The sequence below is a fragment of the Piliocolobus tephrosceles genome, chromosome 1, assembly GCF_002776525.5.
Source record: "Piliocolobus tephrosceles isolate RC106 chromosome 1, ASM277652v3, whole genome shotgun sequence".
NCBI lineage: Eukaryota > Metazoa > Chordata > Mammalia > Primates > Cercopithecidae > Piliocolobus > Piliocolobus tephrosceles.
The window spans coordinates 16,916,866-16,988,954 of record NC_045434.1 but is presented as its reverse complement, the minus strand read 5'-3'; the positions used below and the strand labels follow the sequence as shown (position 1 = coordinate 16,988,954).

General features: G+C 38.7%; 1 protein-coding gene and 1 long non-coding RNA gene across 2 annotated transcripts; one reads left to right on the top strand and one right to left on the bottom strand.

Moving 5' to 3' along the window:
- Positions 1-16,831: 16,831 nt before the first annotated feature.
- LOC113225002 lies at positions 16,832-24,818 on the bottom strand. Its single transcript, XR_003309613.2, has 3 exons — positions 24,622-24,818; positions 22,372-22,449; positions 16,832-17,100 (listed from the first exon to the last, which is right to left on the bottom strand). It is a non-coding gene; the product is annotated as an uncharacterized LOC113225002 (long non-coding RNA).
- Positions 24,751-63,099, top strand: TSNAX (translin associated factor X). The gene is made up of 6 exons (XM_023191803.2): positions 24,751-25,020; positions 25,455-25,559; positions 33,035-33,149; positions 38,245-38,375; positions 57,834-57,961; positions 61,128-63,099. Exons 1-6 carry the CDS (start codon positions 25,005-25,007, stop codon positions 61,503-61,505), a joined length of 873 nt encoding a protein of 290 aa, XP_023047571.1. The 5' UTR covers positions 24,751-25,004; the 3' UTR covers positions 61,506-63,099.
- The last annotated feature ends 8,990 nt before the right edge of the window (positions 63,100-72,089 follow it).

Below are 72,089 nucleotides of genomic sequence, written 5' to 3'. Positions count from 1 at the left end.
ACATTTTGCTCCACAGTGCTGCCTCTAAGTGTGTCCTACTCCAATACAAGGACATACTTTGGCTGCTAGTGATCATTTCAAATATCTGTATTTGAGTATGGAATGTCTGGGACTATGTGTAAACCGTAACAGTCATAGACTTTCTCGTTATACAGGTACCTGTTAATCACTGAGAACCAAGAAAACTTATTGTGAAATATAAGATATGAGAAACTACATTTTCAGTAGACTTGAAAGCAGCACAAAGTATGGCAGAAACTCATACTTTTACAGGCTTATTTAGGCATTTTCAAAAGAAGCTGTTAAAAATTAAAGGTATTTCATTTCTCTGACATGCCAGATAAGACAGCATGTCTGTTTTCTTTCGCAGAGCTCTCAACAGTTTCACCAAAACCAGAGGCAGATTTGAGATCAACATCAGATGTTCTCCAGCTGACATTAATCTGTCCATCACTCAATTCTGAGTCAAAGCGACAGTATGACACAGACTCCTAAACTTGTATAAACTCCAACGAGCTCTGAGGCAGGTACAACAGCTTTGCTCCATGCAGTAGTGAGTGGAACCTTTGGACATGAAACATGTCATATTCATAGAAAAGTTGCAGGGGAAGTTTCTGCTTGGTTCATGTCATAATAGAGTCATTTGTTTTGCCCAAACAAGTTGATTTACTTAGGGATTTATTGGTTTACCCGGGCCAAACACGTTGGTCAAACCTGCTCTGAGCCCAGCAGAAATAGGCCATGCAGTTTAACAGTAATAGAGACAAAAATAAAACTTGTTTGAAGTCAGGTAGCTTGACTAATCATGGAAGGAATTTGTTCTACACTTGCACACACCCTTCATCAGAACTTGCACTTAGACTCTTTCGTCAATTTAAAATTAAGAATGGCAGAGATTTTCCATTACAGATGGTTGAGTCTGTTCTTTTAAAAGTATCTTATGACAGAGTTAAATATAGATCAAAATCACGTCAATATATAGTTACCAAGTTATGTGCAAGCACTATGCTTTAAAGAGAAAAACAACAAAAAGGAAAAAGGCATCTCCTGTATTTAGGGGGTTGGTAGGGGTGCTTGGTCTATGAAGCCCTATTTCAAAGAGTATAAATCCATGGAGATCTTTTAAGAGACAAACTGAACTTCTAAATAACTATCTCTCTGGGTTTCTTCCATCCAAAACACAGTGTCTGACAATCTAGTTTATTTTCGAAACTGGAGAAGAGAAAAAGGCCTAGAAAATTTCTGTCTCCTGATAAGAAAGTGACTAGCGCAGACTGCTGGCTCCATCTCACCAAGTCAGAAATGAAAGCAAAGCAAGGATTTGATGACTCAACATAAAAATTGCGCTACCTGACTTCAAACTATACTACAAGGCTACAGTAACCAAAACAGCATGGTACTGGTACCAAAACAGAGATATAGACCAATGGAACAGAACGGAGCCTTCAGAAATAATGCCACACATCTACAACCATCTGATCTTTGACAAACCTGACAAAAACAAGAAATGGGGAAAGGATTCCCTATTTAATAAATGGTGCTGGGAAAATTGGCTAGCCATAAGTAGAAAGCTGAAACTGGATCCTTTCCTTACACCTTATACGAAGATTAATTCAAGATGGATTAGAGACTTAAATGTTAGACCTATTACCATAAAAACCCTAGAAGAAAATCTAGGTAGTACCATTCAGGACATAGGCATGGGCAAGGACTTCATGTCTAAAACACCAAAAGCAACGGCAGCAAAAGCCAAAATTGACAAATGGGATCTCATTAAACTAAAGAGCTTCTGCACAGCAAAAGAAACTACCATCAGAGTGAACAGGCAACCTACAGAATGGGAGACAATTTTTGCAATCTACTCATCTGACAAAGGGCTAATTTCCAGAATCTACAAAGAACTCAAACAAATATACAAGAAAAAAACAAACAACCCCATCCAAAAGTGGGGAAAGGATATGAACAGACATTTCTCAAAAGAAGACATTCATACAGCCAACAGACACATGAAAAAATGCTCATCATCACTGGCCATCAGAGAAATGCAAATCAAAACCACAATGAGATACCATCTCACACCAGTTAGAATGGCAATCATTAAAAAATCAGGAAACAATAGGTGTTGGAGAGGATGTGGAGAAATAGGAACACTTTTACACTGTTGGTGGGATTGTAAACTAGTTCAACCATTATGGAAAACAGTATGGCGATTCCTCAAGGATCTAGAACTAGATGTACCATATGACCCAGCCATCCCACTACTGGGTATATACCCAAAGGATTATAAATTATGCTACTACAAAGACACATGCACACGTATGTTTATTGCGGCACTATTCACAATAACAAAGACTTGGAATCAACCTAAGTGTCCATCAGTGACAGACTGGATTAAGAAAATGTGGCACATATACACCATGGAATACTATGCAGCCATAAAAAAGGATGAGTTTGCGTCCTTTGTAGGGACATGGATGCAGCTGGAAACCATCATTCTTAGCAAACTATCACAAGAAGAGAAAACCAAACACCGCATGTTCTCACTCATAGGTGGGAACTGAACAATGAGCTCACTTGGACTCGGGAAGGGGAACATCACACACTGGGGCCTATCATGGGGGGGGGGAGGGGGGAGGGATTGCATTGGGGAGTTATACCTGATATAAATGATGAATTGATGGGTACTGACGAGTTGATGGGTGCAGCACACCAACATGGCACATGTATACATATGTAACAAACCTGCACGTTATGCACATGTACCCTAGAACTTAAAGTATAATAAAAAAAAAATAGAAAAATCTAAAAAAAAAAAAAAAAATTGTGAGAAACCTCAGTACAGACTAAAGGATTCATTACCTTGTGTGAGGAAGGGGATGACCAGTGGAAGCCTCAGCCTGGTGAGGAGAATGGACTGGGGTGAAGGGCAACTAAAGGAAAAGGCGTAAACCTAAGGACGGGTTTTTAAATTCTAACCCTGCTTCTCTCCCACATTGCCCTGGGAAGACCATCACGGAAGCAATCGCTGGCCAGCTGGTATCTCAGGATAATACCCGGGCAGCCTCGAGGCCCTGCCCAGGTGAGGAGAGGCGCTGATGAAAACAGATGCTAGCTAATCAGACTTTTTCAAACACTCACACCTGCACCACCTCCCTCTCCAACCACCAAGACTTGCACATTACACTCTAAGTAGAGTGTCTCTTCCCAGCGTGCAGAGTCTATGACTTGAAGAGCAAATCCCTGATCAAAGGAGTTTGCCTGTGTGGTGGCAAGAAGCAGGGCTGAGACCAGCCCCTTCCTGATCCCTGGCGCTCTCTGCCCCGAGGCTCATGTCTTTTATTACTTTACAGTCACCAAAAGGAACACAAATTAGGCCATGGGCTTTGGCCCTTCCCTAATTGGAAAAATAACAAAACTGAATTGCATACACGACCTGAATTTCGAAAGCAGAATTGTTAGTACAGATAGGCTCTGAATTTAAAAATAAGCAACAAATATCCTCACGGGAGATATTAGTAATATGAAGCTGGTAGAAAAGGTCAAAGAACAAGTAGAAATAATAGGTGTGAACAATATAACACAATAGATAATAATAACTAGCATTTATATATTATTTACTATGTACCAGGTAATGCTCTATGTGCATTCATATACGGTACCAATACATTTAACTCCCAGAACAATCCTCCAAGGTAGGTACTATTATTATTTCTACTTTTCACATGAAAGAATTGAGGCACAAAGAGGTGAAGTAAATTGCCCCAGGGGAAGCTAGGATTTAAACACAGATATTGTGGTTCTGTGAAACAAACAGCAGATGGATAGAGCCAAAGCAGGAATTAGTAAGCAAGATAAATAGAAGAGAGAAGAGAATAAAGGTAAGTGAAATGAAGTGTAGCAGTGCCAACATCTGGAAAACAAGCGAAAAGAAACAAACTAAGGAGATAAAATATTTGAAGCTAATGGTGGTAAATTCCTCAACATTAAAGATGGAAGACTGGCGATTTAAAGGGCTCAGAGAAGGCTAAAGAGGAGAGAGAAGGAAAAACCTGTACCTAGATACACTACAATGAAATGTAAGAATAGCTGGCTAACACGGTGAAACACCGTCTCTACTAAAAATACAAAAATTAGCCGAGCGCGCTGGCGGGCGCCTGTAGTCCCAGCTACTCGAGAGGCTGAGGCAGGAGAATGGCGAGAACCCGGGAGGCGGAGCTTGCAGAGAGGCGAGATCGCGCCACCGCACTCCGGCCTGAGCGACAGAGCGAGGCTCCGTCTCAAAAAAAAAAAAAAAAAAAAAAGAATAGCTAAGATGAATACAACGTTTAAAACCTTGTTTTTCAAAGAAACAAGAATTAGATTGACACATATTTTATCGGAATGTTGGACACAGGAAGGTAATGAAGTAATAGAAGTGCTGAAGAAGCATTTTGTGCCTAGAATTTTATATTCAGCCAAATTCTCATTTAAATGTGTGTAATAATAATATTAAAGATAGTCTCAGGCATACAACAGGTTTGTCACACAAAAAGTTATTTAAAAAATATTACTGGAGGCAAGGCACGGTGGCTCAGGCCTGTAATCCCAGTACTTTGGGAGGCCGAGGCAGGCAGATCACCAGGTCAGGAGATCATGACCAAGCTGGCCAATATGGTGAAACCCCGTCTCTACTAAAAAATACAAAAATTAGCTGGGCGTGGTGGTGGGCGCCTGTAATACCACCTACTCAGGAGGCTGAGGCAGGAGAATCGCTTGAGCTAGGGAGGCGGAGCTTGCAGTGAGGCGAGATCAGCTACTGCACTCCAGGCTGGCGACAGAGTGAGACTCCGTCTCAAAAAAAAAAAAAAAAAATTACTAGAGAAGCAGTCAAATGAGAAAAACTCAAGGGAATGCTGCAATAGATCGAAAATATAGAGATTGAATTGATAATCTGATAAAAAGGGAAGGGCAAAAATTTTTTGAAAAACATTTTTAAAACCTCACAACTAAAATTGTATAAGAAATGTGAGAAGCTAAAATGCTTGTCTGAGCGGAAGATATAGATGCGGATAAGCCTAAGAAATCAATTCAGTTGGGTTAAGAAAAGGACAATCATCATAAGACAAAAAGTAACAAAAGGATAACACTTAAACCAATAGGAGAAAATTTGATCCAACCAATGAAATATAAGAAAGAAAATTTGATCCACCAATGAAATATAAAAAGACAGTACTAGCTGAGTGCATTGCTCACACCTGTAATCCCAGCACTTTGGGAGCCCGAGATGGGTGGATCCCTTGCCTGGCTGACAGAGTGAGACCCTTTCTCAAAATAAATAAATAAATCAATAAAACAAAAATTTTAAAAATAATGAAGTGAAAACTGTTACTAAAGAAAAAGAAGTTCATGGTTAAAGGAAAAACAGTTCAGTTTAACAGCAATATACACACACCTCATGGGCTAATTATTTTGGTGATAAATTCCACCAACATTTCAGGAAGAAATGATGTTAGTTTTACACAAATTTATCCAGAGAAATAAAATATGGAAAGAAGAACCACTCCCCAATTTGTCTTATGAAGCCAGCGTTGCCTTGATACCCAAACTCGAAAAAAGAAATCCCCTCCCCAAAAAAAAGAGAGAACAAAGAAAAATTAAAGGACACTTTTTTTTTTTTGGAGATAGGGTTTCATTTCTGTCACCCAGGCTGGAGTGCAGTGGCATGATCTTGGCTCACTGCAGCCTCAACCTCCCTGGCTCAAGCCATCCTCCCACCTCAGCTCCCCAGGAAGTGGAACTATAGGCCCAAGCCACCACGCAGCTAATTTTTGTATTTTTTGTGGAAACAAGGCTTTGCCATGTTGCCCAAGCTGATCTTGAACTCCTGAGCTCAAGTATTCTACCCGCCTTGGCTCCCAAAGTGCTGGGATTACAGGTGTTAGCCACCGCGCCCGCCGACACTCTCTTTTGTAAAGACAAATGCAAAAATCAAGACTTGTCATGAATTGTATGTCTATAGCCTGTACTGTTTAAATTACTTTAACTTTATAGTAAGTCTTGATGTTTAGTACAGCAAATGTTAAACCAAGCTTTCACTACAGAAATAAACAGAAATTTATAGGCACTCATTATCCTTTTAGACAAAGCTGTATTTGCTTTGCTGTTGTTTTTCTTTAAGATTTTTGCAACTATTTCACAAACAGAAACAAAAATATTTAAATTGTTAATGGAAATTTCAGTTTTCTTTAGTCCCTGGCTACTCCAAGTACTGTTGCTGTGAATGAATGTTCTTTTATGAGACTCTTGGTGGGTGAATGTACCAAGAGTGAAACTGCTAGGTCAGGAGATATGCACAGGTTCAACTTCAACAAATAATGACAAAATGTCTTACAAAGTGATTGAACCTCACTTGCAGAGGGCACATGGGCCTAGATGGTCACAGGTAATGACATTTTACCATTGTGTACTGTGTGTGGGCTGCTATCTTCTCATCTAGGAATGTAAAACAGGACTCTCTTTTGCTTTCATCTTTTCCTCATGACCAACTCTGTGTTCTCTACAGTTCCCTGTGATTCACTTTGTGGTTACAATTTCTGAATCAGTTGAAGTTCTTGTGTGGCAAGCAATAGAAATGGACTCTAACTTAGATAATAAGAAAGAATTTATCTGAGGTTCTGACGAGCAGCCAGCATCAAAATGAATGATGAACAATGAGTCCTTGGGGAGAACAGGAACCAGTGCAGTTTTAGGGATTTTATCCTTGGGAAGTCAAGCAAATGACTCAGCTACAATCATTTTTCCTCCCAGGGTGTGTCTGTTTCAAAGTCAAATTCCATAAGAGATAATAGATTGATTTAGGATGATATGGCATAGAGAAGAACAAGTGCCTAAAGGAAATGATATTGAGCATGGCGAAACAACATATTACATAATATAATAATATAAGAACATCTAACAATACATTCTAATATAAGTACTTTTGGAAAAATAAAAAAATCCAGAAAATGGGGAGGATAGGAGCCTACTATGTCCCACTAACAAAAGATATTCACTGTTATTATTTTTCTAAATAATGTTTTCATCAATAGATTAGGAAAGCTGCCATAGACAATTTGGAACAATTCAAATGTATACAGAAAATTGAAAAAGCCAATAAATATGTAGATATAAACAATCTTTACGTTTTGGTGGTATTCATGCCTTCATTAAAGATCTTAAAGTCGGCCAGGCACAGTGGCTCACGCCTGTACTCCCAGCACTTTGGGAGGCCAAGTCAGGTGGATCACCTGAGGTCAGGAGTTCGAGACCAGCCTGGCCAACGTGGTGAAACGCTGTCTCTACTAAAAATGCAAACATTAGCTGGGCGTGATGGCACATGCCTGTAATCCCAGCTACTTGGGTGGCTGAGGCAGAATTGCTTGAACCCAGAAGGTGGAGGTTGCAGTGAGCCAAGATCGTGCCGTTGCACTCCAGCCTGGGCAAGAAGAGCAAAACTCTGTCTCAAAAAACAAAAAACAAAAAACAAAAAACAAAACAAAAAAAAAAAAAAACAAAGCAAAACAAAACAAACAAAAAAAATTAAAGTTAAAAATTTTTTTTCTGGCTGCGTGCGGTGGCTCGCACCTGTAATCCCAATACTGGGTGGCCTAGGTGGGAGGATCACTTGAGGCAAGGAGTTTGGGACCAGCCTGGGCAATATAACGAGTCCCTATCTCCACAAAAAATGTTTCAAAATGAATTAAATTAAAAAAATATTTTTTTCTAATCACAAACATAATACATGCTGGGTTACACTACAGAAATACATACAATATGAAGCAAACATCTATAATTCTGACTCCCAGAATCACTGTTAAAAGTTTATTTTTTTCCGTCCTTTCTTTATATGCATATATTGTTACTATTTTAATGAAAATTGGACTCTATTTTTCTTACATTAAATACTATCTTACTTTTATGCCACTGAATTCTCTTATCTTGAAAACATCTCCATGTTAGTACATATAGTTCTAACCTCATTCTTTTAACAGCCCTGTATTATCCTACTGAATGAATACACCATCATTTGCTGAACTAATCCTACTGATGGACATTTGTTTCAGGTTTTTCACTATTCCTATTTCAGTAAAAAATCCTTGGCCATATATTATGCTGACTTGTGTTTCTGAATCAGTATTTCCATAAAAATGCACATATTTAATAGATTGATATCATAGCATATGTGAACTTATATCTTGCTTTATAAGTTTGCATATTACAAGCTTTTCAAATATTATCAAAATCTGAATAATTATATTAACTCATGAACCATGTATTAATATTTCATTTCATGCAGGTGTCATGAGTTAATATAATTATTCCCACATTTGAGGGTTTTAAGTTATTCTCAAGTACGATTAATAGAAGTAATCCTGCATTGAATATTTCTGTATCTAAAGCTTTATTTGCGTCTCTTAATAATTTTAGGGGAGATTCCTGGGAGTGAAATGGTTGGAACAAATAATAAGAACATTAAAACAAACTTTTTTTTTTAATACTGTGCAGAACGTATAGGTTTATTACATTAAAACAAACTTTTAAAACTTTTAGATTCAGGGGTATATGTGCAGATTTGTCACATGGATATATTGGGTAATGGTGAAGTTTGGGCTTCTAGTGTACCCATCACCCAGAGAACATTGTATCTAATAGGTAATTTTTTTTAACTCTCACTCTCCTTCTACCCTTCTACCTTTGGGGTCCCCAGTTTCTATTACTTCCATCATTATGACCATGTGTACCCATTGTGTAGCTCCCACTTTTAAGAACATACAGTATTTGGTTTTCTGTTTCTGAGTTATTTCACTTAGGATGATGGCCTTCAGCTGCATCCATGTTGCTAAAAAAGGACATGATTTTATTCTTTTTTATGGCTGTATAGTATTCCATGGTGTGTATGTAACACGCTTCATTTATCCAATCAACCATTGATGGACACTTAAGTTGATTCTGTGACTTTGCTATCATGAATAGTGCCGCAATAAACATATGAGTGCAGGTCTTTTTTTAATGTAACGATTTCTTTTCCTTTGGGTAGATGCTCGGTAGTGGGATTGCTAGGTCAAATGGTAGTTCTATATAGGAATTTTTTAAGGCTCTTGACATATATCTATAAATTACTTTGCAAAATGGTTGTAGAATTTGGATTCCATTCACCAATATATGTGCATGTATTGCTTGAACCCTTATCATTGATTTTACTGTTTTCTTTTTCTTTCTTTTTTTTTTTTTATTTTTGAGATAGAGTCTCGCTCTGTCACCCAGGCTGGAGTGCAGTGGCGCGATCTCGGCTCACTGCAGCCTCAACCTCCAACGCTCAAGCAATCCTCTCACCTCAGCCTCCCCAGTAGCTCAACCACCCCACCCATTTTTAAATTATTTGTAGAGACAGGGTCTCAGTATGTTGCTCAGGCTGGTCTTGAACTCCTGGGCTCAAGCTAACCTCCTGCATCAGCCTCCCAACGTGCTGAAATAACAGGTGTGAGCTACTGCACCCAGCAGATTATACTGTTAATATCATTTTCTGTGCATAGCTAAAAACATAAGTATGATTATACTGTCTCATTTATTCACTTAGTATAGTAATATAAAAATTTGCCAATATGTTTCAAGTTGTTGGTAATTTTTTTTCATATTATACCACATAGGTAGACCATGATTTTGTTCATGCCCTTAGTGATATTTAGACAATTTCTTGATTTGTTGTTACAAATGATGGAAGTCTGAACATCTGAAGACATTTAAAAATGTTAAAGTTAGCATGATTCTCTTGATAAGTGGACCAAAGCAATGTCCTAGAGGATAGTGATTATGAACAACATCTCTGCAGACTGAATTCTTGCACAAAGCTGTTGAGCTGACAGCCTTGACTTAAGAAGTATGTTCTGGTGTTCCTGTGAGGTAAAAGTAAACTACTTCTGATGTTCTTTTCTTATTTGTGGAAAGAAAAATGAACCAGTCAGATCAATGGCTATAATTTCAGATGCTGGGGGCTGTGTTGATTTACTTGAGAAAGGAGACTCTACTAGAATACCTGCAATTGGAATCACTGCCTAATTAACACTCTCACCGTCCAAGACTCATTTTGCACTGGCCAAAGAAGGAAGTTAAACAGGGATGTGCTAAGAATAGTCGTTCCTGTTTCTTGCAAGTCTTTGATGATGGTAATAGCCTCAGATTTCTCTAGGAATGTAGTATTGCTTTGGCTTTGCCTTTTGATAGGAAGAGCTTCAAAGATTTCCACTTGGTCCTTCCTACAATTATAGTATATATTTCAGAGATCAGAAGGTCAAAGTGAAAATTCTGCCAATTGTTGAGGACTTGTATTCCAACTATATATTTATTTATTTAGGAAGTGACAATAGAATGGGCTAAGAGTCCCATTGAGTGCACCATGAGGCATACAAAAAACAAAACAACAACCTTGTTCATCACCTAATCCCAATAAACTCCCACACTCACCATGACCATAGTAGCTTCCTGGATCCCAGTTAGTCTGTGCCATAATAACCTTGGTAAATGAACACAAATCCCTAAGTGGAAGCCTCGGAGGATAATTTAAAGAATGCACTAGTGATGTTATTGCTGGTGTCTTCTTCAAGAATATCTTACCATGCTTTTCTTCAAAGACCTCTAAGTCCTGAATTTATTCAGGAGGAGAATTAGATGAGAGACAGTGTTGTTCAACCAAGGAGGCTCACATGAGGCTCTATCTGCTAGGAACTTAGTGGGCAGTTTGGTCCTAGGGTCTATGTAATCTAGAACCATTCTGATTATTACTCTTACCCTGCTGTCTATTATAATAACCATGCCCACCTTGCTTTTTAAATTATTATCCCATAAACCTCACTGAAACCAAAAAGCCCATGTCAATGGCAGAATCAACTATCTGTATCCCCAGACTACTAAAAAGAGTCCTCTTATTGGACGTAGTTAATGATGGCTGAGTAGACAGATTTGATAAATCCATTCTAAGATTCCCATATTCTCTCCTGTGTTTAGTAGAAAAAAATTTCTTGCAACATTATTGCATTTTGTTTTTGGCTACTATTGAGTCCTGTTTTTAGATAATCGAATACATAGACTACTAGAGTCACTCATATCTGCTTGAACACCTTTCAGTAAAGGTGTTCGATCTTAAATTATTCCCCTTTGCCTCGTCTAACACTCTAAGAATGCATTATCCTTGATATTCTTCAGGTTCTTGCCATATAAATAAACAAAATTGTTTTGTTTTATGAGCCTTCTTCTTTAGAGTTTGACTTTATAATTGGCCTTCATGTGCCTGGTGCAATTGGCCCTAATTGTAGATACAAAGGCAAATTAGTAGTGATAGAAATGGGTCATGAGACAATTTGGCCACCCCCTACAAGGTACGTGTCTGAAGCAAGGTCGTGATAAGATCTTCAAGCAAAACAAGAATAGCCTCACTAGATGTGTGGGTTGGCAAATTCCAGCTTGCAAGGAATGTGCAGTGGAGTTTGGAGTAACCTAAGTCACCCAAATTCTCCTCTCTTTCCTCATTTCAATTATCAGGGTCTTCCACTCTATCCCAATCACTGCACTAATTTTGCACGAGATCTGGTAATGCTGTAAATACAACTTACTCTGCAATATTGTAGTCCATAGGTTCAAATTTTGAGTTTGATTTTGTCACTTCAGTTCTGAGGCTAGTAACCTAAATGATCTCTTAGCAGTTAAAGCCAGCCCTTAGTTTTCTGTTTGGAGCCAACAATTTTTATCTTAAGCTTGTCATTATCTTTCTTTAAAGTTCAGCAGCACTTAAGGAACCATGCCATGTGTCCCCCAAAACCTTCCGTCAATGGGGACTTCATTACAGTTGGCATAGGAAATAACAATAACTCTTTTGCCTCTATATGCTATAATCTACCTGAGAAACACTCTCTTTGAATCCTCAGTGTCTTCAGATCCAACTAAGCTCAATAATCACTTCCTTGAGGATCTGTGCCCTGAAACTCTTCTTCATAACACTTTCTATACCAATTAACAGTTTTTCATTGCAACTATGCACTCCTTTTAACTAGTTTGTCAGAAAAGGAATTTATTCAGGGATTTGAACTGATCTAAATGGAAAAAGTAATTTTGATAAGAGGAAGATGCTGTTTACCCAACTACAACTCTTGAAATCTACTCATGTGACTTTATACATAGAGAATATTCTGAAAATGCACTTGTTAGCTTCCCCTCTCCCCCAAAAATGGCAAAACAAATTTATGAAGTAAAGTCCATTCCTCATTGCTAATTTCCTTAAAGGCTAACATCCTCCTACCTTAGCATTTAAAAAATTGTATGAAAGTCATCAGTGAGGTCCTTAATTCTCTGTGTCTATCAGTTACCTACATGCAGATATCTTTTTCTTTTTGTCTTCTTTTCAATCCAAAGTTTGTGATATCTATTCTTGGGCACCTGGAGAGGTTCAATTTCTTGGAAAATTCCTCTTTTGAAAGGAATTTTTATACCACTCAATGGAAACGGAAATAAAAATATCACAAATGATACCACAAACCACTGTTCCCTGAGTTCAAGATCCTTTTAGTATATTTCTACCCTAGTTCACAGTCAATATTTTCTCCCTAGTTATGGACAAACAGCAAATACAACAACCACCATTATACCACAGATACAATTGCACGGTAAAGAAAAGGAAAAAAAATGTTAATGTAAGATGCAGCAGGCAAAGAAATAGAGGTAGAGCCTATAGTTCTTTGTACAGCTGATCTTGAGGCTATAACTGGTATTTTCCTCTCCTACCACCTATTCCATGTTTTGCCTATCTTTGGCTCACACTAAAGCTGGTTGAAGTTCTTTGCTTGATGGGGCAATGCACACCTTTATTTCTTGGGGGCTTGAATCCTTAGTGGTTCTGCCTGTGATGGGTTGCTATAGTCAGCTGATAATTTTCACCACATATACAACAAAGGACCCCTGGGGATCTCTTGTGATCCAGCTGTACTTCTCCCAGCTTCTATTGTGAAACAGTGATCCTGTTTCCTTTCCTTTTGGTAGCCAAGGTCAGTTAGCAGGTGTCCGCCTGCTGTGAAGCCCCCACAGCCCTGCACAGGGTTTCTTAGTTTCATAGCTGCTATGCCATTGACAGTTTGGATTGAAAAATTCTTTCTTATGTGTGGGAGGTTGTCCTGTGCATTGTAAAATGTATCCTTGGCTTTTATTCACTAGATATTAGTAGCGACCCTATTCCCACTCCTCAGTTGTGACACTAAAAAGGTCCCCAGACATTGCCAAACATCTTCTGAGAGGAAAATCACCTTTTTCTGAGAACCACTGGGTTAGTGGTTTGAAGAGCCCTAAAGGGACAAATGAGGGTCTCAAGTCAGTGTTACTTCATGAATGCTCTTCTTCCCTGTTCTATCACTTCTTCACCAGGAAAGCCTATGCTTGGAATGGTGAAGATCCTTCAAATTGCAGTCATACCAGAACTACTGAAGGGCAATTTACCAGGAGAGTATGAAGGGGTGATTCATTCAAGGAAGGGATGCTAAGCAGAATTGCATATTAAGCAATACACTTGTCATGGAAAACTCGAGCTCTAGAGAGAGGAAGGAAAAAAATCACCATACCCCAATATTAAAAAACATTGTTAATATTTTTCTAAATAATGCTTCCACCTTTATAATGCATACTTATTGTAAACAATTTGGAAAACAAAAATGAAAATAACATGTCTCATAATTTTATCATCAGAAAAATACACATTTAACATTAAGATATATTGCGGCCAGGCGCAGTGGCTCACGCCTGTAATCCCAGCACTTTGGGAGGCCGAGGCAGGTGGATCACAAGGTCAGGAGATCAAGACCATCCTGGTTAACACGGTGAAACCCCGTCTCTACTAAAAACTACAAAAAACTAGCCGGGCATGGTGGTGGGTGCCTGTAGTCCCAGCTACTCAGGAGGCTGAGGCAGGAGAATGGCGTGAACCCGAGAGGGAGAGCTTGCAGTGAGCTGAGATCAGCCACTGCACTCCAGCCTGGGCAACAGAGCGAGACTCCGTCTCAAAAACAAACAAACAAACAAAAAAGATATATTTGCTTTAACCAAAGTTAAAACCTCTATATTCTATTGTAAAAGTAATACTTGGTTACTGTCATATCCAAGAATTATAGGAATACATACCTTAGAAAGTGAATGTTCTTCCTATTCCTGATCCCCAGATATAACCACTGTTAACATTTTGGTGTATTCTTGCCCGTATTTTTTTCTACATGTAACCCAAATTACAATTTAAAAAATTCATGAATAACTCCTTATTCTAAATATTCTGTTGCAACTTGCCCTTTTTTCTGATGAGATATCTTGAATACCTTTTAATGTAAATACATAAATTCACCTCATTCTTTTGAAAACCAGTATTGTATTCCACTGTGTGAGTATAACCAAATTTACTTAATGTATTGGTGGACATTTAAATAATTTCCAATTTTTAGATGCTATAAATAGTGATGCTAAGAGCATCTAATATATGTGGGCATATAAGTTATTGTTAAAACTAATATAAAACAGTAAAGGCCAGTTGCAAAATATAAGAATATTGTAGAAAGAGGAGGGGAGGGGTATGTGACTTTCCAGAGATTGAGCCATATTATAAAGTTATAGTAATTAGGCCAATGTGTTGTTCGTAGAAGGGTAAGCAAACAGACCACTGGAACAGAACAGGAAACCTAAAGACAGACCCATGTATAAACGGGATATATAACCACTCTGTTGTTACAAATCAGTGGAGAAATGATAAAATATTCAATATGTGGTCCTGGGACAATCATTTACCAGTATATAACACCAATTCCAAGTGGATTCATGATCTAAGTGGAAAAAGAAAAGATTTAAAAGTTTTATGAGAAAATACAGGGTAATACTATTATAATTTTGATATAACACAGAGTTGATTAAATAAGGCATAAAATTGGCCGGGTGTGGTGGCTCATGCCTGTAATCCCAGCACTTTGGGAGGCTGAGGCGGGCGGATCATGAGGTCAGGAGATTGAGACCATCCTGTCTAACACAGTGAAAGCCCATCTCTACTAAAAATACAAAAATTAGCCAGGTGTGGTGGCGGGTGCCTGTAGTCCCAGCTACTCGGGAGGCTGAGGCAGGAGAATGGCGTGAACCCTGGAGGCGAAGCTTGCAGTGAGCCAAGATCATGCCACTGCACTCCACCTTGGGCAACAGAGCGAGACTCTGTCTCAAAAAAAAAAAAAAAAAAAAACAAGGCATAAAATATACAAGTTGAAAAGATTGATACATTTGATTATATTAAAAATTTTAAAACTTCCTTTCAACCAAAGTTACTATAATAAAATTAAAAGGCAAGGAACAGATAGGGATAATATATTTGCACATCATTTGTTTATTCATTTATTCTTTCAACAAATATGTGGGGTTTTTTTTTTCTTTTTTTTTTGAACCAGAGTCTCACTCTGTTGCCTAGGCCAGAGTGGAGTGGCACAATCTTGGCTCACTGCAACCTCCGCCTCCCAGGTTCAAGCGATTTACCTGCCACAGTCTCCCAAGTAGCTAGGATTACAGGCACATTCCACCATGCCCAACTAATTTTTGTATTTTTAGTAGAGATGTGGTCTCACCATGTTGGCCAGGATGGTCTCGAACTACTAACCTCAGGTGATCTACCTGCCTTGACCTCCCAAAGTGCTGGGATTACAGGTGTGAACCACCACGCCCGTCCTCATTCGACAAATGTGTACTGAGTGTGCAGTATGTACAGCTGCTATCCTAGGCAGTGGAGATATTCCAAAGAAAAAAACCGACAAATCCCTATTTACATGGAGTTTACTTTCTGGTGGAAAAGGCAGTAAGTAAAATAATAAAATATACTGTATATATGATTTAAAAGAAAATATGGAAGGCAGATAGGAAGTGCCAGGAAGGACATGGGTTGCCATTTTAGATAGGATGGCTAGGAAGGTGTGCTAGTTTTCTATTGCTGCCATAACAAATCATCACAAACTCAGTTGGCTTAAAGTAACACAAATTTATTATCTTACAATTTTGGAGGTCAGCAGTCAGAAAAGGGACTTATTGGGTTAAAATCGGTGTCCGTAAACCTGGGTTTCTTCCTGAGGTTCTAGGGGAGGATCTGTGTCCTGACATTTCCTAGCTTTTAGAGGCTTCTTGCATTCCTTGGATTGTACCCCCTCCACCTCCACCCCAGCCAGCAATCTCATCACTTGGATCTGTTTTCATTATGACGTCTCCTTCTCTCTCTTGCCTCCCCCTTTCACTTGTAAGGAGCCTTGTGATTACATTGGGCCCTCCTGGATAATCCAGGATAATCTCCACCTTAAGATCCTTAAATATAATCACATTTGCAAAGTCACTTTTGCCATTAAGATAACACATTCACAGGTTCTGGGGATAAGGATGTGGACATCTTTGGGGGCCATTATTTGGGGTACTACAGAAGGCCTCAATGAGAAGGTGACATTTCATGAAGGAAGGACATTTCATGACATTTCTTCATGAAGGAAGAAGGGAGCAAGAAATCTGTGGGAAGAACAATCCACACAGACAGAGTAGATGGTGCAAAGGCCTTGAGGCAGGACCATGCCTAGCCTGTTTCAGAACAGAAAAGACGACAAAGCAAAGTTAGCAAATAGTAGATAAGAAAAAGGTAATGGAGTGGTGGTGAGGGCCACATTACGTAGGGGCTTGTAACAGCTGTGACCTTTACTCTGAGGGAGATGAGAGTCCTTGTAGAGTTTACTTAGTGCAGTGACATTATCTGATGTACGTTTTAATGGAATCACTCTGCCTGCTATGTGGAAAAATAGCTGAAAGTTAATCAAACTTGAAAGTGGGAGACCAGTGTATCAATTATGTATTATTGCATAACAAGCCATCCCAAAACTGAAGAACTTTAAAACAATTTATTATTTTTCATGATTCTTTGGGTTGGCTAGATGGATCCTTTGCTCCATGGTGGGGATTGCTGGGTTCATCATGCAGATGCACTCAGGAGTGAGTTTGGCTGTGCCTGGGATGTCCAAGATGGCTTCACTCATGTGTCTGGTGCCTCAGGTGGGTTGTCTGGAAGGAACAGGGGCTGTTTAGGCTTCACTTGTGAATGGGTAATCAGACTCCTCATGTGGTGGCTCAAAGTTCCAAGAGAGCTAAAGTAGAAAGTGTCAAGTCTCCTTAAGGGCTAGGCCTGGAACTGGCTCAGAATCATTTCTTCAAATTCTATTGGTCAAAGCAAGTCAAAAGGCCAGCCCAGTTTCAAGGGAGGAAATGGACTGCATCTCAATGAGGAGGATTGACATCTGTATATAGTTAGGAGGCTATTGCTCTATTTCAAGTGAGAGATGATAGTAACTTGAGTTAAGGTACTAACAGAATTTGGGGAGACTGGTTGTAATATGAATATGTTTTTAAGGTAGATCCATAAGGATTTTGGTAATAAAAAGTATCTTAGTCTGCTCAGGCTGCCATAACAAAATACCATAGACTGGGTGGCTTAAACAATAAAAGTTTATTTTCTCAACAGCTCAAGACTGGAAGTTGAAGATCAGGGTACCAGCATGGTTGTGTTTTGGTGAGGATTCTCTTCCTGGCTTGTAGATAACCACCTTCTTGCTCTGTCTTCAAATAGCCTTTCCTTGGTGTATGGAAAAAGAAAGAAATCTTTTCTTATGAGGCCACCAATCCTAATGGATCAAACCTTTCCTTGGTGCACGGACAGAGAAAGAGATCTTTTCTTATAAGGCCACCAATCCAATCCTAATGGATCAAAACACCACTCTTTTTTTTTTTTTTTTTTTTTTTTTTTTTGAGACGGAGTCTTGCTCTGTCGCCCGGCTGGAGTGCAGTGGCCGGATCTCAGCTCACTGCAAGCTCCGCCTCCCGGGTTTACGCCATTCTCCTGCCTCAGCCGCCCGAGTAGCTGGGACTACAGGCGCCCGCCACCTCGCCCGGCTAGTTTTTTGTATTTTTAGTAGAGACAGGGTTTCACCGTGTTAGCCAGGATGGTCTCGATCTCCTGACCTCGTGATCCGCCCGTCTCGGCCTCCCAAAGTGCTGGGATTACAGGCTTGAGCCACCGCGCCCGGCCAAAACACCACTCTTATGACTTCATTTAACCTTACTTATCTCCTAAAAGCCCTGTCTCCAAATATAGTCACACTAAGGATTAGGCTTCAACATGAATTTGTGGGGGAGGGTGGTCACAATTCAGTCCATAGAAAATAGGATATGGAATAGGAAAGAGAGGAGTCAAAGATGACTCTAGTGTTTAGTCTGATTTGCTGGAAGAATAGAAATTAACTGAAATAGGGAACACTGCTGAAGAAGTAGGTATTGGAAGATGGTTAGGTTCAGTTTTAGACATGTTAATTTTGAGAAGTATGTTAGACACTCAAGATAATATAGGCCAGGCACGGTGGCACACATCTGTAATCCCAGCACTTTGGGAGGCCAAGGTGGGTGGATCACGAGGTGAGGAGATCGAGACCATCCTGGCTAACACGGTGAAACCCTGTCTCTACTAAAAAATACAAAAAAATTAGCCCAGCATCGTGGCGGGCACCTGTAGTCCCAGCTACTCAGGAGGCTGAGGCAGGAGAATGGTGTGAACTTGGGAGGTGAGCCGAGATCACGCCACTGCACTCCAGCCTGGGCGACAGAGTGAGACTCCGTCTCAAAAAAAAAAAAAAAAAAAGAGAATATAGTAAATAGGTAATTTGATATGAGTTTGGACTGGATATATGAGTTCTCTGAACTGAAGATATAAAGTGGGGGAATTGTCAGATTATAGATGGCATTTAAAACCATAAGAATGGGATCAACAAGGCAGTATAAGTGTAACAGAGAAGAGAGGAGGACTTCTGGAGCAATTCAGTGTTTGGGGAGGTGAAGAGAAACCATAAAAGACTGGGAAGAAGTGGCTACTGAGGTATTATAGGGGGAGAGTCAAGAGAATGTGGTTTCTAGACACAGGGAATGACAGCTGTTTTAAATGCTGCTTCAGGGTCAAGTGAGATGAGGAGTAAGAATTGACGATCAGATTTAGCAATGCGGAAGTCATTGCAAAATCCCTAGATTTTGACAAGAGCAGTTTCTGAGAAGCGATGAGGTGAAAGCCTGATTAGAGATAGATCAAGAAGAATGGGAGAAGTAGAGATAGTCAATGTTTGCATCCTGTATGGCACCAATCACATTGTCAGTCATAAACCAGGCACAGAAATATTTGTTGAAATATTGTTAAACCTATAAAGTACTTACATACTTTTTTATTAAAAATAAACAAGCTGGCCAGGCGCAGTAGCTCATGCCTGTAATCCCAGCACTTTGGGAGGCCAAGGTGGGTGGATCACAAGGTTAGGAGTTCGAGACCAGCCTGACCAACATGGTGAAACGCCGTGTCTACTAAAAATACACACACACAAAAAAGTAGCTGGGCATGGTGGCACATGCCTGTAATCCCAGCTACTCAGGAGGCTGAGGCAGAAGAATTGCTTGAACCCAGGAAGCAGAGGTTGCAGTGAGCCAAGATGGTGCCATTGCACTCCAGCCTGGGCAACAGAGCGAGACTCCATCTCAAAATAAATACAAAAATAAAAATAAAAATAAACTTAAGCCATATTGTTTAATGCTTTTCCTTAATAACACTGAATTATCTATATATTTACATGTATATAGTAACTTTACATATATTTACAATATATTTACAAGACTTGAAAGGAATGTTTCCCAACACTTTAAAAAATTTGTTCTAATAGCTTCACTGAAATATAATTCACATGTAACTCATCATTTAAACTAACTGATTCAATACTTTTTAGTATATTCACAAATAGGTGAAACCATCACCCTAGTCAATTTTAGAACATTTCCGTCTCCTCACAAAGAAACCCCACATCCTTTAGCTGTCACCCCTCTACCTCACTGTTCCATGACCCCTAGCCCTAGGCAACTACTAGTTGAATCTACTTTCTATCTATAGATTTGCCTATTTTGGACACTTTGTATTAAATGGAATCATATAATAAGTGGTCTTCTGTGACTGTCTCCTTTCACTCTGCATAATGTTTTCAAGTTTCATCCACGTTGCAGCATAAATAGTATTTCATTCCTTTTTATTGCCAAATGATATATCATTTTATTTATCCATTTATCTACTGATAGACATTTGGGTTATTTCTACTTTTTGGTTATCGTGAGTAGTGCTGCTATGAACATTTGTGTTCAAGGTAAATAGTTAACAGTGGAATTGCTGGGTCATATGGTAATTCTACGTCCAACTCTTTGAGGAACTGCCAAATTGTCTTCTATAGTGACTGTACCATTTTACATTCCTACCAGCAATTGATCAGGGTTCCATTTCTTCATATATTCACCAATTATTATTTTCTCTCTTCTTTTTAAATATAGTCATCATAGTGGATTTGAAGTGATATCTCATTGTGGTTTTACCCATCACTCTTCTTTAATATCAGCTTCTCTCTCTTGTGTTATAAAACCGGAACATCATTTTCTCCTACTATATCCTAGCATTGCTTGAAAAATAAATCTTTGAATTTATTCACCATAAAGGTAATGTGTACACTTCACAATACCACTCTGGATCCCATTGATATCTTTTAAATATTATGGTTATCTTTTAAAAAACAGAAACTCCAGATTTTTACAATTCCCCATGATCTCTTCTATCCCAGGATTTATTTATTTATGTAATAACTAAATAAGGGAAATGCTGAAACAGATAATCTCTTATCTTCTTCTCTTTACTCGATTATATGATTTTCTTTCAATATCCAAAACCAGTTTTTTTTTGTTTTTTTTTTTATTTTTTTGAGGTGAAGTCTTGCTCTGTGGCCCAGGCTGGAGGTCAGTGGCGCTTTCTGGGTTTACTGCAACCTCCACCCTCTGGGTTCTAGTGATTCTCCTGCCTCAGCCTCTGGGGATTACAGGCACATGCCACCACACCCAGATAATTTTTGTATTTTTTAGGAGAGTGTTTCACCATGTTGGCCAGACTGGTCTCGAACTCCTGGCCTCAAATGATCCACCTGCCTTGGCCTCCCAAACCAGTTTTGATATGCAATTTTTCTCTTAATCTAACGGTGACCAATGAGAGGATTTATGAACTAAATAACAACCATGCAATTGAAAGGCTTAGAGCTTCATTCAGAGTCAAATATAGGCAATTAGAATGCAACTGGAGGCCAAGCACAGTGGCTCACTGTAATCCCAGCACTTTGGGAGGCCTAGGCAGGTGGATCACTTGAGCCCAGGAGTTTGAGACCAGCCTGGGCAACATGGCGAAACCCTGTCTCCACAAAATAGAGAAAAAACAATTAGCCATGCATAGTAGCATGCGCCTGTAGTCCCAACAACCTGCGAGGCTGAGGTGGGAGGATCACTGGAGCCCCAGGAGGTCGAGGTTGTAGTGAGTGAGCCGTGGACTGCAGCCTGGGTGACAGAGTGAAACTGTGTTTTAAAAAAAAAAAAAAAAAAAGCAAGTAAAATCAACATCAGAGATAAGATCTTACTAAAAATCTTTACCTTCCTCTCCCTGACTTGGGGTGGTAGTCTTCCTTTAAAAAACAAACAAAAAACTGTTTTGCCAAGTACCAAAACTATGTGTTTACATCTGAAGCAATAAAACAAGGAGACAGGGTAGGGATGCAGGTTGTTACAGACATTGAAATCTATTTCCTGACAAAGGAGTAGCTACAAGTTGGGACACCTGGGGAAGCCTGGGGTAAATGCATATGCAAATAAGTGCTGGGAAAGTGCTCCTGGGATTCACCTCCCTTAAATACTTTCAGAAGTTATTATAGGTTATGAAACTTAGTGTTCTAATCATCATATTTATGGGAAAGAGTGGAAAGCAGTTCAGGTAACATAGCTGTAGTTGAACAGGCTAGGGCAGTAGTGGCTGGAGAAAGAAAAGAAATATAGTGATCCAGGCTTTGGAAAGTTGAGATCTTGGGATGTGCTATTCCAGGAGAGTTAGGAAAAATACGCTTTTCCTCAACTATGGTATGGTAAAGTAAGTATTGACTCTGAAAATGTTCATAAGTACTGGCTTCCTTGGATCTAGAGGGAGTCATATTAAAATGGCTAGATTTGTATCAGAGCTGTCTTTTTTACTTTTTGGCATGATCAAGTCATTTCTAATCAGAGTAGGGGGAACACTGGTAGATGAGACGTCACTCAAATTCATGACAATTATTTGTTCAACATCCACAAAGCAAGTAGCCCAACAAGCAAGGTCCCCAGGAGCCTACTTTATCCTCAAGGAATCTGCTTAGTTAATTCACGTATTCCCAGAGCTGCAGAGGTATAAGTGGTGGTTACCTTCGTGCCAGAGCAGAACGTGCCTTGTAGTTACTGCCATATTCTAGCCAAGTTATTTCATTTACTGTTCCTTTGTTCCTAAATTAACAAGGAGAAAAGACTGTATACAACACATGACTACAATATAGAGGTTATTTAGAGAAAGCTTAAAACGTACTTGTGTTTTCTCTACTAGGCCTAGGGCATCCCACTTACCAAGCCTTAGCCTGAGTTTCTCTCTAGATGGTGCTGAGTTGCCATCTAGTTACCCATCCTGACGCCAGTGAAAGGTGACAACATGCTAGCAGCCCTCGCTCTTGGCACCTTCTCGGTCTCGGCATCCACTCTGGTGGTGCTTGAGAAGCCCTTCAACCTGCCACTGCATTGTGGGACCTCCTCTCTGGGCTGGCAGAGGCGGGAGCCGGCTCCCTCTGCTTGCGGGAGATGTGGAGAGGCGCGGGCAGGAACCGGGGCTGCTCACAGGCCAGCGGAAGTTCTGGTGGGCGCGGGCTTGGCTGGCCTGCTGAGTGGTCAACAGGCGCCGCTGGCCCAGGGCAGTGAGGGGCTTAGCACCCAGACCAGCAGCTGCGGAGGTTGTGCCTGGTCTCCCAGCACCCCTGGCGCTGTGCTCAAATTCTCAGCGGGGCTCAGCTGCCTCCCTGCGGGGCAGGGCTCAGGACCTGCAGCCCGCCATGCCCAAGCTTCCCCTCCGCCGCAGTCTCCTGTGGGGCCCCAGCTTCCCTGATGGGCGCCACCCTCTGCTCCATGGCGCCCAGCCCCATCGACTGCCCAAGGGCTGAGGCGTGCAGGTGTTGCTCATGACTGGCAGGCAGCTCCGCCTGCAACCCTGGTGCAGGATCCACTGGGTGAGGTCAGCTGGGCTGGTGGGGACTTGGGGAACTTTTATGTCTAGCTGAGGGATCTTAAACACACCAATCAGCACTCTGTGTCTTAGCTCAGGGTTTGTAAATACACCAATCAGTACTCTGTGTCTACCTCAAGGTTTGTAAATACACCAATTGGTACTCTGTATCTAACTAACCTAGTGGGGACTTGGAGAACTTTTCTGTCTAGCTAGAGGATTGTAAATGCACCAATCAGCACTCTGTCAAAATGGACCAATCAGCTCTCTGTAAAATGGCCCAATCAGCAGGATGTGGGTGGGGTCAGATAAGGGAATAAAAGCAGGCTGCCCGGTGGGGTTCTCTTCTATAGTGTGGAAGCTTTGCTGTTTCTCTCTTTGTCAATGAAATCTTGCTGTTGCTTTTTGGATTCATGCTGCCTTATGAGCTGTAACACTCACCACGAACTAAGGTCTGCAGCTTCACTCCTGAAGTCAGTGAGACCATGAACCCACCAGAAGGAAGAAGCTCCAGACCCATCTGAATGTCTGAAGGAACAAACTTGAGACACACCATCTTTAAGAACTGTAACACTCACCGCGATGGTCTGCGGCTTCATTCTTGAAGTCAGTGAGACTGAAGAACCCACCAATTCTGGACACACCAGGAACGTGATTCTTCAACAAACGTTGATGGAGGCTTACATGGGGCCAGACCACGGCGCTGAAAAGCACTGGGGCTAGCGGGGGAACAAAGTCTAGCTATGGCAGTACCTGCCCATAATGGGAGGCCCACAGTTTAGTGGAATACACCTGCTATTATCTTTTCATTTTTTGTGTGTGTGTGTGGGAGAGGAGTATGGTATTTAATATTTAATTGAGCAGTTATATGTGAAAGAGCATCTTTGTGAGCCTTAACTCCTTTCATCCTCAAATAACCCTACAAGGCAGGTATTATTCTATCCCTATGTTACAGATAAGGAAACTGAGGCAGAGAAATTGCATGCTTCATCAAGGTCACACAACCACTCCCTGAGGCAAACTGAACACAGGCTGGCGCCTGAGAGCCAATGGGCAGGAGGGAGACCCGAAGGGCAGGCTTGATCTTCATGAAAACAGTACCAACACCATCCACTGATCGATTCTCGTATTTCCATCACTTAAAGCTCCTGGCCTCACTGCCAGGAATGGAAAGTTAAAAAACTCCTAGCTTTGTAAGGTTTTGCCTGGATCCTGAAAAAAACCTTCCCACGTGCTCCGAGGAGCTCCAAGGAGGCCTTCCTTCTTTCTCCAACCCTGGCCCGGGGCACTAGAGGGCCTGCTCCCGCGGACTAACTACAACCCCCACGATGCACCGCGCGGAAAGCTGGGCCCCCGCTGAGGGAAGGGTAAGGTGTCCCGAAGGTGCCTTCATAAAAAAATTTACGTACTTTTTTTTACGTCGCTTTCCCACGATCACACAGATCTCAGTTCCAGGAGGACGCATCGTCTTTTTATTAACAGTACACGCTGTGAGTCCTGTAGAGTAGTTTTTGTCTTCAGGCATAGCAGAGGGCGGCCGCAATAATACACAGTCGCGGGCGTCCCTAGACCACGCGGGGCGCGGAGCCAGCAGCAGCGGTCTCCCTCCGCCCCCACCGGACGCAGGCCGGAAGTACGTGACGGGAGACTTCCGGCCACTGCGTTGTAGTCGCCCGGCTGCAGAGCTTTTTTCCGCCGGCTGTTTTCCCAGGCTTGCTTGACCTATACCTCGCACACTCCTCTGGCTCCTGGTCCTTCAGTCTCCGCTCGTCTCACCGTAGGCTGTGACGACATGAGCAACAAAGAAGGTGGCATCCTCAACAACACGGGGCGTTATGTATTCAGAGGGGGAGGTTCTCCAGTTTTTCTATGCAGTTTTCCCCTTTTCACTCTTGAAGGATGCCTTCGTGCCTTGCAGACTCGGAGGCGGCAACTCTGGTTCTCTCCCCGGCCAGATTGGCCCTGTTTACACCTCCTTTTTTATTAAATCTTTTGAGGTGTGATTTTATCCTAGTTGAGTAATTACTGTAATGTCAGATCATAGCACCAGTTGGTGGAAGCTTGGATGGTTTGCGTGGAAAGGCCTGGGCAGCGTCTCTGTCAGTCTGCAGAGAAAGCCTCTAAGGCGAGGGCCCTGTGCGTGTCTGGTTTTAAAGCAAGGAGGAGGTTTGCCTATGTTCTGTTTTGCAAACTCTTGGTGATGGAAGATCCCTCTCTAACTTTTTTTTTTTCTCTATATAAGGATCAGGAGGGTTCAGGAAAAGGAAGCATGACAATTTCCCGCATAACCAAAGAAGAGAAGGGAAGGATGTTAATTCATCTTCACCCGTGATGTTGGCCTTTAAATGTAAGTTCTCTGCAATGTAAGTTGATGAAGGGGAGAGAACAAAATTATTTAGCCATGGTTATGCGCAAGAAAACAGTCCCTAAGAATTTACATGTGAAACTTTAGCTGAAAGTTTTGTGATGGTACTAGAACTACCCTGAAAGTCTGGATTACAAAGGCCTTTACTTTTATGTCCCATTAAGAGAAATATTAATATTAGTAATCAGGTAAACATTACTTAAACACAAGAAACAGTGAACATTAGCTAATTAATATTAGACATGTCACATACTCAAGAATTGTGTACCTGATAATATTTATTCATCTGTTATATGCTAAAATATATTTTCATTTAGTGTGTATCCTCTGCTAGGCTTGAAGACAGGGATGGTGTCTTTGTTTTAACTGTAAGACTTTGCACAGAATAGGAGCTTGTATCTATTAGTAAATCTTGTGTATCTATATACACAAATTTTCACAGTCCCCTTTTCTCAGCATATTAACTTGGACAAGTTATTCCTCATTTCAAAACAAACGTAAAACAAAGTTCTCTTCCTTTTGTCCCCCTCTTATCCACTATCCTGTACCTTACATTTCTGTGATTAAGGAATCTGGGAAGGGCTTAGCTGGTTGATTCCAATTTGCAATCACCTGAAACCTTGATTGGGGCTGAAGGATCCACAGCTGTTGACAGTTCAGGCCTTTTGCCTGCAACCAGCTCTCTGTTCCTGTCCACATGAACTTGTGCTGCTTGGGTGTCCTTTGGTGTGGCATCTGGTCTCCTTCAGAGAGAGTGCAAGGAGGAAACCACAATCTCCTTATGTCCTAATCTTAAACATCAGACACTGTCATTTTTGTCACATTTTATTTATTAGAAGGGAGGCAGTTTTAAAAACTGTCTCACATTGAAGGGGAAGGAAATTATATCCTCCCCTTTGGAGGAAGGAGTTTCGAGTGTTTTGTGGATATATTTTAAAACCACCACAGTATCTACTGTGAGCGTCAGAAGTTTAAGACAGCTGGCTGTAATTGAATAAAGAGCACACGGATACAGAAGGTGGAGTTGCGGCTGGGCGTGGTGGCTCACGCCTGTAATCCCAGCACTTTGGGAGGCCAAGGCAGGTGAATCACGAGGTCATGAGTTTGAGACCAGCCTGGCCAACATGGTGAAACCCCGTCTCTACTGAAACTACACGGTGAAACCGTGTCTCTACTAAAAATACAAAAAATGAGTCGGGCGTGGTTGAACCGCTTGAACTGGAAACACCGAGGTTGCAGTGAGCCAAGATCGCGCCATTGCACTACAGACCCAGCTACAGAGTGAGACTCCATCTCAAAAAAAAGAAAAAGAAGGTGGAGTTGCTTCTAAGGTGGTGTCCTCATTACCTGTCTGCTGAACTACAATTTTCTTTTCTTTTTTTTTTTGAGACAGAGCCTCACTCTGTCTCATGCCTGGCTAATTAAAAAAATTTTTTTTTGTAGAGACAACGTTTTGCCATGTTGCTTAGGCTGGTCTTGAACTCCTGAGCTCAAGCAGTCTGCCTGCCTCGGCCTCCCAAAGTGCTGGGGTTACAGGCATGAGCTACTGCACCTGGCCTGAACTACAATTTTCTTTAAGACCTAGGTCAAGTAGCTTCTTTCCTGTGAACCCATTCTGATTTTTCTCTAAAGCCGACTTGGTGACCAACATGAAATATTGAGTATCTGCTATGTTTTAGCATGTATTAGTAGTGAACAAGAAACATGATTTCTGCTTTCCTGCGATTTTTACACATATTTGTTATAGCATGATTACGTTTTGTTTGTTTACATCTCTGTCCCTTATATAGGACTGAGCTCCTTGAGGATAGGAACTGTACCTTATCTAACTTTATATTCATAGTATCTGACTTAGAGTGGTCATTAATGTAGCCATAATAATACATATTGATTTTCTTAACCCTGGCCTAATTATTATCTTAGTAATAAAAGATTAGATATATTTAAGTCCTTGTCAGCTACTAATTTAGTTAATAGTTTAAGTTCTCTTTTTTTCAGTTCATGCAGTATACATGATTGAGTGTTTCCTATAGGCCAGGCAACATGTGGGGCAGTGCAGTGAAAAGACTTTGGAAATAAAGGCGTTATTAAGAGAGTTAAGTGGTTTAAGGGTATTTCAATGTATAGAGCTTGATAAATTCAGAAAGTTTATACTTGAAATTTGCCAAGTAAGTAGATTAAATGTTTTTACCACAATTAACTGGGCATGATGGCATGCACCTGTAGTGTGCTTTTAGTCCTAGCTACTCTGGAGGGGCTGGGGCAGGAGGACTGCTTGAACTCAGAAGTTTGAGGCTGCAGTGAGCTGTGATTAGGGCCACTGCACTCTAGCCTGGACAATGGAGACCCTGACTCGAAAAAAAAGCTAACTGTGTGATGTGATAGCTATTTTAATTAGCTTGATAGTGGTAATCATTTCACAGTTTATATCAAAGTGTCACATACTACATATATATATATCTGTATATCGCTCTCCCCACGCAGTTGTTTTTTTTTTCGGAGATAGCGCCTCACCCTGGCCCAGGCTGAAGTGCAGTGGTGTGATCTTCGCTCACTGCAAGCGTAGCCTCTTGGGCTCAAGTGATCCTCCCACCTCAGCCTCCCAAGTAGCTGGGACTACAGGCATGTGCCACCACGTGTGGCTAGTTTTTAGATTTTTTTTTTAAGGCAGGGTCTCACTATGTTGCCCCTGCTGGTCTCGAACTCCTGGGCTCAAGTGATCTCATCCCCTTGGCCTCCCAAAGTGCTGGGATTATGGGCATAATCAACCCGTAATAACCCGGTCCTATAATTTTTAATTGTCAGTTATACCCCAGTAAAGGTGGAAAAGCAGGAAGACAGAGCAGGGAAAAAAAATTTTAATAAACTTGAAAAAAAAGGTCCAAGTTTCTTTTTTTGGAGATGTTTATATTATTAATATATGTGGTTAAAATAATTTTTAAAACTTTAACTTTTTGTTACATAAAAGTAATTTTTGTTATGTGTCATTTTGTGATAATCTTTTGTTTACTCAGTTCATTTTTTATAACTTGTACAGTATTCAGTATTCCCATTGTGAGACTGAGTGGTAAAACCAAGTTAAGGCATACCTATATTTAAAGGAGAAAATATTTTAATTATTAGAGTCTTTTTGAGTTTCACGTAATTTAGAAATAAGATGATTTTATTCTCTTCGTTTTTATAAACTGAATAATAGTTGCTTTCTTACATATAAAGACAGTACTTTTAGGTACAGACTGTTTTTGCTTTCTAGCCATTTGTATTCTAAGAAAATTAAAATCATTTCCCTTTTTTTCCTTTCATAAGATTTACCAAATGTTTTGGAAAAGTTTAACATAAAAGCCTCCAGGTCTGTCAGAGGAGATTTTAAATGGACTCTCACTCTGTCGCCCAGGCTGGCGTGCAGTGGTGCAGTCTCAGCTCACTGCAGCCTCCGCCTCCCAGGTTCAAGTGATTCTCCTGCCTCAGCCTCCCAAGTAGCTGGGACTACAGGCCTGTGCCACCATGCCTGGCTAATTTTTATATTTTTAGTAGACATGGGGTTTCACTATATATTGGCTAGGCTGTTCTCGAGCTCTTGACCTCACGTGATCCACCCACCTCAGCCTCCCAAAGTGCTGGGATTATAGGCATGAGCCATTGCACTCAGCCCAGAAAGTCTTAGAGAATCACTAGCTTCCAGAGAAAATTTCATGAGATAGTATAGTTTGTTCAACTCAAACTTAAATCCAGGATCTTTAATGTCCGAGCAACCACTTTGCTCTCAAAGTTTGAGCTAATTGCATTAAAAGGGGTTATCAGATGAATATTCTGTTGTTGAATCATCTGAGTAAAGAAATACTGTCTCTTTTTAAATTTATTTTGAAGTAATCTCAAATTTATTTAAAAAATTGGAAGACTTATACAGTTGGAAAAATAATACAAAGAACTTCTATATAGCCTTGACTTAGATTGACCAATTTTTAACATTTTGCCACTTTCGCTTTATTATTCTCTCTCTATATATAAATTTATATGTCTAAACATACATTTATTCTGAAGTATTTAAGAACAAATTGCATTCGTCGTACCCCTTTACTTGTTAATACTTCAGATGTGTTTCCTAGGAATACTATTCTCACGTGTAACTATGGTATTGTTACTAATTTCAGGAGATTTAACACTGTCACAGTACTTTAATCTACAGTGCTTATTTTGACAATTGTCTCAATAAGGTTCCTTCTAGCTTTTTTTCTCTCTAGTCCAGTAATCTAGAACAGGATCACGTTACACTGTAATGTCTCTTTTTAGTTTTCTGTGATCTGGAACAGTTTCTCAGTCTTTCTTTGTCTTTCATGACAATGATATTGATTGAAGAATATAGGTCTCATTTAATAGAACATTCCTCAACTTGGATTTGATTAATATTTTCTTATGATTAGATTCAGATTATGCATCCCTGGCTGGAATACTACATAAATGATGATTTGTTCTTTTGGGGGGTATTGCAAGGGACCAAGTAATGTAAGGCTTCATAAGGAGTTTGGAGTTTGTAAAATGTAATGCAGAGTCATTAGAGAGTCTTAAAAACTAAAGTAAATTTTTGGGAAATGTCACTCTGGCAGCTATAGAAAGGCAAGGTGGGCAAAGGCAGACCAGACAAGAGACTATTTTGTAGTTCGGGTACAGTAAGGTGTTTGTAAGGTAACTTAGAGGTAATAATAAGGTGACTTAGATTTGGATGACAGTAATGAAGCTAATAAGACAGATTCAACAGTGCTTTATAAAATTATATTACTATTATGAGTAATTTATATTTTATTCCAACTGCATTAGCATACATTTGAAAAAGTAATAGCTAAGCAGCAAAATAATAAGACATTATTCCATGTTAGGGGCAGTGCTTATTGGGCACATGGATTTGCAGTTCCTTTTCAACAATTTCTTAGTTCCCAGGAGATTGCATACCCTTGGTATGTTTATCTCAAACTACAACACATGCTCTTACCCAGTATGTTATACTGCTTATGACTTCAACAAGCAGTTCAATCAGGAAATGTTTTGTGAACATATGCTGCTAGACACGGATCTGTGCTCTGATACAGTGGTGAAACAAGCACATTTACAAATAAATAACAATATAATTTTAGCTAGCAAAGGATAAATGTAAATCAGTGAAGCATGGTAAGGAATGGAGAGTAAGGGAGGAGGGAGACAGGTGATTCTTAAGCAGTCCTTGAGCAGAATGATATCTGAATGATGAAAGTGAAATGTGAGATAATGAGAGGGAATAGTGTTCTAGAGAGGCAGTAGCAAAAATAGAGACATCAAGAAAGGTGCAAGCTTAGAGAATCAGGACCAGCAAAAAGACATAGTCTGGCTGGCTCACGAGCTAAGGGCAGGACATGAGGCAGTTTAATGTGTTAGAGGCATGAATTTATGAAAAGATTCTAGATTCTGCAGGTTATTTTTCCCATAGGTAATGTAATCTTTATGTAGACTCCAAGTTGTTGTACTGTTTTATTAAATGTTAGGTATATAAAACGTTCTGTACATATAGCTTTGTGTTCTAGAAAAGGTGAACAGTTTTCCTTCAGTTAAATTTATTTAATACCTTTTGCTCTAAGTATATTATTCACAAAACTTAGGTGTAGTCTTTTAAACAATAATAAAGTATTTTGTTAATTGTTAAGAATTTTAGTAAGGAAAAAATTTTGAGGCTGTAACATCTGATAGTGGTATGATGAAAGCTTTTTGTTATTTTAAAAAACTTAAAACACTGTATTTGTTTGGCAGTCTCAAGTTAGGCTTTCTGTAAAAAGTTTACCGAGGTAAAATTATTTGAGTCTCAATATTCAAGACTAAAATTAAGCAGAATAGATGAAACTTAAGTTAGCATAAAAGTAAGCAGATTGGCAATTATATGTAATAGATATAGATAAAAGTATTCCGTTCAGCATTAAGTGCTGATAGAATATGGATAAGGAGAAATCAGTATAAGGAATCAAAGTGCTGACATTTAAGGAGGCAAACGTGTGAAAAATTTCCTGAAGGCAAGACATGTTAGAATTGTGAAAATGTTTTGTTCCGTAAGGAAAAGGATGTATGAAAGTAGGGAGGAAATCTTTTCTTCATCTAATATTATGTTATGGGAGATTTGTGTCCATAACAATTTGACAGGTTGAAAATTAATTTCTATGTGGAAGTGTTGAGTCTTCAAAGGTAGTATATAAGAATTGGACACCACAGCCTATATTCAGCCTTTCATTGATCTCAGGAACTCTTCTTCATTTTCTCCTACTTTCAGTTCTTTTCCTAGATTTCTAACATGCTAACTCAATTTTCAGCTTTTTTCCAGCCTAATTACATTTCGATGTTTCTTACTGATCATTTTCAGATGAACTCTGCCACAGCTTTCTGTTGATTGCAGAACTACTTTATAATCTAGTTATAACAAAACGAACTCACTCAGTGATTGTCTATTTTTAGTCATTTTTCCTTTTTTTCCTCTTTACTAATCTTTCTGAAAATATTTCTCAAGTATATGCTTATGTATGCAATATTACTATGTGGTAAAACAAAGTAAATTTGAGACTATGTACTTTCTAAAATAAATGGGCTGACTAGATTTTTACTTAATATTTAAGTGTGATATTCATAATTTGGTAGCTTTTTAAAAAATTAAGATATAATTCACATACTGTGGCATTCACTTTTAAGAAATTTGTTTCATGTTCATTTTAATATACATGTGCTACCTTATTACAATTGACAGATTTTTAGAAAATCTTCAAGGATTCAGGAGTTTGTGAGCTGCTGTGTGTTGTTGGCATTTACAGAAATTATTAGTAGATCGTTTTACAGGTTTAGAAATCTGGGAACATTATGTGGATCTCTTGAGGTACTTTAGCACTGTTAGTGATATATACCTAGGATATTTGACAATTAACACTAGAGTAAGTAGGTGCTAGAGTTTGTTTATAATATTCACCTTTTTGTGTTTTGAGAATTAGTGTCATTACCATCGTGTTCTACTTCTGAATGAAGTCAGGTGACTGGGGTCACGTGCAAATACATTGTGACATCTTTTTTTTTTTTTTTTTTTTCTTTTTTTGAGATGGAGTCTCGCTCTGTTGCCAGGCTGGAGTGCAGTGACTCGATCTCCGCTCACTGCAACCTCTGTCTCCGGGGTTCAAGCAATTCTCCTGCCTCAGCCTCCTGAGTAGCTGGGACTACAGGCACGTGCCACCATGCCCAGCTAATTGTTTTATTTTTAGTAGAGACAGGGTTTCACTGCATAGGCCAGGATGGTCTTGATCTCTTGACCTCGTGATCCACCCACCGCAGCTTCCCAAAGTGCTGGGATTACAGGCGTGAGCCACCATGCCCAGCGTATGTGACATACATCTTAAAAATATTGTTTGGTAGGCTTTGAGTATAGAATATACATACTTATGATCATAATAATGTGTTTTTAGCATTTCAGCAGGAACTTGATGCAAGGCATGACAAATATGAGAGACTTGTGAAACTTAGTCGGGATATAACTGTTGAAAGTAAAAGGACGATTTTTCTCCTCCATAGGATTACAAGGTGAGTAAGCGTCTTTAAAATTTATTATAGTTTGATACTAGCTCTAGATTAGAATATTCTGTGACTTTGAATGTGAGGATTAGAAGATATCAGCAGGAGGTGCAACTTAAGAGTTAATATTTTAATAAAAATAGGTCTCAGCTGGGTGTGGTGGCTCATGCCTGTAATCTTAGCACCTTGGGAGGCCAAGATGGGCAGATCACTTAAGCTCAGGAGGTTGAGACCAGCCTGGGCGACGTGGTGAAACGTTGTCTCTACTAAAAATACAAAAATTAGGCAGGATTGGTGATGCATACCTATGGTCTCAGCTGCTTGGGAGGCTGAAGTGGAAGGCTTGCTTGAGCTTGGGAGGCAGAGGCTGCAATGTGCTGAGATCGCGCCACTGCACTCCAGCCTGGACGAAAAGAAAAAAAGTCTGTAGAGGTTGGTTGGACTTAAAAATAGGAAAGAAAAATTCTTACTTTCATAGCAGCTAAGGATTTTGTGTTCTGTTAAGATTATTCTTTAAAATATAACTATTATCTGTGAAAATATATTAAATATTTTGATTGTTAGAACCTGTCACATTAAACTTTATTTGGATGATATGCATGAAAATTTTAATATTACATAAATGTTAAAATCTGCATAACGTATTTTCTCATTCATTTTTGAACTCATTGCCATCTGGGTTTCTGCCTCAATCATTGAAACGCCCTTGTTACCTTCATATTATTAAGTCTGTTTTCTTATTTTACATTTTTGTAGCATATGATACTGTTGACTACTTAATTCTTTTTTGAAAGTTCCTCTTCTTTCGGTTTTGTGACTTTTGTTTAAATTTTTTTTCTCTAGGACTTAATTTTTCTACGCAGGCTTTGTATATTTGGTAGACTTCGTGATTGCAAGTAAAAGAAACTAACTTAAACTAGTTTAAGCAGAGCAGGGAAATTAATTATAAAAAGCCATTATCAACTAGCAGATTTTTTATTTTATGCAGTATTTTTTATTATAGTTGTGATCATATTGTTCATACAGTTTTGACTAGTAAACTGAGAAAATAGTAGACTTCAGAAAAATTAGAACTTCTCAAGATTCGGCACTATCTTATGAGCAGCTGAGTATCTCCATCTTCCATCTTTGCTTCTTTGTTTGCTTCATAATTCATTTGACCTGATTACTTTGCCTTTCTGTTTCACTAGAGGTAGAATAGTATCTACCCTACAACTCCCCAGCTTCTGAAGATGGATTATTGTTACAAATTCCAGATGTCTCCAGAAGGGTAGCTGTGGTTGGCTTTATACTATATATCAGAGAGAGAATGTAGGGAAAACCAAATAGAATTTATTAGCTTTTCATTATTGAAGATATTATTGGCTAGGCGTGGTGGCTCACGCCTGTATGGGCAACATGATGAAACCCCATCTCTACAAAAAATACAAAAAACTAGCTGGGGAAGGTGGTATGCACCTGTAGTCCCAGCTGCTCACGAGGCTGAGGCAGGAGGATTGATTGAGCCCAGGTGGTCAAGGCGGCAGTGAGTCATGACTTTGCCACTGTACCCTGGCGTGCGCAACAGAATGAGACCCTGTCTCAAAAAAAAAAAAAAAAAAAAATACTGAAGTATTCCATTCAGTAACATGAAACTTTTAAGATAATTCTGACGTTTTAGTTTTTATTTCATTAAATGGAATCTAATTTGCCATACGTAGATTTATTGAAATATGGCACTGTTAACATTTTCTTACCTGACTCTGTAAAATTAGTTTTTGCTTGTTTTCTTATATCGTTCTTAGATAGCTTGTACATAGTAAGGCTTGTATTATCGAAAGAAGCAATACTGTTCTGATTAATTATGGATACTTTTTTATAGTACCTATTGCAGTTCTAAAACAATTGCCATCAATATTCAGCAGTAATATAAATAATAAAAGCAATAATATAAAGAAAAACATACAGATTGAGTATCCTGAATGCTTGGGACTAGAAGTGTTTTGGATTTCGGATTTTGGAATATTTGCAGATAATGTATGGGCTGAACATCCCTAATCTGGACATCTGAAATCTGAAGTGCTGTTGTGAGCATTTCCTTTGAGTGTCTTGTTGTTGCTAAGAAAGTTTTGGATTTTGGAGCATTTTGGATTTTGGGTTTTCAGATTAGGGATGCTCAACCTGTAATAGGAATATGACAGGAGACCTTAATATTTTAGAAAAATCTACATTACTGTGTGAAGTCCACTTTTAAATGTTTTTCCACCAAAAAATAATAAATGCTCATTATAGTAAACTTAGAAAATGGTAGGCTTTAGAAAAATTACAAATGACAGAAAAGATAATGAGACAAATCAGTCTGTAATACCCAAAGATAGCCTCTATCAGCTAGCAGGTTTCTTATTTTGTGCACTATTTTTTACCATAGTTGAGATCATTCTGTTCATACAGTTTTGACTAGTAAACTGAGAAAATAATAGACTTCAGAAAAATAAGAAACTTCAGAAAAATTAGAAACTTTAGAAACATTAGAAACTTGAGGAAAGTAAAAATACTTTATGAAAGGGGCTGGGTGTGGGGGTTCACTCCTGTAATCCCAGCACTTTGGGAGGCCAAGGCAGGCGGATCACTTGAGGTCAGGAGTTTGAGACCAGCCTGGCCAACGTGGTGAAACCCCATCTCTAGTAAAAATATAAAAATCAGCCAGGCGTGGTGGCGTCCCAGCTACTTGGGAGGCTGAGGCAGGAGAATTTCTTGAACTCAGGAGGTGGAGGTTGCTTGAACTCAGAATTGTGCCATGACACTCCAGCCTGGGTGACAGAATGGGACTCTGTCTCAAAAAAAAAAAAAAAAACTTTATGAAAGAAATGAGCCAGTCACAGTACATCTGAAAAACTGTTAATGAGAAGACCTCATGTATTTTAACTACAAAACTATTTTAATAGACATAAGAGAACTCTTCTTCAGTGAGCTTCAGTAGTTTGTGTCTTTAAAGGAATTTGCCATTTCCTCTTAAGTTTTGAAATTTATTGATGCTAATTTTCATTTTGATTTCACCTTTGACCCAAGAGTAATTTAAGTATCTTATTTTGTGTCCAAATATTTTGGGAGTTTTCCAGACAACTTTCTGATACTGATTTCTAATTTAATTTCATATGGTCAGAGAACATGTTTTCTATAATTTGAATCCTTTTAAATTTATGGAGCCTTAATTTTGACCCAGGATATGGTCTGTCTGGTAAATGTTGTGTGTACACTTGAAAAGTGTGTATTCTGCTATTGTTAGGTGTAATTAAGTCAGATTGGTTGATAGTGTTGTTTGCGTCACTTATTTCCTTATGATTTTCTGTATACTTGCTCTGTCAGTTATTGAGAGAAAGAGGGTGGCATCTCTTGACGATAATTGTAGATTTGGCTTTCTCCTTGAAGTCCTATCAGTTTTTTCTTCAAGTATCTTGAAGCTCTTTTATTTGGTACATTAATATTTAGGATTGTTATGCATTTAATGAATTGACCCTTTATCATTATGATGGTATCTCTGGAAATAGGCTTTGCCCAAAGTTTGATGTTAATGTAGCTACTCCTGTTTTCTGATTGTTATCAGAATGTGTATTTTTTCATCCTTTTATTTTTAATCTATTTGTGTTTATATTTAACATGGATTTCTTGTTTCTTGCTTTTTAAAAATCCATTCTGAAAATCTCTGCTTGTTAGTGCAGGTGTTTAGATCGTTTACATTTAATGTAGTTATTGGTATGATTATAATTAAATCTACCATCTATTCTCTCCTTCCTGCCTTATTTTGGATAATTTTTTATGATCCCATTTTATCTTATTTGTAGGCTTATTAGCTATGCCTTTTAAAAACTTTTTGTAGTGATTGTTTTATGGTTTATAATATACATCTTATTGTCAGCCATTCTCACTTTGTACAATACTGTGTTTACTAAAATTTATGCATATAAGAATCTTTTCACTTTGCATGATTTTTTGGTAACAGTTACTTTGCCGATAAAGGTCACAGTGTTGATGTATGTGCCTAAGTTTCAGTCAACACAGTACCATGCAAAGTAAGGACTATTTACTTATCACTTCGCATATGGTATAAGAATCTTATACTTTTCCATTTCCCCTCTACTAGCTTGGCCTTTTATGCTACTGTTATGATTCATGTTATTTCTACTTTTGTTGTTTCCAATGATTTTTACTTTAAACAGCATGATTTAAAAATAAGAAAAATATTTATGTTTATCCACATTTACCATTTTTGGTAAATATTCATTCCTTTGTGTATAGATTCAGATTTTTATCTGGTATCATTTTCCTTTTGCCTAAAGAACTTCCTTTAATATTTTTTGTAGTGTCAGTCTGCTGATGATGAATCAGTTCTTTCTGGCTCTGTGAACTAAGGGGATTGTTCTGCCTGCTCACTTTGGGCAATTCTTTTTCCAGCCTTAGGTAGTTTCCTCGCATGCCTGCACTGATCAGTACTCAACTGAAGACTTGAGAAGGTTGCTTCTATAAATCTCTGAAGCTCTCTGTTTATACAGCTTTCTCCTCATTGTTACTCTGCTCTGCAGATTTTAGCTGTCTTGATCCCCCACAACTCCCAACTCCTTTTCTACTCAGACTGACTCCCAGGCTCCACCTAAGTTTCCTGTCTCTGTACTGTCACTTGGAAGCTTTCCAGGCAATAAGATGAGGCAGTCAGAGGGTATATGTTGTGCTCCTCCCTTTCCCCAGGGATCACTGCTCCAGGCTGCCTGTAGTTCAGTGTCTGTAACCATTGTTTTCTGTATTTATTTTTTCTTTTTAGTTGTTTAAGGTGGGAGGATAAATCCAGTCCATGTTACTCTGCCCTTTACTGAAAGCAGACGTCTATCCATATGTCATATTTTTTATGAACAAAATTTTTCTTAATTATATTACACGTATAATTTTTTGTATACTTTTTCACTTAACAGTGTGTTGATAGCGTTTTTATGTTTTCCATACTATTAATAGTTTTGAGTTAGAAGTATCTGAATGCATACAATATTTAGCCCTGTGTTGATAATTAGATTATTTTGGTTTTTCACTATTAAAGCATCTGATGTTCTAAAAGTTCCCAATATCTTGATCATAGTGCTCCTGATATGGAAGATATATTGACTGAATCAGAAATTAAATTGGATGGTGTCAGACAAAAGATATTCCAGGTAGCCCAAGAGCTATCAGGGGAAGATATGCATCAATTCCATCGAGCCATTACTACAGGTAAGTCTAGGTTTGTTTCAGGGGTAATAAATATTTTAAATAGTGTGCTACATGATTAACATGTGAGTTAAATGAATTTTAAGTGACACCTGATGAAATAATAATACTAGTTTTAAAGAACTGCAACTTTGTAGTAATATAGAAGTAATCCAAAGGCAAGTTGGCTTATTTTTTTTTTAACAGTGTAGTAATAGTCATTGATTGATTTTAATAAAGTATTTAAGAACACAGATTTAATAGGATGAACTTATTCTTGAGCATGTAGGATGTGTACAGACAGGGCACATCTCATTTCTAAGTACAAGTAAATCTTGTACTTAGTGGCTCTTGTACTGGTGGCTCTAAGTTTCCATTTCAAATAGGTTCTTGAAAGAAAATGTTGCCAGATGAACCCAAATATCTCATAGTGTGACTCCATATCTGGGTGTTTTATATTCATTTAAAAAAACTTGAGGGTAGGCCAGGTGTGGTGGCTCACGCCTGTAATCCCAGCACTTTGGGAGGCCAAGGCGATGGATCACGAGGTCGGGAGTTTGAGACCATCTTGGCCAAGGTGGTGAAACCCCAACTCAACTAAAAAATACAAAACTTAGCCAGGTGCGGTGGCAGGCGCCTATAATCCCAGCTACTCGGAAGGCTGAGGCAGGAGAGTTGCTTGAACCCGGGAGGTGGAGGTTGCAGTGAGCTGAGATTGCACCACTGCACTGCAGCCTGGATGTCAGCACAAGACTCCATCCCCAAAAAAAGAAAAATTTGAGGGTATACTAGATCTTGGTAGTTATCATTATTTTCAAATAAATTGAATAAATGTATAAAGTGCTTGGTTCTTTCCTCTTCCTTCTTTTTCTAATGTGGGTTCATTGATAGGACAGATACTAGATAATTCAGATACAGGTTGAGTATCCCTTATCCAAAATGCTTGGGAACAGAAGTGTTTCAGACTTTGTTGGAATATTCACAGTTTATTGCTTGAGCATCTCTAATCCAGAAATCTGAAATGCTCCAATGAGCATTTCTTTTGAGCATGACCTTTGAGCATCGTGGCAGCACTCAAAACGTTTTGGATTTTGGATCATTTCGGATTTAGGATTTTTGGATTAGGAATGCTCAGTGTCAGTACCCTAAGATTTGCAGGAAGACTGGGAAATGAGTTTATTTGGTATGTGGTTAATATGTATATCCAGTTTTAGCCTAAACGTTTATAATTTCAGCACTTGTTTTTTCAGAAATGTTGAAATGTCTTCTAATATGGGTAAGAGAAAGTACTAGCATACATTAGTTAAAACCGAGGGTGCATTGTTGGAAACTGAAGTGTAAAACAGTCTGTGAGGAGTCATTATAACATTACCAAGTGAAATACAGTCTGCCATCATAATTTATTAATATCAGGAGTTTATTTGATTTTTTAAATAACAGCACACATAATGAAGATGACTTCATGAATTTAGTTTGTTGTAAAGTGACACAACCTGTAAAGTGTGACAGATTTGGCTGCAGTGGGAGAGAAGATCAGAAGTATTGGTGGGAAGAAGGGTGAAGTAAAAGGTAAATCAAGCTTAGCAGAAAACACGAGAATATCTTTATAATAGTAGCTGTGATGATACTACAGATAGATTCATGGCAGGAAAATATTTCAGACAGAGTAGTTCTGCTATACATAGGTATGCGTGTGTAATCTTGAGGGCTACTGAATGGCAGTGTTGGTGGTGGTGGGGGACCAAGTTAGGTCCCTTAGTTTCTGGAAAGTGCTTGAACTGAAGCAGCAGTATAGTCTAAATGTCTAAACAGAATCCAATTCTACAGCTTTTCCTAAGTATCCTATTAACCTGCTTGACTGAAGGCAAGAGTTTGAATAACTTCCGTAATCTTTATCATTTTTTCTATCACATCATCATGTAGTATGCCTATCTTGCAAAAATTCATGACAGTTAATAAATATAATAAAAGCTGATCACCGTTGTTCTCACTTTGGACTTCAATCTGTGTAAAACTTGTATTTTAATAAAAATTCATATATTTTCCCCACAATGTTGGTCCTTGTGTGAAAAATGATATTTTTCATGTTTAAACTTCTCAGTTCCTTATTAGTGCATGATTAGGCTCTACTAATTTTGACAACATCAAGTTCCCCAAATATCTGTGGGACATAATTGGACATTGCAGATTTGCTGTATTTGGCCCATAATTCTATTTGTATATCCTCATGCATCAGTGAAGTATAAAGAGTTTAAATAAGGGCGAAGACCATATACATAATGATACCAGAAGCAACCTAGAAAGCTATACATTGTCTTACAGAACAGAGAAATGGAGAGAAAAAGCAGAGAGGGAAATATTCAGTAGAGTATTTCCTGATTCAGGAAGGAAGTGCTGTACTCTTGGAAAGATAGGACATTAATAAAATGGGAATGATCCATCTTCAGATTTTCCTACTTTACTGTATCATTGAGGATTATTATAAGCCCAGTGGTCTCTTTTAGGCCTTCATTTATGATTTGTAAGTTTTCTTTGAAGATAACTTACTCGTGGATTAAAATAATGAAGGATTTTCTATATCTTTTCTGTAAAAAGTCTTTAAAATGAGATTATTTGAATTGAAGCAATAAAGATGTTTTTTCTTAAAGTTAAGACATAAAGCGGTCAAGTAAAGAGGTGTCTAGGACTGAAAATTTTGCCGACAGATATTTTATTTGATAAAATAAGGTTATTTATAATTGGATTAGCATTAACAATATGATGCTTATGAATAGCTTGCTGCTTGTAATTGTTAAATGCTTGTTTTGGTATTACTCCAAATAGTTGTTCTTTTGACTTGAAGATAAAACAATTCTGGCAATGAACTAAAGGAGTTCTGTGCTTTTCCTCATTAAGAATAGTGCTAATGGCACGCAGAGCATTTCCCTAAGGGATACTTGTGTGAGCTCAAACTTTGAGTATCTTAATAATTGAACAACAACACAACGTCAGGTCTGTTTTCTACACATTTCTTATCAGAGTAGATTACAGATTGTTCCAAGGGATGGTTAAACAAATGAACAAATAATTAGTTGCTTGAAATAAGTCACTTAAAAAAATTTGTGTCCTGCCATTTTTTTTTTCCCCTCTTGTTGAAAAATTAACAGTTGTGGGGGAAATGTCCTCCATTTCAGAGAAAAAATACTGTTTTTTTCTTTAGTTTATATCACTGATAATGATAAGAATTGTCATTTTTTGAGACATTTCGTTACACCAAACTAAGTTTATATCCTAATTAACATTTTAATTATTTTATCCAAGAATGTGAGTGATGGGTAAAGTGGATGTTTAGGGCCAGTTAAGATATGTTTTTAGCCACTATTCTTTATATTCAAAATCTCATAGGTTTTTGCAATACCTCTAAATCATAGATATTTTTACCGCTTCACAAGTGGGGAGATTGAGGCTCACAAGTTATGCTCAGGGTCATAAGCTAGCATGTGGTAGTACCATTGGTTTCTTCCTACATGGATTTCATTTACCTCTTGACTTTACAACCTAACTCCTAGTGAAGGCTTTACTTTGCTTACCCCAAATACTGAGGTTTTCCTCATACACCCAGCACACACTGTGGCCCTTTTTTTCATAGCGCTTCTCAACTTCTAACGTGTAATCTCTTTATATATTTCTTCATTATCTCTCTTTCCCTTACTAGAATGTAGACTCTGTAAATCTCTACAAAGATTTCATTCCTGTTTTTCACTTTATATATCCCAGACACCTAACAAGTATCCGTAAATATAAATGTTGAAAGAATGAAGAACAAAACCAATTTTAAAAGGCTTTTTTTTCCAGCCATATGCTTTATCTGATGATTTGCTTTCATGAGTTTACATTTTTACTGTTTTTTGTTTCTTCCAAAAGAAAGCATGTTTCCAGGAGCTATTTCTTAGACATACTAGCAGGAATAGGATCAATATTAATGTTTAGGGAAGTTCCAAAGCTATAGCAGTACAGAGAAATTAGATGTAGGTTCAGCATGTTGGCAAAATGGTGAGTGCTCACTGGAAAAATGAACTATGATCCAAATCTCTGTAAGCTTTTGGAGTAACAGTAGGAAGAGTGTAGTGGATGGAATAATATAGCTAAAAATTGAATTTGTCTGTTAATGAGTGAGATTAAGAGAGAAGTACCAGAGATGTTGGTTAGTTAGGGTAAAGCTAAGTGCAGAAGCAGATTAATAAACTGGGACGTTGCAGTGGCTTAACAAAATAAAAATTGTATCTTTCTCTCTTGAAGACCAGGCTTTATGGTGGTGGTGTGACTGTGCTCTGCCCACTTAGTTATTCACAGATCCATGCTCTGTGGGGCTCTGCTGTTACCAGTACATGATTTCCAGGATCAGCCAGGGCATCAACATATAGCTGACAGATTGTGGAAAAGGGAGGAGTTGGGGATGGTGCCTGAGGATTTTATGCACCAGCCCTGAAAGTGGCATGAGCACTTCTGCCTACATTTTGTTGGCTAGTCACATGGCCACACCAGCTCTAAGGAAGAATGGGAAATATGGTCTCTGTGCATGCCAAGGAAAACAAAATATGTTTGATGAATAGTTACTTTTTCTCTACCTGATATGGTAATTTGATGTTCTTTTGGTGTAATAGAAAATTCAGGTATATGCCTGTTGATTTAAAAATTTTTTCTGAATAGATTTTTCTTTTGTTTGAAAGCATTCATTTGTCTATTTGAAAGTGATATTATAACTGGTGAGAAGACTTCTAGTTGTACTACCTAATTTTGTAAATAAGGTGAGTGATAGTATTGAAATTGGAATCTGACTTGTTTTATCTACTCTGATAGACTTTCTGCTAGACTGTCATCCATCTCTGATAGCTAGTATCTAGTGCTTTAAACTGTTTTATCTAAAGTCAAAGGCTTTTTCTTGAAGATTCTGCATCTTGTTAAAGACTCTCATCATCCTTAATTTTACCTATACATGTAATTACATAAATTATGCATTTTTTTTTGAGACAGAGTCTCACTCTGTTGTCCAGGCTAGAGTGCAGTGGTGCAATCTAGGCTCACTGCAACCTCCGCCTCCCAGGTTCAAGCAATTCTCTGCTTCAGCTTCCCGAGTAGCTGGGATTACAGGCACACACCACCATGCCCTGCTCATTTTTGTATTTTTAGGAGAAATGGGGTTTCACCATCTTGGCCAGGCTGGTCTTGAACTGCTGACCTTATGATCCACCCACCTTGATCTCCCAAAGTGCTGGGATTACAGGCGTGAGCCACTGCAGTGAGCCAGATTACGTAATTTATGTAATGTAATTATGTAAAATAGAAACAGTTTAGGGTTGCATGTAAATGTCAGATGACTCGTTAGGCATTTTTTGGTGACTTGTTTCAATCACAATTTAGTAAGTGTATATTTCACACTGTGAGCTTTTGTGATGACTACTATGACAACAAGAAAATCTGTGTATAGGCATTTTCCGGGTTATGAAAACTTGGTTTGTAAATACTCTTTCTAGATAAATGTCTGGTACACACTACTTGGACTGTCCAAATGTATGATGGTCTTTTAGTCTAATTTCTCTTTTCATCTCTGAGCATTCCCATTCCTTTTCTGAAATCTTGTTTCAGAAGGTTATTCTTTTGACCTGAGGTCTGTCTGCCAGTTGATAAGGATAGGGCTAAATAGGCAACATGGAGAAGAAGAAACAGTGTCTTACTCAGTTTTGGACATACTGCACCAAGTCAGATCCTTATTCCTTGACATACTCTATCTTAATTTATTATGGCTTCGTAGGATACAAATAATGTTCTGCTAATATAGTTTGCTAGTACTTTCTTTTTTTTTTTAGTCTCTCTCTCTGTCACCCAGGCTGGAGTGCAGAGGCGTGATCTGGGCTCACTGCAACCTCCATCTCCCAGGTTCAAGTGATTCTTGTGACTCAGACTTCCAGGTAGCTGGGATTACAGGCAAACGCCACCATGCCCAGCTAATTTTTATATTTTTAGTAGACATGGGGTTTCACCATGTTCACCAGGCTGGTCTCAAACTCCCGGCTTCAACTGATCCACCCACATTGGCCTCCCAAAGTGCTGGGATTACAGGTGTGAGCCACTGTGCCCAGCCAATTTGCTATTACTTCTTAGCAAACCAAAAAGTATTTAAGAATCGTAGTACATATTGACTTAGGATAACATTTTAGAAGAATAACATCCCCTTTTAATTGTAAGCTAATAAAAGGGAAAACAAATCGAAGGAACAAAAAGACATAAAATATTATCTAACAAAAATTAATGGCAGTAATTCTTTTATTCTTCTCATAGTTTAGTAAACAGATACACAGGGCCCTTATACTAGACACTGATACATTATTCTATATAAACTCTGCTATGTAAACAGATGGATGCGCTTGACAGATGAGAAAATTGGAGCACAGTAAAATGAGTAAACTTATCTCAGTTCACACTGCTCACAAGAGACTGAATTAGCTTTAGAACCTAGGACATCCTCACTTCAAGTCTCTGCTCTCTGTTTTGCCGTTATCATATTTTATTCAGTGGGAAGCTAGAGGCAGAGAGGTGAGGCAGCTGTAGTGGTCCTTCTTGGTGTGAAATGAATAGGGCCTCAAGTTTAGTGTTAGCAGTGGGAATAGAGAGGAACGGGCATGTTTTTAGAAAACAGTTTATTTTTAAAAAGCATAAAGAAAGGGAATAGTCTGGGGATGCCTTTAGGTTTCTGGTTTGGCCAACTGGATGAATAGGAATGTTATTAAGCGGAGAAAACAGGAAGGTGGAATGGGTTTTGGATACAATTAATTGGAAATCTTAGGATGTACAGATTGCTGTCTAGGAGGCAATTTGATCTGTAGGTCTAGGGAACTCAGGATGCATCTGTAGTTACAGCCTTGGAGTTAGGAGCTCATAAATTGTAGTTAATTTTAAAGACATGGATAAGATTGTCTAAGGAGAGTGTAGAGTGAGAATAAAACCAAAGGCTTGGAACCTTAACTAAAGAAAATATAATATTTAAGGGAGTAATATAATATCCCTGAGTAATCAAGACCTGAGGATGGGATCCAGAGCTTAAGCCTTATGTGACAGGACAGCTCCCTCTTTCCAGATGGGCAGTTACGATGGGTATAGAGGTAGGGAATTGAGAAAATTCTTGCTCAGTCACTTCCATTTTCATGTCATGTGCTGAGAAAAGGGGATGTGGTGGGGAAATGGTATGGAATTGATGGGAGACTGGAGATTTAAGAATGACTGATGGCTCACGCCTGTAATCCCAGCACTTTGGGAGGCTGAGGCAGGCGGATCACGAGGTCAGGAGTTCGAGACCAGCCTGACCAATGTGGTGAAACCCCGTGTCTACTAAAAATACAAAAATTAGCTGGGCATGGTGGCATGCATCTGAGGCAGGAGAATCACTTGAACCCAGGAGGCGGAAGTTGCAGTAAGCCGAGATTGCGCCACTGCGCTCCAGCCTGGGAGATAGAGCAAGACTCCGTCCCCGCCCCCAGCCAAAAAAAAAAAAGAATGACTCTGAGTGTAATGGGGATGGGTACTTAACCAGGAATATTTAATAGTTATTAATCATTTTTGAAAATTTACCTGAGCAGTAAATATAATCCTTTCTGTATAGCAATAGGAATGAATGAGGCAGAAAGTTAGATTAATTCATGGTTTGGGTTGTGCTCATTATTTGGCAGCAAGATGACAATGGGAGAAGTAGGAAAAGATAAGCAGCCTGATGCATTATTGTGGCCATGTTTGTTGTTAAAATAGAAATACATACTTCTGTGCTTGTTGGTAAGTAGTATATTGTCAACTGTTATGAGTAGTAAAATTAATAATACAAATTTCAGCGCATGTGGTTTATCTCAGAAGCCAAAGGTGCACTGAATCCAAGATACTATATTAGTTTACTAGGCCTGCCGTAATAAAATACCACAGACTGTGGCTTAAATAGAAATTTATTGTCTTGCAGTTCTGGAGGCCTAAAGTCTGAGATCAAGGTGTTGGCAAGTTTGATTTCCCCTGAGGCCTCTTTCCGTGACATGCAGATGGCTGTCTTTTCCCTGGGTCTTCACATGGCCTTGTGCACACATGCACACACATCTCTGTTGTCTCTGTGTGTCCTAATTTTTCCTTACATCTCCAGTCATGTTCCATTAAGGTGCACCTCAGCGGCCTCATTTTAACTTAATCACCCCTTTAAAGACCCTGTCTCTAAATACACTCACATTCTCAGGTACTAGAGGTTAGGGCTTCAACATATGCTCTGCATATTTGGGACAGCTCAGTTCAGTCCATAACAAAGATACTTTTTGGTTTGTGCACTGCAGCTAGAGGATGAGCTACAAATGTTACTTTGGAGTGGAGGGACTGGGGAGTTGCTTTTAAGGCCAGGGGTGGGTGGTTTTGTGTTGTGCATTTGAGCTGTGGACTTCCTTTGTAAACCCCCAAGAAGAGGTGCCTTAAGGGGAAAAGCAAATAGTGTCTGATAACTCTTCTGGGAGCCAGGGATATAAACAGATATTTCATGCAGACCTTATTCTCTCAGGCTGCATTTATAATCTCAGGTGGGTTCAGAAGCATTGCTTTATTTGAGGCATGGCCCCCTGGTGGAAAGAGAAGTGGCTGTCTCTGCACATAAGGGAAAAAGTCTGGGGGAAGGGAGCCTTATTGATAACCATCACAGGACTGCAGGCATCCCAGCAAGTGAGAACACAGATTGTCTTTGTTTTCTTCTTCCTTCCTTCGTTTTCCTCTTCTACTCCCTTCATCCCCCATTGGTTGGGGGAGAGAGTGTGATGAGAGAGGAACAGAGACTAAAGGAATGGTCAGGGGAATTGGAAGCTGAGAATGGGGGCAGGCCTGTGTGAATCCCCTACATTGGCAGGAACCTAGTTACCTGATAACCGTCATTTTAATGGAGAAGGTCATAGGACGAGTTTGATGATACTCTCCATATCAAATCATGGCTCAGAAAAGGGAAGTCAAATCAAAAGCCCTTTCCAACAGCATCTAAAAATTAAGAAATGATTTGAGAATTATCAGAATGATTTGAGGAATAATTGGTAAGCAGTTCTATAATAAATATAGTTTAGTGTATTAAGAAAATAAAAATATATTTAAAGTTTGGGGTTTATATTTATTTGTATAGCACTTTATATTCCTATTAAAATACCTGGAATATGACTCCAAGGGACAAAGTAGTTGAAAGTGCAGATGAGTTATTTAAATGATTATTATAAGAATTAAGCAAGATAGGAAGAGAATGTGGTCCTTTGGTATTAGTAAAGTCAATTTTAGAAGATCCTCAGATTGGTATTAACTTTTCTAGTCTGTGAGGTCTCCTTATAAGAGATAAGACTTGCTCAGTGAGGTGAAGTAGAAAGAGATAGACATTGCCATCAGAGAGACCTGGGCTTTTATGGTTTAATATTCCATAGCTCTGTAATCTTGGAACAAAGTGTACAACCTATTTGAATTTCAGCTTGCTTTCTTTAGCATGAGAACATTAATAGCTACCTCCTGGATTTTTTGGAAATTTAATAAAATACATTTATGGAAAGCATTTCTTACTTTGTTTGACATATAACCATTAACAAATATTTGTTCCTAACCCTTCTTGAATTTAGCAAAATTAATCTGTATTATTTTACTAAATTTTAACATTTATTTTCATTTTGGATAAAAACTCAGTGGCACCAATTTGCTCAATACCCGTTCTTCAGTGCTAATGTAAAAACCCTGCTTAGGGCTGGAAGTGGTAGCTCATACCTGTAATCCCAGCACTTTGGGAGGTCATGGTGGGAGGATCACTTGCGACCAGTCTGTGCAACTTGGCAAAATCCTGTCACTACAAAAAAGTAAAAAAAAAAAACAAAAACAAAACAAAAAAAAGCCATTAGCTAGGCATAGTTGCTTGCTCTGCAGTCCTAGTTACTGGGGAGGCTAAGGCATGAGGATCGCTTGAGCCAAGGAGTTTGAAGCTGCAGTGAGCCACAATTGTGTCACTGCACTCCAGCCTGTGTGACAGAGCAAGACCATGTCTCTTTTTTAAAAAAGACCCATTCTGGGCACAGTGGCCCACGCCTGTAATCCCAGCACTTTGGGAGGCCGAGGTGGGCGAATCACCTGAGGTCGTGAGTTCAAGACAAGCGTAGACAACATGGTGAAACTCTGTCTACAAAGATTATCTGGGTGCAGCAACAGGCACTTGTAATCCCAGCTTCTCAGGAGGCTGAGGCAGGAGAATCGCTTGAACCCAGGTGGCGGAGGTTGCAATGAGCCGAGGTCGTGTCACTGCACTCCAGCCTGGGCAACAGAGCCAGATTGTCTCAAACAAAACAAAACAAACCCTACTCAGACAAAATTCAAATTAGTGGAATTATATTTAGAGTTTACTGTTGGTAGTATAAGCACACATACTTTACAAAGCTGAGGCATATAGATATATTTATTTTCAATGTACAGTTCATGTATTTGAAAGTAGATTTTTAGCAGAGTGGCCTGTGAATCCATTATAAATCTGATTTCATTTTAACATTTCAGTGATTGATTTGGTGATGCTAACTTGTTTTAAAAATTCATGTGGTACTCAGAGAAATAGTTCCAAGTGCAATTTTTAAAAATTGAGACATTACATACCACATAATTAACCCCTTTAAATTGAATAATTCAGTTGTTTTTACTATTTTCACGAGGTTATATACTTATCACTGTCTAATACCAGAACATTTTCATCACACTCAAAAGAAACTTCTTACCTATTAGCGGTCATTCCCCATTCCCCCTTCTAATACCAGAGTTAGCCCCCGGTCACCACTAATCTACTTTCTGTCCCTATGGATTTGTCTATTCTGGATATCTCATATAAATTGAATCAAACCATATATGGCCTCTTGTGTCTGGTTTCTTTGAGCATGTTTTCTGAGTTCACCTATGTCATAGCATGTAACTGTATTTCATTCCTTTTTAATAACTGAGTTTTAGTCTGTTTTATGGATATACTGTATTTTGTTAATCTGTCATCAGTTGGTGGACTTTTGGGTTGTTTCCACTTTTTGGCCTTTGTGAATAATAACTGCTGTTAGTATTTGCCTACAAGTCTTTGTGTGAATATATGCTTTCAGCTCCTTTGGGTGTATATACCTAGGAACAGAATTGCCAAATCATATGTTAAACAATTTCTGAAAAAGCATTAAAAACCAAGAAACAAAGTTGAGACATGTGAGGTTCAAATTTATAGTGAAACCTGTGTCATATCTGTTTGCCTTTATATATAGTTTTTGGTGGAGAGTGGGACTGGATGCATATTGTTTAGATATTAAAGGAATATGTAAAAATAATCAGAAGCCTTTAACTGGGTTTCCCTGTTACATATTCTAATAGAACAAGGAAAAAAATAACAATTTACCTAAAAGCGACGTACAGACTTCTCTCTTACTGGCAGCTGATTCTGTAAATAATTCTAATTGGATTTTATCCAAGGCAAAGACAGAAGGGGAAGGCATTGTTTGATGGAATACGGCAGTACGTTGAAAATTTTCACCTTGGGGATTATTCACTGAAAATAGCGGATGTCCTTTTTATCAGGTTGAAACATAACTTGTTTAAACATCCTCTTACCTACATGTGACCAAAAATGCTTTTCAGTGTTTTGGGCCAGATGTCCTTGAACTTTCTCAACGTTATAGCATGAAACCTAACTTCTTTCTTTTTTATTTTTTATTTTTTGAGACGGAGTTTTGCTCTTGTTGCCCAGGCTGGAGTGCAATGGCGAGAGTTCACCACAACCTCCGCCTCCCTGTTTCAAGCGATTCTCCTGCCTCAGTCTCCCAAGTAGCTGGGATTTACAGGCACGCACCACAGCGCCCGGCTAATTTTGTATTTTTAGTAGAGACGGGGTTTCTCTATGTTGGTCAGGCTGGTCTCAAACTCCCGACCTCAGGTGATCCACCTGCCTTGGCTTCCCAAAGTGCTGGGATTACAGGTGTGAGCCACCACACCCGGCCCATGAAACCTAATTTCTCTGGAGCAAAAATGGCCACCTCATCTCTGAAGTAACTTTTGTTAACACATTTCAAGAACAACGTATATAATGACTAGATATACTTGAAATAATGACTAGATATACTTGAAAATTAAATATCTGACACCTACCCACATTTAATAGAGATTGACACCAAAGATAAAGTTTGAGGACTCTTATTCCATATTCTCTTTTCCCTATTAAAAAATAAATCAAGACCTCAGATTCTGCTCTTCATCAGTTTGAACTCTGATCTTGTTAGTAAGTATTATAAATTAAGTACAACTGAATAATTGAATACCTAATTTTAAAATAGTTTTGTTTGTTGAGGCACTTACAGTTTCATAGACTTTGGTGAGGAGAAACAGATTATTAGAAGGAATTTACGGAAAACAGTTGAGTCTCTTGTACATATGAGTTGCTATCTTTGGGAGAAGGCCAAGGAGCAAAGTCATCTGGGCCTTGTCCCCACCGTCAGAGTTCTAGGGTGCAAAATAGGTGATCAGACAGCTGTTTGTAATCTAAAACTGACTGAAACATTTAGTTGAAGTATAAGTTTTATATTGTGAGAATGAAGAGACAAGTGCCGCCTTGATTAGGGTGTATTAAAACATTTAAACTATTGTTGTAGGTAGAGAAAGATGTGAAAGAAGGCTTCATAGTCACAGAACGGCATGGAATCATGAAAGTGTATAGTGTGTTTGGAAGACTACAGAATAAGGTTAAGCAAAACATGGAGAAAAGCTGAACCAGGAATTTAGTGGGGAAAAATGTTGAGAACAATGGGTATATTTTATGTGGCGATGACTGTAAAGAAGTAGGTAAGGTGGGAAGGGTGTGAGCTTTTGAATTTTAGAAACTCACTATTTACTGTGTGACTTGGCTGAATTTCTTAAGTTCTCTGTACGTCAATTTGTTCATTAAGGATAGTAATACAGTCACACAATAGTGAGCATTAGTGAGCATTAAATAGATGGATGTAAAGTTCCGATCCATACTCTTACATGTAGTAGACATTCAAGACTTAGTAAATTATTGTTTTATTTTTAAAAAGTTTTGTTGAGGGCTTCTGGGTGATACCTGTAAATAATTGAAAGCGGGAACTTGAACAGGTATGAATAGTCATGTTTACAGCAGCATTATTCACAAAAGCCAAAAGGTGGAAGTGACTCAGTAGTCTATTTATAGATGAGTGAATAAACAAATTGTGATGTATGCATACAGTAGAAAATTCAGCCTTAAACAGGAAGGAAATTCTGACATATGTTACAACGTGGATGAAGCTTGAAGACATTATGCAAAGTGAAATAAGCCAATCACAAAAGGGCAAAATACCATATTTGTTACTTACATGAGGTACCTAGACTAGTCAAAATCATAGAGACCAGAAAGTAGAATGGTGGTTGGCGGGAGCTGAGGGGAGGAGGGATGGGGAGTTAGATTAAGAAATGCTCGGTCCAGAGTTTCATTTTGGAAAGATTAATAAAAGAATTCTGGAGACGAATGGTAATAATGGTTGTACATTATGAACGTATTTAATACCACTACACTGTACACTTAAAAATGGCTAAGCTAGTAAATGTTATGTTTATTTTACCACAATAAAAAACCAGAGAAAAAATAAAATGAAACTGCTAATTTTAAAAAAAATCAAACGAATTCTAACCACTTCAGCTCTTTAAGCAAGATGCCATAATTCATTTTCTTGGGAACAAATATTGCTTGCTGTATTGCAGTATTTGGCTTACAGAGATGATTGGAGTAAAAGCATGTCTTAGAGTTTGCTCCTGCTCAAGGAAAGACGGAAATCCCTGTTTTCCTAGGTTCTCTGTGGTAATTAAGGATACTGTCCCAGGGTAGATGTCCGTTTGTTGAATACAGTCCTAAGGAGTTTTTGGACATATAAGAGTAGAAATGGAGCTAAGTTGAAGGGAGGAACCAAAGAGCCTTGGATAAGAAAAGATGAATAATTTTAAATTTCGTAGTTCCACAAGGGAAGAGGGGAAAGAAAAACAATGGGCAATCAAAAAGCAAAGTAGTATTTTTAAAACTGCTGCTTCTGAATGAATGTTATTGAACAAAGATGACAATTATGGAGACAATTATATGGTAAAATACGCATTTGTCAATGGAAAAAAAAGTTTATTCACCTTCATTAGTTGTAAAAAGTTGTTTTGTCCATGAGTCAATTCAAAGCATGGAAAATGGTTTTAGTGAATTTATTTTTAAAAATAATTTGTAATTAGTAAAATCAACTAGGTACAACTAAATTCCAGGCCTGGGCCTCAGTTGTAAAAGTACTAGATGCCATGATCTCTATGGTACTTTTAAAATTTGGAATATTTTGAACTCTTCTTCCAGTGAAATACGGAAAAAAAAAAAGTACTTTAATGAAATTAAACTATATGGCAGCCAAACAGAAATGCTACTTGCTTCTGTAACAAGGCACTGCTGAATGATACAGAATATTGGTGGTATGTTGTTGCTAAAGTGTTTGTGGTCTTATCAACAGCTACATATGAAATAATACTAAATTTAACAAATAGGATAAACAGTGTTACATTGGGCAGGGTGGGGAGAATGACAGCCCCCTTCCCATGTAATGCTGTTTGTCCCGTTTGTTGAATTTAATATTATTCAAGGCTCAGGAAAATATGTGTGTACTGCCTTCAACGGACACCGTCTTAGTTTTTATACTGTTTCCCTCCCTACCTATTGCCACGTATGAGACAAGCACCTTGCCAGTTGTGTTTGATTCTGACATTCAAAGCAGTGCTATTTTTTGCTCAACATGCATACAGACATATGTTTATGTACCCATCTTGGAAATGTAACCCTTTGTGAGTTATGACTTAACTATAGCGTGAATTGAGGCTGATAATGTAAGTGGGGGTGAAATTAAGCAGGGTCTTATAAGCTACTTTAATGGTTTTGCCCTGTATTCTGGGCGCCATAGGAAGCTATTTGGGCTTTAAACTGGGGAATGATGTGGTCATCATTACGTATTAAAAAGGCAAACAGTCTGCAGTGTGAGAATGGATGAGAAGAGGTCAAGAATAGATGGGGAGAGACCAGGACATGCTTAGAATTGGCAAAACTGAGAGAACCAGCTTTGGAAGGAAGATAGTGAGTTCATTGCTGGAAGTGTTGATTTTGAGGTATCTTTGATAAGGGTGTCAGATATTAATTTGGATATGTGTGCCTGTAGGCCAGAGATGTGAAGTTTAAGGACAGCAAGGTTACTTGAAACCAAGTGTAGATGAACTGGAGGGAGCCTAGGACTACTAGAGGCAGAGACTTAAGAAGACATGGCTAGAGAGATAGAAAAGTGGGAAATCCGGAGATGATGCTGTCAAAGGAATCAAAGGAAAACTTGTTTAAAGAGGGGAAGTGGCCCAAAATGCTGAATGCTCCTGAGATTAAGATGGAAAAAATATCCATTAGTCTTATTTATTATGGTCATCTTAGCAAGAACTATTTTGGTTTAGAGGTGTACCCAAGCTAGACTGAAGTAGGTTGAGAAGTGTGAGATGAAGTTATTGAGGAAATGATATAGCCAACTACTTCAAGACACTTAGCTCTGAGGAGGAGGAGAGAGATGGAGCAATAGTTGAGAGGAAAGATAGGGTCTATGGATAGGACAGATCTGGGTATGTTTCAGTATTTCTATAAGCATTCAGTATAGAACATAAAGTGGGAACACCTAGTACGTTAAGGGGAAAATTCATCTGAGGCTCCCAGCTGGTACTGAATCTTGATCCTAAACCTAATACAGTGACTGGCCACAGAAAATGAAACACCTTCTATAGGTAATAGGGCTGAAGAAGTAATACCATTATTTATTTTCCTAATTCCCTATTGTATTCATCAGGGTCCACACAGGAAACAGAAATTAGTAATATGAACAGGGAAAGTTAAATACAACATATAGACTTATTAACTGTATAGGGGATTATAAAAGAGAACTCTAAAGAGTATTGGAATCTCAGAGTGAGCAGCCTCTACCCCTAGGGTGGAGGCAGAGCACCCAAGGAAATAAATTTGGCAGAACCCCACCCTCACCCTTCACAGGATGAGGTCCAGACCATGCTGGAGAGTGTGGGCGTGGCCCATCAGATGGCAGAGATGTTTGCTGGGCTGTTGTGCTGATGAACCTCTGGGAAGCTGTCCATGGGAAGTGCCATGGAAAGGAATTCCCTGCCCAAGGAGGCAGTTTATTGGAAAGGCATTCTCTGGAGTACAAAAGAAGCTGTCCCCAGGCAGGTACTACCTGCTGCTGGCCACCTTGGAATGCTGGCTGCCCCACACTCAGAGGGCTGTGAAGAGGGGCACAGCAGAACCAGGCAGAGAGCTCTTTCCTTTACAGTTCTTTGAGCACCTAGTACCCTGTACCAGCAAAGCTTAATATATTGCCAGCTGGCATAGGAGACATGCTTTAAGCATCCACCTCTTTTTTCTGAAATAATGGAACTAAGAGACAAAAATTGACAAGTGATACACCTATTACTGGTCTTCTAACTTCAAAAAATGTTTTTGTCGCAATGACGAACATCCTTGTATGTACATCTTTGTGCATGTCTTCTTGTTCAGCTCATAAGAGGCTAGCCACATTAGAGCGTAGAGATGTGATTATTGATCTTTACGTTTTGCTGTTTGCTTTTTTGTGCATGAAGTATCTTTAGAAGGAAATGAGAGCGATTTTCTTTGAGGGGGGAACTGGATGGTGTCACCTATTCATAAAACTAATAATTCAAAAAATTAAACATTTAATTAAAAATATTTTAAATTATAAATATAAATGACATCATCTCTTTTGTTAAACTTAATCTTGTTAATGTTTAATTGCTCAGAACATTATGGTTTGTTAAACAAATTATCCCTTCTGACCTATATTTGGGCATCATTTGCAGCTCAGAATGAGTCAGGATATTTTCATTTAGTTAAGTTTCCTCTTAGTGCTACCAAAACCAGGGTCACCCATTTTCCCTGGTATCCTTGACCTTTGCCTGGTGTTTGATGTGATGGTACTACAGCTATTAGCCTCCCCAACACTGTTGCCGGCAGACCAGAAGTGTAGTGTCAGATGGGGGAGATTTGTAAGTAGCAGGACTCTGTCATAAAAAATGTTAGAGAACTTAAGTATTATGACCTGTTAAGTTCTGAGTTTTCTTTGCATAATCAGAAATGTATTCTCTTGCTGTTTTTACAACAAACCCTTAAAAAGACAAAGTTTCTTAACCTAACAATAATTATAATTAAGAAATGCTTACCCTGTATCACCTTTTAGATTAAGACATAATAAAATAATATTGCAAATTGTGGCTATAGAATGTAGTTGTCTTAAAACACTTGGAAAAGTATAGTACTGTAGACAGGTAACAAAATTGCACGTGTGGCCTTTACATTTATATAAAAAATTTTAAAACTATAGTTACATTTTGATCTTTACCAAAATTTACTTTTCAAGAGTTGTTTCTATCTTGTACAAAACTGTATTGCATAGCTCTTTTTTGTTTAAACTACCAAAGCAGAAAGGAGTTACCTAGTCTTAGATCCATTTTGAACTATTAAGAGATAAACAGTATTTTGACACTTTTACCTACATTACTTAAAGGGATTTTGCCTATTAAAACTTTAAGAAAGATCCAAATGATTGGTTTTTTTAAAAATTTTTATTTATTTATTTATTTATTTATTTATTTATTTATTTATTTATTTATTTATTTTTGAGACAGAGTCTCAATCTGTTGCCCAGGCTGGAGTGCAGTGGCGCTATCTTGGCTCACTGTAAGCTCCGCCTCCCGGGTTCACGCCATTCTCCTGCCTCAGCCTCCCGAATAGCTGGGACTACAGGTGCCTGCCACCATGCCTGACTAATTATTTTGTATTTTTAGTAGTGACGGGGGTTTCACCGTTTTAGCCAGGATGGTCTCGATCTCCTGACCTTGTGATCCATCCGCCTCAGTCTCCCAAAGTGCTGGGATTACAGGCATGAGCCATCGTGCCCGGCCCAAATGATTCTAATTTTGTGTCTCATTTGTTTGAATCATTGCTTCATTAACCAGCAAAATGCAACAAAAATTAATTTGTATAATTTTTATTAAAGTCTATCAAAATTTATGGAATAGGCCTTTCTTTTTTTTTTTCTTTTTTTTTTTTTTTTTGAGACGAAGTCTCGCTCTTGTACTCCGGGCTGGAGTGCAGTGGCACGATCTCGGCTCACTGCAAGCTCTGGCTCCCAGGTTCAAGCGATTCTCCTGCCTCAGCCTCCCGAGTAGCTGTAGCTGGGATTACAGACTCCTGCCACCACACCTGGCTAATTTTGTGTGTGTTTTTAGTAGAGACGAGGTTTTGCCATGTTGGCCAGGATGGTCTCGAACTCCTGACCTCAGGTGATCCACCCACCTCGGCCTCCCAAAGTTCTGGAATTATAGGCGTGAGCCAACCGCGCCCAGCAAGAATAGACTTTTCTTAAATCCTTATTACTTAAACTCTTAAAAATTTTTTTTTTCTGGCTGGGCACAGTGGCTCATGCCTGTAATCCCAGCACTTTGGGAGGCCTGTGGTGGGCGAATCACCTGAGGTCAGGAGTTCAAGACTAGCCTGGCCTACATCGTGAAACCTTGTTTCTACGAAAAATACAAAAATTAGCCAAGCGTAGGGGTGGACACCTGTAATCCCAGCTACTCTCTGGAGGCTGAAGCAGGAGAATTGCTTGAACCCGGGAGGCGGAGGTTGCAGTCAGCCAAGATCGTGTCAGCCTGGGCAACAAGAGCAAAACTCTGTCTCCAAAAAAAAAAAAAAAACAACAAACAAACCTAAAAATCTTTGATATTTCTCTCTGTAGGAAAAAGTAGAAGTTTAAGACTAATGACTTATGATGTAGAAAGAAGAAACTGAATACATTTATATATGAGCTGTCACAGGAATGTTTGCTCTGTTCAGTGCCAGTTCCCACCATCTGTGCCATTCTTTTTTTTTTTTTTTTTTGAGATGGAGTTTTGCTCTCATTGCCCAGACTGGAGTGCAGTGGCATGATCTCAGCTCACTGCAGCCTGCAGCCTTCGCCTCCCAGGTTCAAGTGATTCTCCTGCCTCAGCCTCCCTAGTACTGAGATTACAGGTGCCCGCCACCACACCTAGCTAATTTTTGTATTTTTAGTAGAGATGGGGTTTTGCTATGTTGGTCAGGTTGGTCTCGAACTCCTGACCTGAAGTGATCCACCCACCTTGGCCTTTCAAAGTGCTGGGATTACGGACATGAGCCACCGCGCCCAGCCTCCATGCCATTCTTTCTATTCCAAGTATCTAGTCTAGTACTGGCATTATAGTAGGCATCCATTAAGCTTTTTTTTTGAGCTAGATGATGATCAATTTGAAGTTTTTTATTATGACATTCTTACTAATTAAGTGCTTATTCTTAGTTAATTTTCTTTGTCGTGTTTTCAGGACTACAGGAATATGTGGAAGCTGTCTCTTTTCAACACTTCATCAAAACACGATCATTAATTAGTATGGATGAAATTAATAAACAATTGATATTTATGACTGACGACAATGGGAAAGAAAATAAAACTGTGAGAATTTAAAGTTTATTTCACATTTATGATATAATTTGTGTAACAGTATGATGATTCTAGTAGATTTATTGGCTTATGCTAAGACTGAGATGGGAATGTTCTTTCTAAAGTGTGGTTTTGTAGAGTCTCAACTAGGAAATGGTCTGTTTAAATATTTCAGTTAGTGGATAGAACAAGAACAACTCTGGGCATATTGGGAAAGTAATGCTGTTTACCTAAAGCATTATGGAGTGCTTACTCTAAGTCCTCTTTTGGTTTTACTATTTTTCACCTGCCCTTTAGCACTATCTTATTTAATCCTTGTATTAACTGTATGTGGTAAGCATTATTACTCTAATTTTACACAGAAAGAAACAGGCTTTTAGAGAGGTTAAGTAACTTACCAGAAGCCACACAACTAAAAAGTGTAGCAGAGCTAAGATTTGAAGTTAGGTTTTGAATCCAAGCCTGTGCCCTTGTCTGCTCTCCCAGCACCTCTCACAGTGTGCTACAGGGATCCCTTGCATCAGGTACCTACCTCAAAGGGTTGTTTTAAAGGATTTGACTTAAAGATTATTAATTAGGCAATATAGAACAGCACGTGACACGTAATATACATTGTATATAGCACCTGACACAGGAGTGCTCATTAGTTTCCTGTTATAAAGTAGTTTTTATATAGTGAGAGCTGTTAATCATTTACTCAATAATGCTTGTATCTGAGGTTTATGTAGCTTTTCTGAATTAAGAAAAAAAAACTTTGCAGTTTGACTTTTAAACAAATACTATTTTTTTCCTTCTGGATTTCAAGATATAACATTCAGGCAATAAGGTAAGCTGTATTGACTATTTGATACTTTCAGAGATACCAGTACACTTAAAGATCAAATTAAATAAAATTTTTAAATTTTCTTCTTTTTTGTCTTTTTAAAATTACTTTTAAAAACACCATATATTCAGGATAGGTAGGCAGGAGATGGAAGACACTGTAGAAATAATATTTTCTTGAATATCAGCTAAAATATTAAAACAGATGAGAATAATTTGGCATGACAGGTATAACTTACTTTAAGGAAGCCATGTATTAACTTTTTAAATTATATAAAGTGTATTAAGGAGAAAATTTATTTTGAGAAGTAAAATTTCTTCGTATTTTTTATTCGTATAGTGTAGACTGAATTACACAAAGAAGTAAATAAAGTAGGCCTATTGGACCCTGCTTCTCACATAATATTAGGGAGGTTGCCACACTTTCCTTTAGAGTTCTCTCTGTATCAAAATGAAAATATTGGGGAAAAGGCCAGAAAATTGAGAGTCAGAGTACTGTTTTCAGGACTTAGGTACTAGATTATTTTAAGATTATGGGGCTATGATATTCATACGTACGTTTCAAATTAAGACTATGTTCATAAATAAGTTTTAGTGCTAAAGATGCGTGGTGCTGAAAATTCTGGGAATTTGATTGGGAAAGGTATTTTGCTCTGACTTGCCTGTTGAGAATGTTGTCAAAACTATTTAATTTTTATTTAAAAAACTTTTTGTGAAAAATTTCAAATGTGCAGAAAAACAGATCGGAAACAATAGTGCCACTAACTAGCTATCATACTCCCATAGCTCAACATCATATTCCCATAGCTCAACATCATATTACCTGTGATGTTTCTCTGGCCTGATTTCTTATGCTAAATGATGAGGACGTTGCACCAGATGGTCTCTGCAGAGTTCAGTGTTAGGAGTCATATATTAGATACATAGCAAAGAGTGTGATCTTAATAAAGCTATCTCCCTCTTCTCAGCTTACATTTATGTAACTTCCTTTAAACTTTAATCAGAAGAATTATTAGTTCCTCAAATGCGCAAATCTTACCTGCACACCTTTGTAGTTCCCACTACCTAAAATGTCCTTTGATGTAACTGCAACTTCAACTACCCTTTTATACATACAGTCTTTTAATAGCAATTTAGGCATTGTCTCTACCAGAAAGAATTCAATAGAGGGAAATTGATGTGGAGAGAGATTTCATGATGATAGTAATCATGATAGCAGCTAGCATTTGTTGAATATTTACTTTGTGTTGGGCATTATGCCAAGAACTTGGTAAATGTTATCTCATTTAATCCTTAAAATAAACCTCTGAGGTAGGTACTGTTATCCCATTTTACAGATGAGGAAACTGAGGTTTAGAGAGATGAAATAACTTGCCCAAGGGCATACACCTTATGAAGCAAGGTCCTGGAAGAGGTGGGAGGAGATGGGTCAAGGTCATTTGGAAGAGTTAACCTCAAACAAGAGGAGGGACAACTCATCATCTGAGACTGGAGGATAGAAGGTAAAGATGGGTGTGGATATAAATTTTTTTTTTTTGGTAGGGATAAAGGCAGTTGTGAGAAATTGTGCTAGGTAAGCTGGCAAATGAGACCAGGTCAGTGAAGTTGGGCAAGCTTGTCTACTGAAAGTGAAGAGGTTTGGGATTTGAGTAGAGCACTGAGGGTGAAAGGTTTGAAATCGTGTTTGAAGAGGCTGGAGAGAGAACCATCTAATGATAAGTAAAAGGATTGGAGAGTAATTTGTAGCGGTACAAACTCTGCAGTTGTGATTACCATTTTTTAACTCGGTGAGTGGTACTCAGCCACCTGAATAAAGGACTAATGAGTAGATTTTAGTGTTGATTGAGGATTCTGTTTTTGCTGGGTAGGTGCAGTAGAAAATACAGCAGTCTAAGGGAATTGAGGATGCAGTGAGAGAATAATAAATTGTGATGGTCAGTGCTGAGTAGGGAAAGATAAGAGGCCAGAAAAAGACTGAGCAACTCAGGAAAACATTAATGGATCACACACTTGGAGGGCCGTATGATTTTCCATTTAAGTAAGTAATTGTCCTGCAATAAAGTTATTAAGCCTTATTTAAGAATATTTTTATTTTGTACGTCAAGTGGAGTTGGAAATAGTTGGTTTCATAATGATACATTTCAAAAGCATCTTGAAGTCGTATGGTTCAATTCACTACCCAGGGCACAGATTACTCCTGTAACATCCCAAATGGTTATTAAGCAAAATAGATTTATTTTATTTAGAAAAAATTAGTATGACTGATTTGCTATTGATTTTGTACTTCTATAATAAATGTGATACATGCTATATTCACTCTTTTTCACAGTCTTTTGTTTTTTTTTTTTTAAACCAGCCTTCCTCTGATACACAGGATGAGCAGTTTGGTACTTGGAGACTGAGAGTCACACCTGTCGATTACCTTCTGGGAGTGGCTGACTTAACTGGAGAATTGATGCGGATGTGTATTAACAGTGTGGGGAATGGGGACATTGACACCCCCTTTGAAGTGAGCCAGTTTTTACGTCAAGTTTATGATGGGTTTTCATTCATTGGCAACACTGGACCTTACGAGGTCTCTAAGAAGCTGTATACCTTGAAACAAAGTTTGGCCAAAGTGGAGAATGCTTGTTATGCCTTGAAAGTCAGAGGGTCAGAAATTCCAAAACATATGTTGGCAGATGTGTTTTCAGTTAAAACAGAAATGATAGATCAAGAAGAGGGTATTTCTTAGAATAACATTATTCAGTTACTAATTCTTTTGAGAACTCCTAAGAGACCAATTTGTAAGACTTATTTAGTATTTCATTTAACTTTATTGTGGCTTTTACATAGAAACATATCCAATTGTACTTGTTTTAAATTGTATACAAGCTGTACATAAAATTAGCCAAATGAATCATTTCTTATATCTTATTCATGAAAGTTTGCATACAGATGTTTGCATATATGCCTTTTTGAATTTTTGCTGGTTAACCTTTATCATTTATCTTTGTAATGTGAACATGCTTCACAGTGCACTTTTTGCCATAACCTATCTTAATTTACTTTTTCTGAAGTTTGGAGTGATAATTTTTAGTGGAAGCAATTTGTAATTTAAGTTGGTGATTTTATTATATATAGAAAAGATTTTTTAGTTAAACTTCTGGACTTGAGCTTCCTGTTTAAATTTCTTGTTAATATTGTGCCGAGCCTCAAATAGGCTTATTCCATGGAACAAGAATTAAAAATGAATAAGCTATCAATATATAATTTAAATACAAGTTTAGGCTGGGCGTGGTGGCTCACGCCTATAATCCCAGCACTTTGGGAGGCCAAGGCAGGCAGATCACGAGGTCAGGATTTCGCGACCAGCCTGACCAACATGGCAAAACCCCGTCTCTACTAAAAATACAAAAATTAGCTGGGCGTGGTGGCATGTGCCTGTAATCCCAGCTACTTGGCAGGCTGAGGCAGGAGAATCGCTTGAACCCGGGAGGCAGAGGTTGCAGTGAGCCGAAATCGCGCCACTACACTCCAACCTGGGCAACAGAGCAAGACTCCATCCAAAAAAAAAAAGTACAAGTTTATAAAGTATTATAGTGAAAAATTCACATTCTGTCTGATTTTAGGCCATTTAAAATTTATACAAAACAACCTTCCATAAAAATTTGACAGGTGCCCAGATGTTACTTTCTCCATTTATTTTTTTGTTTTTTATCACAGAAGGTCTGATAGAGAATTGGAGCTGAATTATAATATTTTTGTTGGTAAAGTTGAATTATATGCTTGTACATACAATGGAAATGCTTTTAGTAGTGATTATTTAGCAATTTTTGTTTTTATATTAGGCATGTTTGGAGGCTTTCCTATTCTAGCATTTAAATTTAAATTTTATTAAAATTAAATAATTTAAATCTAGCATTTAAATTTAAATAATTTAAGTCTAGCATTTACATTTAAATAATTATAATGAAGTTTTGAAATACTAAGTTAATCCAGACCTTTAGTTGTCCCGTGGTGTTAATAAAGTTGCCAAAGAAAATGTATTATGAACAATTCAGCAATAAGACAATTGTCAACACAGTTGAGAATAACAATGGTAATCATTAGTAATATTTAGAATTGGAATTTGCCTACTGAAATTAGTTATAGATGATTACTTGTGATGTGAAATTGACTTGAGCATGACAACCAGACATTTTCAGTTGGTTTTGTAAGTTTTGAGAATCTAGATACTGAGTTTTATTTTTTGAAAGATTAGCTCTGTTTGTAAGGGCTGATTCCTTGAAAATGTAATTTTCCAGAAAAACACCTAAAGGAAATAAAATATAGACATGCCTAGTAAATTCTGTTTGTTTGTGTTAGTGATGGTGGCTTTTTTGGTTTCCCAACTCACCTGTAGTCAGCTCACTACAGGATGGGAGACAATCTAAACATACTCCAAATGTCTCACTTTAAAATGCTTACTATGATGGCATTGTGTGCGGTAATGTTTTTCATCTTTAATACAAATATTTATTAGAATATCTATTCTAAGATACACTGCCGAAAGTCCCATCACATATTTTTTGTTCCTTCTGCCACTTGAAGTGAAATTTATAATGTTAAAAGTCCAATAATAATGGATGGCTAAATGTTTTACAGATGGTTAAAATGGAACTCTTTTGAATAAAATATTACAATATAGCAATTAAGCTTATTGTTTGATGATATTGAGAAATACTTAATAAAACTGTTGTAGAATTTTTGGTTAAAACAAGAAACCTAATGTAGAATAGCTAAATATTGGGGATTCTTTCTTTAAAGGCTAGAGGTAGGGACGGTTTCTAACCGGGTTGACTCAGTTGCTCAGTGACGTCATCAGGGACCCAGAATTCTTTCTTCCTGCCCTCTGTCATTATGCTCTCAAATGAACTCCATTATTGATTGCAGGATAGTTGCTGCATTTCCAGGCATCATGAAGACTTGTCTGTTTAACATAAGAGGGTAGAGACTTCTTGTGCTTTTAAGAGAGAGAAAATCTTCTCCATAAGCTCTTAGGGAAGACATCTCTTCACATTTCATTGACTGGATTGGATAACATTTACATTGCTCTAAACCAGTCCTTGGAAAAAGAGTATATAATAATAATACACCAGTGGATTTTTCCTAGGGGAGAAAGGCAAACGTGATAAACTGATTCAGGGCTTTGCTATTAGAGGAGAAGGGGACTTTGGGTAGGCAGTCAGCTCACTGCAGGTGAGTTGGTGCCATTGCTACTGATCCATCTCCACAGTTCCCATCACACTAATACTGTGGGTATTACGCCAACTGTGAGTGTCTCACTTTTAAAATGCTTTCTATGATGGCATCGTGTGGTGACATTTTTCACTTTTAATAGAAAAACTGGTTCTAGGTCATATGGTAAGTTACTGACAAAATTCTGAAAGAATATTGGGTTATTTCTTTCATAAATAATTACTGGCACGTATTACATCAGTGAAATTTTTTTTTTTTTTTAAGACTGAGTCGCTCTCTATTGCCCAGGCTGGAGTGCAGTGGCGTGATCTCGACTCACTGCAACCTCCACTTACTTCCTGGATTCAAGCGATTTTCCTTCCTCAGCATCCTGAGTAGCTGGGATTGCAAGCACGTGCCACCATGCCTGGCTAATTTTCTGTTTTTAGTAAGATGGGGTTTTCATCATGTTGGCCAGGTTGTTCTCAAACACCTGACCTCAAGTGATCCTCCCACTTCAGCCTCCCAGAGTGCTGGGATTGCAGGTGTGAGCCGCCGTGCACAGCCTCCATCAGTGATTTTTAAAGTACACAATGAGAGCCCTGGGGCTTTCTGAAGGTGCCTCAAAGAAAGATGATATTTAAATTAGATTGGCAGAACAGATTTTAAAATTTAATCCCATCCCTTTATTGTCTACATAAGACTTACTTTAGATTCAGACACACAAGTAGATTGAAAGTAAAAGGATGGAAAAAGATACTCCATGCAAACAATAACCAAGAGAGCTAGCGTGGCTGTATGAAAAATATCCAACAAAATAGACTTCAAGAAATTTTTTTTTTGCTAGAAACAACATATAATAAAAGACTCAACCCATCAAGAATACGTAACAATTATATATGTGTGTGTATACATGTACACACATTTCTAACAGAGCCCCAGAATACATAAAGCAAAATTTAAGTGGAGAGAAATAGACAATTCAACAGTAATCGTTCTAGACTTCAGTACCCCACTTCCAATGGCTAGGACACCATGACAGAAGATCAGTAAGGAACTTGAACCACTCCATAGACCAGTTGGATTGAACAGACATATATACAGAATGCTCCACCGAACAGCAGAATACATATTTTTCTCAAGTGCACATGAAACGTTCTTTGCAAAATTTCAGACCACAAAACATGTCTCAATCAATTTAAAAATGCTAAAATCATACAAAACGTGTTCTTTTACCACAATGGAATGAAACTATAAATCAATAGAAGGAAAGTGGTATAATTTGCTAATAGGTGGAACTTCAGCAATGTACTCCTAAGTAACCAGTGGGTCAAAGATAAAGTCACAGGGAAATTAGAAAATACTTTGAGGTGAATGGAAAGAAAAAGTTGATACACAATAGCATATGGGATGCAGTGAAGCTATGCTCAGATGGAACTTTATAGCTTTAAATGCCTGCATTTAAAGAAGGTTTCAAATTAATAACCTAAACTTCAACCTTAAGAAATCAGAAAAGAGCAAACTAAACCACAAAACAAGCAGAAGAAAGGTAATAAAGATTTTAGCAGAAACATGAAATACAGAAGAGAAAAACAATTGAGGGCTGGGCATGGCGGCTCACGCCTGTAATCCCAGCACTTTAGGGGGCTGAGGCAGGTGGATCATCTGAGGTTAAGAGTTCAAGACCAGTCTGGCCAACATAGCGAAACCCTGTCTCTACTATAAAATACAAAAGTTAGCTGGGTGTGGTGGCACGTGCCTGTATTCCTAGCTACTTGGGAGGCTGAGGCAGGAGAATCTCTTGAACCCAGGAGGCAGAGGTTGCAGCGAACCACTGCACTCCAACCTGGGTGACAGATCGAGACTCCATCCAAAAATAATAATAAAAAATTGAGAATAGCAACAAAACCAAAAGTTGGTTCTTCATAAAGATCAACAAAATTAACCTTTGGCTAAACTGATCAAGAAAAAAAGACTCAAATTACTAAAATCAGGAGTGAACGAGGGAATGTTACTACCAACCATATGGAAGTAAAAAGTGCAGTGGTGCGATCTGGGCTCACTGCACCCTCCGCCTCCTGGGTTCAAGCAATTCTTCTGTCTCAGCCTCCCGAGTAGCTGGGACTACAGGCACACACTAGTACACCCTGCTAATTTTTGTATTTTTAGTAGAGACGGGCTTTCACCATATTGGTCAGGCTAGTCTCGAGCTCCTGACCTCACTTGATCCATCTGTCTCGGCCTTCCAAAGTGCTGGGGTAACCGGTATAAGCCACCACACTCAGCCTTCTTTTCTTTTTTGTAGAGACAAGGTCTCACTATTTTGCCCAGGCTGGTGTCAAACCCCCAAGCTCAAGTTATCCTCTTGCCTCAGCCTCCCAGGAATATACCTCATTCGATAGACTATATCCACAATTATATAAAATGCATAATCATATGTAATTATATTTTGCATATAATGTAAGGAGATTCATAGATCCTCTGCAATTCATCTATGGATGCTCTAAAACTATGTTGCTGAAACCCAGATTAAGAACCCTTGTCATAAGAGGAATACAAAAATGTTTCATGTTGTACCCTTGGATAATCATGACACCTCCATGGTGATATTTGGAAAGGATATAACTCAATTGTGTTATATAAATTATGTGAGTGAAATTTGATATTATGTTAGTGTTAATTTTTTCTTTTTTTAAGACGGAGTTTCGTTCTTGTCGCCTAGGCTGGAGTGCAATGACGCTGTCTCAGCCCACTGCAATCTCCGCCTCCCGGGTTCACGCCATTCTAGTGCCTCAGCTTCCCAAGTAGCTGGGATTACAGGCATACGCCACCACGCCCAGCTAATTTTATATTTTTAGTAGATGTGGGGTTTCACCATGTTGTGCAAGCTGGTCTCGAACTCCTGACCTCAGGTGATCCACCCACCTCGGCCTCCCAAAGTGCTGGGATTACAGGCGTGAGCAACCATGCCTGGCATTAAAGAGTGTTTCTCTAGAGAGAAACATTCATGGCTTTCATATCTTTCTCAGATGGATTTTTGACCTAAAACTAAGAATCACCTGGTATGGATTGTATTAGGGTTCTCTAGAGGGACAGAACTAATGGAATATATATATATAGAGAGAGAGAGGAGTTTATTAAGTATTAACTTACATGATCACAAGGTCGCACAATAGGCCGTCTGCAGGCTGAGGAGCAAGGAGAGCCAATCCGAGTTCCAAAACTGAAGAACTTGGAGTCCAATGTTCGAGGGTGGGAAGTATCCAGTACGGCAGAATCCAGTATCCAGTACGGTAGGCTGGGAGGCTAGGCCAGTCTCTCTCTTCACATTTTTCTGCCTGCTTATATTCTAGCCACGCTGGCAGCTGATTAGATTGTGCCCATCCAGATTCAGGGTGGATCTGCCTTTCCCAACCCACTGACTCAAATGTTACTCTCCTTTGGCAACACCCTCACAGACACACCCAAGATCAATACTTTGTAACTTTCGATCCAATCAAGTTGACATTTAGTGTTAGCTATCACATAGATGTTTTCTTAAGGTCCCATGCGCCATCAAAGGCTTTCCAAATCTATTAGGATTTTAACTAGATGAAGCACTTCTCAGGATTTATGTAGCATTTGGATTTTCTTTTGTATGTTTTTTTTTTTTTTGAGAAGGAGTCTTGCTCTGTCGTCCAGGCTGGAGTGTAGTGGCCAGATCTCAGCTCACTGCAAGCTCCTCCTCCTGGGTTACCCCATTCTCCTGCCTCAGCCTCCCGAGTAGCTGGGGCTACAGGCGCCCACCACCTCACCCGGCTAGTTTTTTGTATTTTTTAGTAGAGACAGGGTTTCACCATGTTAGCCAGGATGGTCTCGATCTCCTGACCTCGTGATCCGCCCATCTCGGCAGACACTAAATGAAGTTCTCTTGAATGAGTGTTCCATAGTTGTGCACCCTATTCCCCTAAAGTTCTCCTTTTGTAGAGTCACACTGATTTTAATTCAGAGATTACCGATTCTGATTGTTTTCTATGTATATATAATTTGTGTGTCTCAAGAAAATTTTTTTTTGCCTTTGCAGAATAAAAGGAATATCTATAGTTAATTTTTAGTTGTATCTTCAGATTTTAAGATAAAAGTCATCCTTACTGGTCTGCTTTTTTTTCTGGGAAGGTCTTGTTTGTAACCATTGTCAATGATCTTTTGAATAATATAAGCAGTTGCATTTTCCAAATCCTAAATGTTGCTTTATGAAACATGACAGAACAGTATCTGGGTGACATAAAAACACAACTCAAAATACAAAACTTTTTTCCATATCCCATAATGCCCACAAAAGCCTCTAAAGCTGCCTTTGTCTACCTGATAACTCACACATACATGCACACACACAGGAGTTTCTCTGGGACACTTCTTAGTACTTCCATTTATGGAGGTAAAATGGGTAAAAGACTAGCAACACCAAACAGGCAGAATCCTAATAGCACTGCCTCTTCAGGAATGAAGATTTGGGTCACCCACCAGGTAAAAAAACAAAAAACAAAAAACAAAAAAACCTCAATTAACTGAAGTTCTGAATACAGAGAAAGGGAACATAGGATGGGTAGTAGAAGGAAATCATAAATATCAACTATCACCTCAGGACTAGATGCAGCAACAAGGACATTAGTCACAATGCTTATTTTCTCCTTGCTTTGATATATATATATAGGCCATTTGTGTCTTTTCCTCCCTCCCTTTTACTCTGTTATTTTTATATAGGGTGTTTAGTGTTGGTTAACCTTTTAATTTAGCCTTCAGGTTATAGTATGGCAAAGGCAAGTTGTATTGCACTAAAAGGAATGAATATCAGAGATGGAGACAGGAACTGACAGGACTTTGTCTCCTTTAGCAAAAAGGTTATCATGCCCTGATTGCATCACATTAGGTGATGTTTGGAGGTTTAAACCTTGCTAGCAGGATGTGTATGAATCCCAAGTAACCAAAAAGTTACCAAGTAACCAATGTGCTGGGCATTGCCCATTGATAACTCAACTTCAGACTTGCTTTCCAAACCCTATTGTAGGAGCTGGAAGCCTGGAAACCACACTTCCTTGATTTTCTTGCTAAGAGGGTTTCTTTTCATTCTGCTAATGAGAGGCACATGTACTATTTGGAAGGCAAAAGAGAAACAAGCCTTTATGCCTTCAGCCAGCGGGCAGGCATATATAGGCTTGTTCGGACGCATACGTGAGGTTCTGCAGGACCTTCTGCATTTTGTTAATCACCTGCCTCAGTGCTGCAGGCAGCTGAGATCATCAGCTGTGATTTCCTGCCATTCCTGCGACTTCTTGATTTCCTGCACTCACTGGCAGCTTTCCCTGACCTTCCTTTCCTCCAGCCCTGCCAGTGTTTTGGAAGCACCTGGGTTCAATCCTTTCCTGAGTGTAATACTTGAGTGCCTTCTGTTTTCCTGACTGAAGGCTGACTGAGAGAGAGTTTTCAGATATAAAATACAAAGGGTTCTTAAGCATAGGAAAAGATGGCTGATCTCTCTCATAATTACAGATTTAAACTATTTTACCACTTTTATCAGATGGGGTACAGTTTGAAGTTCAAGAACACTCTGTTGACCTGGGAGAAATGGCCACTCATACGCCGCTGTGAAAAGTGGAAATCAATGTTGATCCCTATATGGAGGGATTTTGGCAATATCTACCAAGTGTATTCATACATCTGTGAATTTACATATTCAAAAAATACTCATTACAGCATTGTTTCAAGTATCAGAAAGTTTGAAATATAAATGTCCTTCCACGGAGAACAAGTTAGATAATCTATGGCATAACTATAAATTAAATACTGTAAAGCCTTTAAAAAGAATGAGACAGGCCGGGCACGGTGGCTCACGCCTGTAATCCCAGCACTTTGGGAGACCGACGTGGGTGGATCACCTGAGGTCAGGAGTTCGAGACCAGCCTGGCCAACATAGTGAAACCCCATCTCTACTAAAAATACAAAAAATCAGCAGGGTGCGGTGGCATGGGCCTGTAATCCCAGCTTCTCGGGTGGTTGAGGCAGGAGAATCGCTTGAACCTGGGAGGTGGAGGTTGCAGTGAGCCGAGATCACGCCACTACACTTGAGCCTGGGCAACAAATGCAAAACTCCGTCTCAGAAAAAAAAAAAAGAGACAGCTCTACATGTATGGTTATGAAAAGATATCCAAGCTATTTTAACTAAAAAATTCAAATTTTGTATATGTCACAACTGTGTGAAAAAAATTAAAAATACGTATGTTGTTAAAACACACAGAATATCTCTAGAAAAATCCATACAAATTGACGATAGTGTTTGTTGGGTCCCTTTCTTTCAAACGGGAAGCAGTGAGCAAGCCTGAAAATAGAGGTGGCACATTTGTTAGGTTTTCTCTGATGTAAAGAGCTTAAAACCAAAGATAATATTGGTATTATTATTCATCTTGTTTCAATCTTTTCTGAGGAGGATTTGAGATGTAAAAAGATGTAGGTTTGTGGAAGGTAGACCAGAGAAGCCAGAAACTTTGTCTTTTTTTTTTTTTTTTTAGATGGAGTCTTGCTGTGTCGCTGGAGTGCAGTGGCGGGATCTCTGCTCACTGCAACCTCTGCCTCCTGGGTTCAAGCAATTCTCCTGTCTCAGCCTCCCAAGTAGCTGGGACTTCAGGCGCGTGCCACCACGCCTGGCCAATTTTTTGTATTTTTAGTAGAGATGAGGTTTCACCGTGTTAGCCAGGATGGTCTCTATCTCCTGACTTTGTGAGCCACCCCCTTGGCCTCCCAAAGTGCTGGGATTACAGGCGAGAGCCACCCCGCCCAGCCCAGAAACTTTATCTTTAGTAAACAGTGAGAATAGCTGCTGGAATCACTTCCTGATCTTCAGTTAGATCATGTGAAGCCTTGTAAGAGACCCACAAGAATTTCATGGTCATGAGCTTACAGTGAGAATACACAGGAAACTTTGTTTCCTAAGTATCCACAACTAGTTGCTTTAAACTTCTTAAAACTACATTTATTTCAGGCTATTTTTAAACAGTTAAAATGTTACGGAATCTGACTCCAACCCTGCCATCTCCAGAGGCAACTACCAACTAGAAATTCAAATATATATTTTTCTGATACACATTTTCATGTTTTTACTATATAACTATCTACCCATTAACAGTTTATGTTTTGTTTGGTTTTAAAATTTTGGGTATAAATAATGTCAGTGTATGTATCTTTTTGCAGTTGATTTTTTCATTCAATATTAGTGTTTTTGAGATTTATATGCATCAATGTGTGTAATTCTAGTTAATCCATTTTAGCTGACAATTCTAGTTAATTCATTTAATTGATAAACTGGTTTATTGGTAAACCAGTTGTTCAATTTAATTGAGAAATCATTTTATCAGTTTATCACTTGCACTCACATAAACTGATAGACCAGTTTATCAGTTTCCCTTCTCCTGTAATCTGATGTACCCCAGACTACTCTCCCTCCTTTCTGTCACCCAGGCTGGAGTGCAGTGGCATGATCCCGGCCCACTGCAACCTCCACCTCCCTGGTTCAAATAATTCTCCTACCTCAGCCTCCCAAGTAGCTGGGATTACAGGCATGAGCCACCACGTCCAACTAATTTTTGTATTTTTAGTAGAGATGGGGTTTCACCATGTTGGCCAAGCTGGTCCCAAACTCCTGACCTCAAGTGATCCACCTTTCTCCACCTCCCAAAGTGCTGGGATTACAGGCATGAGCCACTGTGCCTGGCCACACTCTTCTTTCTTGATGAGTGTAGCTCCTGCTACTCACCCTCATGATTACACTCAAGACCTTACCATTACCCTGACATTACCAATTCATGTTCTCAATTTTATGCATCCATTCTGTTTATCACTTCTCATCTTTCAAGTTTACCCCTTTCCAGTATCCCAGCTTCAACAGTCCTTAGACCCCACTGGAACCTTAACTCTGTTGATCCTATTATCTTTCATCTGCTCATTAACCCCTCTGCAGTCTCTTTTATATCCCAGCTTCAGTTCCATTGCAGTCATTACCACTCCTTTCATACCTCTTCAACTCCCTTGCTCCCCTCTTACTTCATCATATACACTGGCAAAACTACAGCCCAGATTAAATCCATCC

Bases quoted from the DNA above. Each gene is read 5' to 3' on its own strand.
- TSNAX (XM_023191803.2), top strand. The intron at 25,560-33,034 runs GTAAGTTCTCTG...ATGTGTTTTTAG, and splicing joins CGTGATGTTGGCCTTTAAAT to CATTTCAGCAGGAACTTGAT. The intron at 33,150-38,244 runs GTGAGTAAGCGT...TCTTGATCATAG, and splicing joins CTCCTCCATAGGATTACAAG to TGCTCCTGATATGGAAGATA.